We start from the raw sequence: 72,089 nt of genomic DNA, 5'->3' as shown, positions 1-72,089 counted from the left end.
ACTGGATCGTACACCTTTGGCTTTCCCTTCCTGAAGTCAATAATCACCTCCTTAGTTTTGGTGATATTGCAAGGTTGATGTTGGTGCACCATTCAGCCATATCACCCCTTTTTATACAACTCACTACTGTGGTATCGTCTGCAAATTTGTAGATGGTCTTATTATCGTATTGAGCCACACAGTCATAGATGTAAAGTGAGTAGAGCAGGGGGCTAAGAATGCAGCCCTGTGATGCTCCTGTGCTGACAGGGATTGTGGAGGAGGTGTTCTTGCCAATCTGCACTGATTTGAGTCTGGAGATAGGAAACCCAGGATCCAATTACACAGTGAGGTGTTGATTCCCAGGTCTTGGAGTTTACTGATCAATTTTGAGGGAATGATGGTATTAAATGCCAAATGTAGTCGATAAAGAGACAGTAAAGATGCATTCAACAGGATGCTAAGTTTTTCAGGATTTTTTTGTAGTGTCAGTGGGATGGCATCTGCTGTAGACCTGTTGCTACAAATTGGAATGGATCAAGTCACCACTCAGACAGTAGCTGATATGCTTCAACACCAGCCTTTCAAAACATTGCATGACTGTTGATATGAGTGCCACTGGTCAATTGACATTTAGGCAGGTTACCACACTCTTCTTGGGCACCAACATAATTGATGCTTGTTTGAAACAGGCCAGAGAGATGTTGAAGATGTCCATGGGTACATTGCAAGTTGATCAGCACAAGTTTTTTTCTACATGGCCGGGTTATCCATCTGGACTGGAGGCTTTCCTTGGATTCACTCTCCTGAAGGTAGGCCACACATCATCCTCGGATATGGACAGGAAAGAATCATCAGGAGACATGGGCTGCACAGTAGTGTTTCTTCCTTGATCTTGTGGTCGAATCGGGCGTGAAGGCATTGAATTCATCTGGGAGTGAAGCTTTGCTGTCTCCTACCACACCAGATTTGGTTTTGTGCCACAGCTGTCAGATATCCTTCTTTGATCCCATTTTCATCCAGAAACTCCACTTCACCCAGGAGGTGGCTTTCCGTAGGTCATACCTGCTCTTCTGTAATTACTATTATTCAGTAATGAACTATGAGCAAAGTACAATTTCTTATGAGTCTGAATTACTTTGTGTGCAGGAGTTTGATGGCTGAGGAGTAGCAGCTATTCCTAAACCTGGGGGGTACGAGTCCTGTGGTAACCTCTCCTGGTGGCAGCAGCATGTACTGGGTGGTGTGGATAATTGATAATTGCTGCTTTTCTCCAACAGCAACTTTCCATGTATATATGTTCTCAATGGTGGGGAGACTTTTGCCTGTGATGTCCAATACCTTTTTGCACAGTTTTTCACTCAGAAGTATAGGCACCCCCATACAGGGCATAATGCAGCCAGTCAGTACACTTTTCACTGCACATCTATAGAAGTTTTTCATGGTGTTTGATGATATATCAAACCTCCAGAAACTTCAGAGGAAGTAGAGGTGCTGATGTGCTTTTCTCACAATGGCATTGTTAATACGAGTCCAGGACATGTCCTCCGAGATACTGACCCTCCAGGAATTTAAAGTTGCTCAACCTCTCTGTAATGGGAACGCACATGCACAGGTGATGTCAAGTATGCAGCGTGCAGAGGGTTTCAGTGGGATCCACCTCTGATCCCCAATGATCATTGCTCCTGACTTTTCTTTCCTAAAGTTTTGGTGACGTTGAGTGGGCTGCTGTGGCTGGTTCTCTATTCAGCCATGTTTTCAATCTCCAACCTGTATGCTGACACATCACCCCCTTTTATACAGCCCACTACTGTAGTATTATCAGCAAACTTGCAGATGGTGGTGTTGTTGAACCAAGCCAGAGTCATAGGTGTCAAGTGAGTAGAGCAGGGGACTAAGTATTCATCCTGTGGTGCTCGAGTGCTGATGGAGAATGTGGGAGATATTTTTGCCAATCGGCATGGATTGTGGTCTGGAGGTGAGGAATCCCAAGATCCAATTGCACATTAGGTTACTGAGGCTCGGGACTTGAAGTTTGCTGCTTAGTTTTGACAGGATGATCGTGTTGAATGACTAATTGTAATTGAGAAAGAGCATCTAGATGTATGCATCTTTGCAACCAGGTGTTTCAGGATTTTGTGACAAGCCAGTGAGATGGCATCTACCATTCACCTGTTTCATGACTGCATGGGCAGATTCAGTTCTAACAAAATCATCATGTTTTTGACCTCATTTGCAACAATGATGCTGGATTAAAGAGTGGAAGTTGAGCACCTTATAGAGCAGGACCCGCATGCTGAGTCTTTATGTGGACAAAAGAAGGAAGATGATTGTGAGACTTCAGGAGGATGAAGGTTAACCATTCTCTATGGTTCCATCGTGGAGAGAGGGGAGAGCACAAAGTTCCTTGGTATGCATATGAAGGATGACCAAGCCACAACACCTCTTCATTAGAAAGGATAGAGCAGTTGTACCTACATTCCTAAGGAAGAAGTTGAGGAAGGCAAGGCTACCAACCCCCCCCCCCCCCCCCCCTATCTTGACAACCTTTTAGAGGTGCACAATTGAGAATGACCCATCTGGCTGAATCATTCTGGTACCTGCAAAGCATCAGACTGGAAGTCAATAAGGAGGATCATCAAAATGGCTGAGATAATCATTGGGGTCTCCCTTCCCTCTATTAAGGACCTTTACCAGGAGTGTTACTTTAATTGGAGCGAAGGTGCTTAACAAAGCAAACTCCCAGTCTGCATCCAATCTCTTTGATGTAGAGGAGACCACAGCAGGAGCACCAGATACAGTAGATGACCCCTGCAAATTCACGATTGAAGTGTTGCTTCACTTAGAAGGACTGTTTGTGGACCTAAATGGGGTTGAGGGAAGAGGTGTTGGTGCAAGTGCACAAGTGGAGCACCTCCAGCGGTCACCAGAGTTGGTGCCAAGAGGGTGATTGGTGGGAAGGAAGAAATGGATGAGAGAGTCAGAGGCAGTGGTCCCTGCAAAAGCCAGAGAGAGAAGGGAAGATGTGTCTTGTGGGTGTAATCACGTAGTAGATGGTAGAAATGGTAGAGAATGATATGCTGGATGCGGAGCCTGGTGGGGTGGCAAGTGAGGATAAAAAGAATTCTGTCATTATTGTGCATGGGGGCAGCAAAGTATTGGCATGATAGCTTCATTAGTCTGGGCATTGAGTACAGGAGCTGGGATGTCATGTTATAACTGCACAAGGCATTGCAAATCCACACTTGGAGGTATTGCAGCTAAACAAAAAAATCTGCAGCTGTTGGGCCAAATGCAGTACACAAATGTGCTAGGAAAAACTCAGCAGGTCATGCAACAGTCATAGGGAGTAAAACATAAACAACATTTCAGGCTTGAGCCATTTATCAGAAATCTTGCACAGTTTTGGACACCCTGCAAGAGGGAGAAGACAGCTAAGCTGAAAAGAGAGCAGAAATGATTCACTAGAGTGTTGCTGGGACTGTTAAGCTTGAATTACAAGGAGACACTGGTTATGCTGGGTTTTTCTCCAGAGTTTAGGATGCTACTGGGAGAGCAAAGAGAAGTTTATAAAATCATGAGGGACACAGGTAAAGTCAGTCTTTTTCCCATGGCATGGTAGTCTAAAACTAGAGGGCATAGATTTAAGGGGAGAAGGGAAAGATTTAAAAGAATCCTGAGGAGCATCATTTTCCACAGATGGTGGTGGGCATATGAAACAAAGTACCTGGAAAGTACTTTGGGTACAGTTGCAATGTTTGAAAGACAGTTAAATTGGTACCTGGGGAGGAAAGATTTAAAGGAATGTGGAGAAAACATAGAAAACTAAGGAAAGGTAAACAAGAGCTACTCCAGATCCTGGAAAATAGGACTAGTCTAGGTAGACAATTTATTCAGTATAGATAAATTATCTACAAAAGCAAGTCACTTTTCTGTAAAATTCTAGGCCTGAAGTGCTCTCTATAACTTTTAGATCAGCTGACACAGTTAACACTGGTCTCCAATATCATCATCTGAATGCTGCAACATATTTGCATTTCCTTTGATTAGTTTGGAAGGTTAGCTACTACATAAACTAGTCTGGGACCACAAAAAGACCTGCCTCTGCTATTGAAATCCCACTTTTTTTACTTGCACTAACTATGAACATTTATTTCTTTAACTATATTTTAGTTCAGGGGTGGCCAACCTTTTAATTTAAAAATTTTAATTAACACATACAGCACCATAACAGGCCATTTCAGCCTACATGCCCAATTAACCTACACTCTTGGTATTGTGAGAGATGAGGAAACTTGACAGAAAATATGAAAGATGGGGAAACTAGTGCAGACATGTGGAGTGATGGATTAAACCAGTATGAACAGGCTAAGCATGGAAATTAGAATGCAGGAAGCAGAGTCAGCCTATGTAAGATAAGAATCTTCTAGTCCTTTCGACAGGATCAGTGAGCCCACCATATGAATAAGATAAGGAGAGGTTAATGAATAATAGAATGTAGGAAGTTGAGAGTTGAGATAGTCTGGATGAGATAAGGGTCTCCTAGCCCTAGACAGATGTACCAAGTTCTACATATATAATTAAAGCCTTACACAGATTTATCAAGTTATGTATTTTAAATTAGTAAACCCTAGACAGGATTAGCGAACTCTGCATATGAAGAGACTGTAGCTCTGAGAGTCGGAAAGGTGTGAATAGGGATAAGGGCAAGGTTGTGAATAAGGACAATGAGGATAATGACATGAGAAGACACCGACAGGATACCCCCTGGTCCTCCAAGTGCACAGAAACAGCACTTAGGCAGGCAGGATTACCTAATGCCAAACCTCTCCAGGAGGCAGAAGAATGTAAGGGGGAGGGTATTCCTATACTGAAATGAACTGTATAAAAGTTGGGTGAGCCCCAGTGTATGTGTGTATTCCCAGGGTAAGGGGAAGCACCCAAATTTGCATTGCTGTTTAATAAATGTTCTTTGTTCTCAATTTTTGTCTCGAGCAATTTCTGTAAAGATACATCTATTTCTAACAGTATGTATACATGGCCTGTTACCATGCTGTATATCTAAATTAAAGATTAAAAATCAAAAGGTTGGCCACCCCAATTTAAATTTATTATTGTGAGAGATGAGTAAACTTGACATAAAAATATGAAAGATGGGGAATCTAGTACAGACACATGAAGTGATGTATTAAACCAGTATGAACAGGCTAAGCATGGAAAATAGGATGCAGGAAGTAGAGTCAGCCTATGTAAGATAAGAACCTTCTAGTCCTTTCGACAGGATCAGTGAGCCCACCTATGAATAAGATAAGGAGAGGTAAGGAATAATAGAATGTAGGAAGTTGAGATAGTCTGGATGAGATAAGAGTCTCCTAGCCCTAGACAGAAGTACCAAGTTCTACATATATAATTAGTAAGCCATACACAGATTTATCAAGTTATGCATATTTAATTAGTAAACCCTAGACAGGATTAGCGAACTCTGCATATGAAGGGACTCTGAGAGTTGGAAAGGTGTGAATGGGGACAAGGGCAAGGTTGTGAATGAGGACAATAGGGATAATGACATGAGAAGACACCGACAGGATACCCCCTGGTCCTCAAGTCCACTGAAACTGCACGTATGCAAGAAGGATTGCCTATGCCAAACCCATCCAGGGGGCAGAAGAATGTAAGGGGGAGGGTATTCTGATACTGAAATTCACTGTATAAAAGTTGGGTGAGCCCCAGTGTATGTGTGTATTCCCAGGGTAAGGGGAAGCACCCAACTTTGCATTGTTGTTATAATAAATGTTCTTTGTTCTCAATTTTTGTCTCAAGCAATTTCTGTTAAGGTATTTCTATTTCTAACAAATGGGGGCTCGTCCGGGATCACACTCCCTCCACTGACCGAGTGCCCGACGACGGGGGTAGGTGCACCCCAGCTGATTCAGCTGGACTCACGGACGATGGGTGGCTAGTTAGTGGAAGAAGCGAGTGATATCCGAGAAGAGGCATTGAGAACAAACGACGGGAGAACGCTAAGGAAGCGCGATAAGAGTAGCTACTGGATCTGGTAAGAGAAATTTTTATACCTGTCAGTATGGGAGGTATGGGCAGTAAGAGAGAGAGTCCTAGTGAAGGACTGGATGATCAGATAACTAAACAGAGTCTGTTAGGAGTAATGTTATCTGACTGGGGTTCGGGGAGAACCCGGGGGAAAAGACAAACTTATCATGATTAAGTACTGTTGTCTGGAATGGGTTAAAAGCCCTATTAAAGGGAGCTCGGTATATTGGCCGAATCTCGGATCCGAGGATGACTGAATGTGTCAGGAACTGAACATCTGGCTGTATAAGAATCAATGGGATAACATTGAAAGCAGGGAATAGGCAGCCTGCTGGCTCAGAGGATCGGTTGACGAACTAGTCCTGAAAGGAAAAAAGAAGTGAGGACAAGAGAGATTATGAACCTCTTGTACCTGGAACACAAGGATGGGATGTGTTACATTCCCTTCCTCAAGAGAATAGGGGTGGTATGATGACCCATTCGCCAAGTATTAGATTGTCTCCATGGTTGACGAGAGACAGAGGCAATGGTAGTTTTGAGCAGAGTGAGAACCTCCAGGAAGAAAGGGCAGGACAATGTGAGTCAGTTTCTGAAGAGCAGGATTTCAGAAATAATAAGCTAGAAGTTAGCTGGATGAGACCCCTACAGGAACTTCCCGTGGGAGGGGGTCTCGGTTTTATAAATGTGCCCTTGACCAGTACGGAGGTGTGTAATTTTAAGAGGGAAGTGATTTCCCTGATAGAGGTTCCCCAGGGATGTGCTGAACAATTGGATCAATTGTTGGGACCAAATATATATGAATTAGCGGCTATATTTAGGACTCTGTCTACCCTGGATGAGCGTGGAATGATTCGCCAGGCAGGGATTAGAGTCTGGGATCGGGATCACCAAGGGGGACCAGATGCGGTACCTGGAGAAGCTAAATTCCCCTTGGCTAGACCTAATTGGGATAAAAATACCAATGATGGTCGGGTATTAATGGAAGAGTATAGGGTTAATCTGATTAAAGGAATCAGGGAATCTGTTCCGAAGGGACAGAACTTTAAAAAGGCATTCGAAGTTCCTGAGGGACCCGAGGAGACCCCCTCGGCATTTTTGAATAGATTGCGTACGGCTATACAGCAATATGGGGGTCTGGATATAGAATCCCCAGCAGGGGAACAATTAGTATTAACGAGTTTCGTTACAAATTCAGCCCCAGACATAAGGAGGAAATTACAGAAAACTGAGAATTGGCATGAGCAGGGAATAACCCAGCTTCTACAAATTGCGCAAAAAGCCTTTGTACAGAGATCTGAGGATAAGCAGAAGGGAAAGGCTAAGATTTTAATGCAGGCATTTAAGGGAGCTGTGGAGGGGCAGCAAGGAAAAGGTAGGGATTGTGTGCCAGCTCCTGGACGTTGGGAGAAGTGCCGGGAGTGGGAGAGTAGAGACCAGAGATAATTTCATAAATCACGACTTCTCACTTCAGTCACTGACCAATATTGATTAAAATTCATGCTAAAATTTAAATGTCATAAATGATCGTTTATCAATACTGTAGAATGAGCGAATTTAACTACCAGTTAATTCCAATTTATGAAATAAATTGTATTCAAATGTGATTTTGCACAGGGAGTACCTAAGAGTTGAGTGATGTTATAACATTTGCAGGGAGAAATGTTTGCGCAAATAGGGTGAGTTCTATACATCTTAACTTTAAGTGTATGTGAGATAAAGAAAGGATCTGATGTGTAAAGTGGCTGGATCAGCCAGTTGAAGGGGGAGTGTGCATGTCCCTTTAAGCACGTTGTGGCTCTAATGAATTGTATGCTGTTCACTTGAAACTGAGGCTCCAGGCTCCTCTCTTGCAGTTAGAGGTATGGATCCCTCTCAATAGATTTAGTACATATTCAGCAGTCAAGGTCTGTGAGCTTAAAAGATCGCCCACCTCTGGAGAATAAAGAAACCTCTGGGGAATCCAGAGTTAATGATCGATTTCTCTGGTGCATTTTCCTCTGGAGTGAAACTCATGCCTCAGCACAATTTCTCTGTATTGCCGCTGTAATTTAGTTCTGGAATATGATTTAATTAGTGGCATACTTCAGAACAATTGGGTGCATAGGCATAACAATATCATTAATAGCTCACAGATCTTGTACCAGATGCTATTCAGTACATCTTGACTTAAGGACTGGAGAAATTGGCATGTTAGAATGAGATTGGCAGGGCACCAATATTTCTTGATTCAATAATGACCCCACAAGCTCCAGGATTCATGTAGTAGAACTCTAAGTGGAATATAATAAAAACTAGACTGTACTTAAATGATTGTGTGTGCAATCCTCATAAGTACATATTTTGAATGTTTTCGGTGCCGGTTTTTACAGATTGTTTTAAATAAGGCCAGCTCCTGTGGGCTGTGGCGCAAGGCATTTAATGTTTAAACTACAATAGGGACGTTAAATAATCGTTAAATTCGTTGCCGTCTGCAGTGACAAAGACATGTCTTATTCCCACTCGGCTATTTTTTAAATAAATTCAATTCAGAATACAGTTAATATCACTCGCCGAATCATTATGGCTAATGGTGTAATTTTCAAATACGAAGCGATCTTGATGGATAGGGATGATCTGACTCTGACTACAAGTAGAGAACATAATCCAGCAGCCTTTTTAGTCTCTCCAAGCTCTGCCAACACCATCAATGAGTTAGAGCATATATGCTTGGAGGTGATAGACCTGCAGACTAAGATTAGAGAGGATTTAAGTGATGAGCCTTTACAGGAGAGAGAACGATGGTTTATTGATGGCTCTTCCCGCTGTATTGATGGCACTCGCTATAGTGTAGTGGATGGGAAAGAGGGGGTAGTTATTGAAGCCGGTCGCCTTCCCGGTCACTGGTCAGCCCAGTCTTGCGAATTATATGCCCTCTGTCGAGCTCTCCAAGGTCTGGAAAATAAGGTGGGCACAATCTATACAGATTCAAAATACGCTTTTGGGGTAGTTCACACCTTTGGGAAAATCTGGAAGGAATGGGGAATGATAACGGGAAAAGGACAGAAATTGATGCATGAGAACCTAATTGTCCAATCCTTGGAGGCTCTGACGTTACCTGAAGAAATAGCTGTGGTTCATGTATGGGGCCATCAAATTGGTGACAGCCCTGAAGCACAGGGCAACAGACAGGCAGATGCAGCTGCTAAACAGCCTGCGCTCACTGCGAAAGTGGACATGCAGCTGTTACTCCCCATCCCACAGGAGCTTAAAAAGACTCCCATCTTTTCACGAGAAGAGGAGGTTTATATGAGGGATCAGGGGATGCGTCAAACTAGTGATGGGTTGTTGTGGACAGCCGAAGGACGCCAAGTGCTGAACAAAGCATTGGCACAGCAAATTTTGACCAGCTCCACCAACAGACACACTGGGGAGCCCAGGCACTTGTCGACACTTTTGTTCGCTCCTTTCATTGTTCAGGCGTATACACTGTAGCCAAGCAGAGTACTCAAGGGTGTCCAATTTGTCAGATAATTAATGAGAAAGTCATGCGCCAGGTAATGCCTAGTGGTCGCGATATCGCTGTACGCCCTTTCCAATGGATACAAGTGGATTTCACAGAGTTACCTAAGATAGGTGTTCACAAGTACCTGTTGGTGATGGTAGATCATTTCACGCGATGGGTTGAGGCTTTCCCGACCCCGAATGATCGTGCTAGCATCATTATCAGAGTACTACTGGATTCTGTGATTCCACGGTACGGGATGATCCAGACCATTGACTCGGATCGGGGTACACACTTTACTTCTCGGGTACTCCAGGGGGCTTGTAAAAGACTGGGCATAGACTGGCAGCTCAGAAGGGTTTACTAGCTCAAACTCACCCCTGGAGTATCCTATTCATTCTATTAAACCTGGTGATTGGGTATTTGTTAAAGCTTGGCAAGATAAACAACTAAAACCTGTCTGGGATGGCCCCTACAGTGTACTTTTGATTACAGACACCGCTGTACGAATGAAAGAAAAGGGTTGGAGCCACATCCAACGAATCAAACGAGCTGCTGAACCACAGACTACAGATCTTGAAAATCCACCCTCCACCTGGTGTGCAGTCCTTCATCCTGACTTGAAAGTTACACTACGCCGGGAAAAAGTCTTGTAATGTTGTTTTTATTATTTATTGTACTGTTTAATTGTTGCCTCCCAAATTCTGGGACATCACTGAAGTATTCAAAATGTATTAAGTCCTCCTGGAATAGGGGCAGCATAGATGGCCAGTATTTTACTTTAGAATGTAGACGGGGCATAGATATAGGGTACAATCATAGTAAGGTAGGAGTTAATATAGATTTCAAATGTGGACCAGGGGAACAGAACACCTCCAATATGATGATTTTAATGGTATTTTGGACTGTGCAGATATTAACAAGATCAGTTTTAAACGTTTAGCACAAAGCAGATGTGGGCACAAAGGCAGACAGGATAATTGTCAGGATTGTACATGTGGCAGAGAGAGAGTTGATACATATGCTAATATTCACAGGGAGGCTACAACTCACAGATTAAGTTACAAGAAACACCCCTCCCCAACCTGTGCTATTGTAGAGCATCCTTTGGGTTACACGGCCATTTCAATTCTTAAATACCACTACTTTAAGGGGAGTCCCAATGGTAAACGAAATAAACAGCTCCAGAATACTAAAGCTGCTGGGCATTTAAATCGTTTGTTCAGACTTCAGGCGGCTTTGGAGATCGTCGCCAAACGGACGGCGATGGCCCTGAATGTAGGGGCTGAAGAAAGACGACAGCTACAAGCAACGATTCAAGGAAACCGCCTGGCTCTCTATTGCTCGTTGGCTGCTGGAGGCAGCATCTGTGCGAGATTCAGTACTGTCAATGCTTACAACAGTCAGGCAGTTAAAGACACTGCTTCAGGACTTCGACAAGAATCTGCCCATGCCCATGTTCAGACTTGGCAACCTTGGACTGATGTGGGATGGACTAGACTTTTTATTGAGAACTGGAGCCTGATACTCACAGCCCTTAGCAGCAGGACTCACTATTCTGGTCAGTGTGGTGCTCCCCTACCTAAAGGCTGGTATTCATTTCATGATTTTGCAGACCCCTATTTCTTTAACCCAAGGGGTGTGTGTTTCCCAAATGGATGCTTATGACACTGCAATTAGTTTATTGACCCGCTGGGAGAAAGACCAACTTTATCAATAGCACATTTCATTTGACAGATCAGTGACACTGATCTAAAAGAGAAGTGAGGATTGTGAGAGAAGTAAACTTGACATAAAAATATGAAAGATGGGGAAACTAGTACAGACACATGGAGTGATGGATTAAACCAGTATGAACAGGCTAAGCATGGAAATTAGGATGCAGGAAGTAGAGTCAGCCTATGTAAGATAAAAACCTTCTAGTCCTTTCGACAGGATCAGTGAGCCCATCGTATGAATAAGATAAGGAGAGGTAAGGAATAATAGAATGTAGGAAGTTGAGATAGTCTGGATGAGATAAGGGTCTCCTAGCCCTAGACAGAAGTACCAAGTTCTACATATATAATTAGTAAGCCATACACAGATTTATCAAGTTATGCATATTTAATTAGTAAACCCTAGACAGGATTAGCGAACTCTGCATATGAAGGGACTGTAGCTCTGAGAGTTGGAAAGGTGTGAATGGGGACAAGGGCAAGGTTGTGAATAAGGACAATGGGGATAATGACATGAGAAGACACTGACAGGATACCCCCTGGTCCTCCAAGTCCACTGAAACTGCACGTAGGCCTATGCCAAACCCATCCAGGGGGCAGAAGAATGTAAGGGGGAGGGTATTCTGATACTGAAATTCACTGTATAAAAGTTGGGTGAGCCCCAGTGTATGTGTGTATTCCCAGGGTAAGGGGAAGCACCCAACTTTGCATTGTTGTTATAATAAATGTTCTTTGTTCTCAATTTTTGTCTCGAGCAATTTCTGTTAAGGTATTTCTATTTCTAACATTATGTTGCAGAGGAAAAAAAAACTAGTTAGCTGTGAATTTCCTACTTACTGCAGCATACACTATGTAGAACTCCAATTGACAATTCTGTCTCCAGATTACTGAGCTGAAGTGAATTAATACCACCTTGTCACAAGTTTTTGAGAAAACACACACACAAGTCCCATAGATCACATGATCTTTATTCTAATCAGCTGCCTGCTGATCTGAGCTTTTCAAATCCAACTCCATGAGTCACCTGACTCCAATAGCCAGGTGCAGCTTCTGGCTAAAACCCTGCTGAAGTCTGCTATAATTTCTTTCCATAGAAGGGTAATTTAATGTAGATTTTTGCTATTTGGATGCAATAAGTAACGATTTCAGTACTTGTGTGTATGATAGTGTTATGTTGTTTTAACCAATCTAATGTTGGAAAGTGCTGGAGAAACTTAGCAGGTCATCCAGCATCCACAGGAATTGAAGGGTGAACAAGATTGGGTAATTCTTTCTTTCATCAGTAGGCAAGATGGCTTTAATGTTTTCTAAATTTCCATAATTAGATATCATCACTCAATGCACATGTATATAATCATTAATAATAGAAAGAATGAGGCTGGTTAACAGAAAAATGTATTGTTCCCAGTATTACAATTGCCTGTTATAAGAGTTAGTATGGGTAAATAAGAGCTGGAGAGGAGTAAATAACAGGGAGAGAATATGTGCATCTGTTAAGTTTAAGGCAAGGGCCACTTTAAGAGAAATTACCAAGGTTAGAGCTATTTCACAAGGGTTAAAAAGATAAAGATGAGGTACGACTAAACAGTAACAAAACCATGGCATTTGATGCTATAAGTTTCGAAGATCTAATGTGTCTTATAACTGAGTTCTGAAATTTTGTCAAGATTTGTGGACAGGTTTGGAAAGGGCTGTGAATGGTAAAGAATATATCTTTCTTTCTTTGGCTTGGCTTCGCGAACGAAGATTTATGGAGGGGTATGTCCATGTCTGCTGCAGGCTCGTTGGTGACTGACAAGTCCGATGCAGGACAGGCAGGCACGGTTGCAGCGGTTGCAAGGGAAAATTGGTTGGTTGGGGTTGGGTGTTGGGTTTTTCCTCCTTTGTCTTTTGTCAGTGAGGTGGGCTCTGCGGTCTTCTTCAAAGGAGGTTGCTGCCCGCCGAACTGTGAGGTGCCAAGATGCACGGTTGGAGGTGATATCAGCCCATTGGCGGTGGTCATTGTGGCAGGCACCAAGAGATTTCTTTAAGCAGTCCTTGTACCTCTTTGGTGCACCTCTGTCTCAGTGGCCAGAGATTACACAAAGCACTGAAGAAAAAGGGGAAGGTGGAAGCAGGGGTTTGGAATCACACATTCAGTAATTGAGCTTGTTTTTTTTTTTAAAAGTTTAAATCTGGATATGATAGCAGTAAAGGAAAGAGGGTGATATTGATGAAGCATTGCACTCTCAGATGCACTCCCTTCTAAATGCATGCAAATAATTTACCTCACTTTGTTAATAGGCACTTTTAAGCTCCAGCACTCCTGGGACCCAGGTACGATTAGTGGGGCAAATGTGCTTCCAGTACCTTTTAAGCTGCAGGGGAATGGACTCATTAAATCACCAACCCGGCGATTTAAGGGAGATCCCGCAATGACTCCTTGAATGACATGCCACGCACTTACCGGGAACGATCTTCACATGCTGGCTAATCAAATCTGCTGTGCGGCAGTACAGCAGGCAACTGTTGTGTGACCACCACTGCCAGGCGTATGCTGCAGTCATGGAGGAGCACCAGGATGTAAGCACTGTGCATTTCAGGAGATGCAGCCCGGTGACGCACGCATGCTAGTGCTAACGTCACCGGAACAACCAGGTCGTTCATTTTCAAGCCGGCGATGGACGCGACCTACGTAAGTTTAACTTTGAGGTTGGTCAGGGACCAGGTTAGATTTAGACCATCCTGACCGGGTTGGACCCTTTCAAGCTGCCACGTGAGTGGGGCACTAACCGAGCAATTTGCCCGATTAACCCCATTTTACACAGCAGCTTGAAAGGTCCTAATTAATGTCTCAAAAGTCTCTCCCTGAATGTAGAACATGGGAGTGACTTCATACAAGTTGCAATTCCTGAGAAATGGGGATTTTAAGTGAAATTATGTTGATGTTTATCACTTTTCAAAAGAAGCGTGGGTTCATCCCCCGCGTGTTTAATTGGTAGGTTTAATGTAAAACGCTCCAACCTCCTCCTAATCGTCTTGATCTGGATTTCTTTCTGAACCTGACCAGGACCAGTCGTTCCCGGCGCCCACCAGGAGATGGCGGCCGTGCCCTCGGCTTTCCAGTCGTTCCCGGCGCCCACCAGGAGATGGCGGCCGTGCCCTCGGCTTTCCAGTCGTTCCCGGCGCCCACCAGGAGATGGCGGCCGTGCCCTCGGCTTTCCAGTCGTTCCCGGCGCCCACCAGGAGATGGCGGCCGTGCCCTCGGCTTTCCAGTCGTTCCCGGCGCCCACCAGGAGATGGCGTCCGTGCGGCGTTCAGGGGTGTGCGGCCTTCTTCCCCGGCTCTGACTGCAGGCGGCGGCGGCGGCGGGGCCCTCCTTCTTCAAGTGTTGGACGTTTAATAGGGCTGGAAGGTATCGTTCTCGTGACTTTGCTTTTGAAGTAGCGTTTCGCACTCAGGACTTTGGCGTTCAATGGAGGTAACGCTGTTATTTGCAGAGGATCGCTAACGCGTTGGAATGATCTGAGATGGTAGGAGGCTCTGGGCTCAGAAGAGTTTGGTCCATAACCTGTGTTTCAGCTGTTCAATGAAATCCCTTTCCAGAGTTTAAACAGGAAAAGGTCGACAATGCTCTACAGCAGGGTTTCCCAACCCTGGGGTGGGGGGTGTAAACTTGTACCTCTCACTCTGTTCGTTTTAGATTGGTCACAGTGTTCAAGCTACCAAAGATAATAGACACACACACCGAGAGCAGTTCAGGCACAGAAACACAGAAGATAGGAGCAGGAGTAGGTCATTCGACCCTTCGAGCCTGCTCCGCCATTCAACGAGATCATGGCTGATCTTAAAGTTCAGTACCCCGTCCCCGCCTTCTCTCCGTAACCTTTAATACCCTTATACTGAAGAAATAGGTCTAATTCCCTCTTAAATAGATTTAATGAACCTGCCTCTACTGCCCTCTGTGGCAATGAATTCCACAGATTCACCACCCTCTGGGTAAAGAAATTCCTCCTCATCTCGGTCCTAAATGGTTTGCCTATTATCCTCAAACCATGGCCCCGGGTTCTGGATTTTCCCATCATTGGAAACATCCCATCTGCATCCATTCTGTCCAGTCCTGTCAGAATTTTATAGGTCTCTATGAGATTCCATCCTGGAATCAAGAACTGCTCAGGGCTCACCTCTTGCTTTCGGCGAAACATCTTGAGACCAATCCTGCTCGCAACGCCAATTGTCTTGGGTAAACTTGTACCTCTCACTCTGTTCGTTTTAGATTGGTCACAGTGTTCGAGCTACTGAAAGAAAATAGACACACACGCCGAGAGCAGTTCAGTTTATGCAAGTCTTTATTACTAAATCTAAAGCTGAATTCACACTACAACATGCAAGCCCTTCCCAATTATACTTTCAATGCCTGGACTGGTCCCAACTGCGAGGCGATGATTGAACACGTAGTAGGTTGTCTGGGCACCGGTAGGGCCCGGACCGGGACGTTGGCTGGACTCTAGAAGTTATTCTTCTTGCTGAGAGATGTTGCCACCTTTCTGAGAGTCTCAAATATCAGCAGCAAAAATTGTTTACTCATATAGCTTATCTCTTTCAATAAATGCTTTAATTATCTTTCACAGTCTGCGACAAACAAAAGTCAACTGTTGCATCCTGGGCCTCATGGTGGTATTTAGATGTGTCTACTAATTCATATGCATCCTGGGCCTCGTGGTGTAAATTAGATTTATTGTCTTCCTATTCAACTGCATCCCTGGGCCCCATGGTGGAATTTAGGTTATGTCTTCTGATGACATCCCTTCTTGCATCTTCTTTGGCTTGGCTTCGCGGACGAAGATTTATGGAGGTGAAATGTCCACGTCAGCAATAGGGGAGGACGTGGACCTGTCCTCGGGCCTGCGCAAAGGAGCTTTTAGATGGATTGCAGTGTGCGCAGTACTGGCCCCACCCTTTACACCCATGGTTCGTGTGCCGTGGCCAAGCAAGCTGGGACGTGGCAGCGAGGTCCTTGGGTCGTAGGTTTTATATCGGAGTGGCCTTCTCCTATGCAGATTTCTTACCTAGGTCGGACCATACTGCCGGGGCCGCCGCCTCCTTCTTTAAATGATCCCTTACTAATCACCAAGCATCTACAGCATAGGGAATACTTAAAGTGGTATGTGAGTGGAAAGAAAAAGGTTGAGAATCACTTGTGATGTCCTCATTGTACCATCAGAGGTTTTCATAAACACTAAGAAGGCTTGAAAGTTTAACAGCACAATTTTTTACTCACATTAGGTTACTGGTCATGTATTGCATAAGCTGGTCTAAATCCTCCATTACAGAATGGTTAGGAAGAACATTTGAGTAAACTTGTTCTCCCTTCTTTGAATTTTGAATAATTTGAGCTGACTCCTTGTCAACATGATAGTGTTGAGAGGCTCCAAAGGGGTGATATTCTCCCAATATACAGTATATACAAACAAGACTGTACAACTGCTAAACTCTATTACAGTACATTTGTTTTCACCCTCTCTTTAAGGCACATTAAACTTTGTATTGTTGTCCTTGTAGTTTGGAATTGGCAAGTTAAAGGCAATGAAGCCATTGAAATAAAAATATTTATAAATACAAAAATTCAGATATGTTACATTACTATAAATCAACTTCTATTTCTAATACATATATTTAAAAATTAAGAAGACCCCTCCCCCCACAAGGCTGGAGGGTTTCCATCAAGGTGAGTGAAGGTAAATACACTAAAACAACTTTTTTTTTCCTGAAATCTCACCCTAAATATTGGGGGAGGGGGAATCCTATATGCTGTCAAATATGGTCATTCCTTTGGATTATTTTATATGTAAATTCAATAAAATTGAGTCTAATACTGCTGTTTGCCAATTATTACTTGTTTTTTGACATTATTTATTGTCATGCATACTATGGTGCAGAGAGAAATTTCATTGTGCGAGCAATTTCTTTCTTTTTCTTCTTTCTTTGGCTTGGCTTTGCGGACGAAGATTTATGGAGGGGTATGTCCACGTCTGCTGCAGGCTCGTTGGTGACTGACAAGTCCGATGCAGGACAGGCAGGCACGGTTGCAGCGGTTGCAAGGGAAAATTGGTTGGTTGGGGTTAGGTGTTGGGTTTTTCCTCCTTTGTCTTTTGTCAGCGAGGTGGGCTCTGCGGTCTTCTTCAAAGGAGGTTGCTGCCCGCTGAACTGTGAGGCGCCAAGATGCACGGTTGGAGGTGTTATCAGCCCACTGGCGGTGGTCAATGTGGCAGGCACCAAGAGATTTCTTTAAGCAGTCCTTGTACCTCTTCTTTGGTGCACGTCTGTCTTGGTGGCCAGTGGAGAACTCGCCATAGAACACGATCTTGGGAAGGCGATGGAGACGTGACCCACCCAGCGCAGTTGGGTCTTCAGCAGCATGGATTCGATGTTTGCGGACTCTGTCAGCTCGAGTACTTCAATGTTGGTGATGAAGTCATTCCAATGAATGTTGAGGATGGAGCGGAGACAGTGCTGATGGAAGAGTTCTAGGAGCCGTAGGTGATGCCGGTAGAGGACCCATGATTCGAAGCCGAACAGGAGCGTGGGTATGACAACAGCTCTGTATACGCTAATCTTTGTGTGTTTCTTCAGGTGGTTGTTTTTCCAGACTCTTTTGTGTAGTCTTCCAAAGGTGCTCTTTGCCTTGGCGAGTCTGTTGTCTATCTTTGTCGATCCTTGCATCAGACGAAATGGTGCAGCCGAGGTAGGTAAACTGGTTGACCGTTTTGAGTTCAGTGTGCCTGATGGAGATGTAGGGGGGCTGGTGGTCATGGTGGGGAGCTGGCTGATGGAGGACCTCAGTTTTCTTCAGGCTGACTTCCAGGCCAAACATTTTGCAATACAGCTCATACAATACCCATACAAACAACAGCAGTTAAAACCATAGCACAGTTACAGAGAGAGAGATCAGTTAGAACAGAGCAAAGGTAACATTTGTGCAAAGTTTATACTGACGTCTGATGTCAAGAACCAAATTGTCCTTGAATCTAGTGATCTCATAGTTGTGGAACTTCCTGAGGTGAGAAGGAGAAAAGATTCTGATTGGGGTGGAATGAGCCTTAAAATGTTACCCGCTTTTCTGAGTCCGGGGAAACTAAGATGGGGAGGTTTGTGAGTTGCTTTCCTGTTGCTTTAAAAATCATGTCTTAACTTCCAGGCTATCTCAACTTCACGTCGAAGGTGGGCTGACAATGGATGATGAAGTAGAGAAGTTGATGGCAGAAAGGAACTATTCTCTTGATGTGGAGAAAACTTGGGCATACAGTTCCCTTCCAGAAATCCATTTGCATCTGCCTACCTGCGTACTTCAATTTCAAAGTATGACCATCTCAGTGAGCTATTTATATTTTGACACAATTGTACGGAGTGTCCAAGAGCAAAGGCCTGTATATAAGAACATCAGTAAATACAGTACATGTGATTAAAAGGATGTGTAAGAGTGTTCAAAGGAATCATTTTGATAGGATAAATAGCTTCTCTCTGATTAAGTCTTGAAGTATAAAGTTTGCTACCCATCTCGGCTGCCTGAGGTAAGTGCACATGCCCTGTGTTTTCTGAGTCCTATCTGATTATTCTGTGCCAAAATATCCTCCCAACTTTCTGAAGCTGTTCACTATCTAAGGTTCAAGTTGAGAATATGATGGAATTGTCTCTGCTTGCTTGGATTTGAGCACAGCTAGGGCATAACAGCTTGTTTGAACAGCAACTCCCTCTTCAGACAACGATCCCCGCCCCCATCGACGTGATCTGCCAGGACTGTTGTCTGAAGATGGCACAAAAAATCATTGAGGACCCCTTCCACCCTGCACACAGCATCTTTCAGCTACTCCTGTCGGGCAAAAGGTACAGGAGTATCAGAGCCAGCACCTCGAGGCTGGGGAACAGTTTCTTCCCACAGGCAATGAGGATGCTGAATGACTAAAGGAGCTGCTCACACAAACCATCTGATATTCTCATATGTGCAAAATAATTTTTATTTGGATGAAATAAATCCTGCATATGTATTTCTTGTTTGTATGTGCGTCATGGTTGGTGGTGTGTCTGGATATTTTGCATCGAGGACTGAAGAACGCTGTTTTGGCAGGTTGTACTTGTACCATCAGATGACAATAAACTTGACTCTCTCCACCACCAAATATTTTAAGCATTCTCTCCGCTCAAGTGCACTGTGGCTGCAGTGTGTATCACCTCCAGTAAGCCATGCAAAAATTGCTAAGGTACTTCATGAACCTCCAAGCTCTCATCCTGAGCAAGAAGGACAAATCTACTGTTTTACCCACTCCCATTTCCTTGTAACCGTCATGATTATCACTGCTGTTTTCTTCTTCGAGTTGTGCAGCATGGAAATGGGACCCCTTCATCCATGCTGGTCAAGTTGCTTGGCTAAGCTGGTTCTAGTTGCTTGTTTGGCCTACATTCCTCTAAACATTTCCTATCGATGTAAAAGTTGTAATTGAACTCTCCTCAACAACCATAAACTACTTTTTTTTTTCTTGCCTTGCTGTAAATGTGAATTTTTACTATCCATCTTTAGTATTTATCTGTTTCCATACAATAATGAAATATAAACTATTGAACTTGTTTTTCTATTTTAAAAAGTACCCTTTTGGCACAGCAAGCAAGAATTTCATGAAAATGTATCTTGTGTGTATGACAATAAACTATCATTTTTTTTTAAATATATATTTTTACTGCAAAGGGAAATTAGAGATTCTGTATGCACATTATGAATATGTTGCATATTCAAATCATACTCCAGAGGACAAGCTACATTAATGGTGTCACTGATTTCCCCCCAATTATTTGTACTCCTTAACTGCCCTCCCTTGTAACACTAATCATGCAAAAATTGTGTACACTATTGCAAGTCACTTTGTTTTCGCATTGATTGCTGTGAATATTTACCTTGTGTATTGTCTTTTTCAAAAAATTTGGTTGTTTACTTTTTTTAATACAAATTACCCGTTCAGCTGCAACAAATAAGAATTTCAGTGTAGATGTACAATGTACGTTAACTATAAGCATTATTAGTCAATCACTAAGTGCCTTGTTAAACACTAAGCCAAGCATTTGAGGAAAGGGGGAAGAGAAAAGATGAGTGTGAGAGCAGTTTGCTGTTTTCCATGTCGGATGTGGGAGGTCCTGGAGTCTTCTAGCCTGGTGTGCCAAGCTGCGGCTTCTCAGGGACTGTTAGGGAACTGAAGCTGCAGTTCGATGACCTCGCTCTGGTCAGGGAAAGTGAAGTCATCGTAGATGTGAGTTACAGCCAGGTGGTCACACCGGGAGGAGGACAAATGGGTCACAGATAGGAGAGGGAAGGGGAAGAGTAAGGCACTAGAGAGGATCCCTGCGGCTGTAACCTTCAATAATAGGTACTCCTCTTTGAGTACTAATGGTTGGGACAGCCTGGCTGGGGAAAGCAACAGTGGCTGTGCCTCTGGCACAGGGTCAGCCCCTGTGGCTCAGAAAGGAAGAGGGGGGCAATAGTCATAGGGGACTCAATAGTTAGGAGGACAGATAGGGGATTCTGTGGACGCAGTAAGGAGAACCGGGTGGTGGTTTGCCTCCTGGTGCCAGGGTTCGGGATGTTGCTGCTCATGTCCAAGATATCCTAAAGTGAGAGGGAGATGAGCCAGAGATCATGATACATGTAGGTACCAATGACATAGGGAAGAATAGAGAAGAGATCCTGAAAAGTGAGCACAGGGAGTTAGGAAGGGAGTTGAAAAGAAGGACCGCGAAGGGAGTAATCTCTGAATTACTGCCTGTGCCACGTGATAGTGAGAGCAGGAATAGAATGAGGTGGAGCAAAGGGCAGGGATTCCAGTTTGTGGATCACTGGGACCATTTTTGGGGTAGGTGTGACCTGTACAGAAAGATCGAGTTGCACTTGAATCCCAGGGGACCAGGATCCTGGCAGGGATATTTGCTAAGGCTACTCAGGAAACTTCAAACTAGAATGGTTGGGGGGGAGGGAACCAAATGGAAGAGAACAGCAAGTGAAAGGTTAGATTGCAAACAGAGAGCTTGTAGACAGTGATGGAGAAGGGAGATGCTCTGTATGAAGATGGAGGAGAGATGATAGAAAAAGAACATAATAGAGTTGTTTGTAAAGTTAAGTCTGTGTCGTCTATAGGACTATTCTTGGTTTCAGCAGTAGAACTGTGTGGCTGCGCCATTTTACACTGGGTTCATCTCTCACAAACATATTGCTGTTGATGACTATATTTCTAACATACAGATATTAAAGATGGAAAGCAGAGCGGCTTCCAAAGAACAGCCAAAGTCTGTTTGAGGCAGATTTACCAAGACGTATTGTATCATGACTGGCAGACTGCTGCAGAACTGATGACCAACTACTTCCAAACTTTAGAAGACACCTCTCCTCGAAATCAGAGAATAGCCTGTAAGGTAAGAAATCCAGAAACCTTGGCATTGTATTATCCTAATCACCTGTAGGTATTGTCACTGTGGGCCTGGTCTCTGATGCGGGCCTGGAAAAGTATCTCCTGAAACTGAACAGCTTGCTGAACAACAAAGGATTGAAGGTCACATGTAAAGCAGTTAAATTAGGACAATGATTTCCTTCCTGAAATGATGCTTGACCCAATTGGGTTTCTGCAACAATCTTGCAACCTCTTGATCACGTTCTGTGATAAAATCCAGAATTCTCATAAATTTATTTCAAACTTTAGGATGGGATGAGATTAGACTTCTGGTGTCATCTCTGCACATAACATACCAGCAATATTTGCTGCATGTTGAATTTTGAATGCAAGATGAAAAAGTGCAAGTACCACGCTAATGGGGAGAGTGAGAATTTTCACAAGCAATTTGATTGATGACCCTCACTGGGATATAATAACCGTGCCTGCCACGGGAAGTTGATAACTAAGCATCAGAATTGGTCCTTTAATGCAACTGTTTTGTAATGTGTTCATTTTATGGTTTCTAAGTACAAGCTATCCTTTCAGAATTCACAAATCAAGACCAAAAATTGTTAAGATGTGGAATAAAATTCTCTCTTACAGAATTTTTGTTGGAGTGGGAATAAATGAACAAGAAATGTCAAAGAAACCAAAAATGTCATCCTTTTTAATGTTCAGCCACTCATTTGGGGCATTAAATTTTGGGTGTGGTGTCACTGCCTTGATTCATTGGCAATCAAAAGCTGTGTCCTTTACCACACTCTCAAGCAGATGTCTTAAAGTACAGTGATGCCTGCACTCTTCAACTTGATGTTTCATCTGGTATGCTTCACTTCAGGGCGCCATGGTAACTGTGGCTAGCTCCTTTAAAGTAGTCCTGTACTCCCATCAAGTCGCAGCACTTTATTCTGTTGCCCCCCCCCCCCCCCCCGAACTCTTATTCCATTTTTCTCCATGACCCCAGTCCTCAAATCATGTCCCTGAAATTCCCACTTCCTGAACTCTTTCTGAATTTGCGAGCCTTGCACATCAGAAAAACGTATTTATGAAGAGCAGGATGTCTGTTCGTATATCCTCTGACCGGAGAGGGCACAGCAGAGGAGGAATTCTGCTATAACTGCCAACCCAATCAATTTGGTGATATCCAATCCAAATCTCATTGCTCCACAGCATCGAGAAACTTAAGATGCATACTGACAAAATTTGTTTCATTCTCATTGAATATTGGCTGAAGCTGTAATTTAATGGAAATGAGTCACTTTGCCATCGTGATGAAATGGCTTAACGTGAGAGAAATGCCTCCTCTCGGAGTGCATCTGTTTATTACGTGGGAATTGCTTTGCCGTAAACTCCTCCGCAACACTGAGGTTGCCTGTTGTCATACTTGGGTCATTGATTTATGAGTGGAATTAGGCCATTTTGCCCATCAAGTCTGCCCTGCCATTCCACCATAGCTGATTTGCTATCCTTTTCAATCCCATTCTTGATTGCCTTCCTCATCAATACCCCATTTACCTCCATCTTTAATGTACCGAATGATGGCCTTCCCATTGCATATCTCTTTTAAATTCAATTTTGTACAGTTCATGGGGAATTGATAGTTGAATATTCAAGAAAAGCATGCATTAGGAAAACTAGAATATGTTGCTCATGGGATTAGGTTTCTTAGAAAGATGCAAGTAAAATGTACGCTTGTGTTGTACCTGGCATGTGAATTGAGTAGGAATTTACAATTGTAGATTTTGTACTGACAACCTTGCAAAGCTTCTGGGCTTTTTTTAAACTTTGATTTTTGCAATGAAGACTTCAGTATAGGCAAGATTATATCTGTTATATTCATTGTTCTTCCTTGTGATACTTCAGGCCATTTGGAGGATGGGGACTACAATACTTCAGCATCATCCTAATAGCTCCGTGGAGGATGTTGAATTATTCACTCGGAAAATGAAAATCATTGGAATGAAACATTACCTAAAGGTGACGACGTGAACATTCAGACTTGTGTAGCATTATTCTTGGTTGTACAAACAGCACTGCTGTGATTAATTTCAACATCTGTGGCACAAAGTTTCCAGACTGGGAATTGTCACAGATCAGTTCTGTCTCAATTAATGTTTCTGTTTAGTATTTTTCTGTAGGTCAGGACAGGAATCTTTTCTCCTGTTTTTATTTAGGAAATAAACGTAAACTCGCCTGACTTTGAGTCTTGCTTTACTTTTTATTTAATGTCAGATTTCAGTCACTTGGGCATTAACTGAACTGTGCTTTGTTCTGTTGGCTCCAAATTTGTTGGTTGTTTTGAGTCAAAACACTCAGAAGTACTGGAGGAACTCAGACGGTCTCGGTGTCCATAGGAGGTAAACGTACTGTATATTACCAACATTTTGGACCTGAGGCCCGAAGCATTAGTAATAAATCTTTACCCCCTATGGGCGCTGCAGGACCGGCTGAGTTCCTCCAGCATTTCTACGTCTGCAGACTTTTGCGTTTCGCTTTGTTGCTTTGAGTCCGAGTCATGTGAAGAGCTCAAACTCGGCTGAGTGCTGAGCCCATCCTGCTGCATTGAACCAATTGTAATTGCTACTGTTCATTCCCAAGGCCTGCTTGGAGCATGCATTCCACCTGCTGTGTAATGGAAAGATGGATGAAGCCTATAGGGAACTGTCATTAGCTGAAACATGGAGATATGGAGAAAAATCAACAGCTCAGCAAGAAGTGCTTAAACTCATCCAGGGCTACAGGGCACTGCTTGATTATTACACCTGGGCTAAAAAGAATTGTTTTGTTCATGAGAAGGGTAAGTGACGCCTATGGCCATAATTGTAGTAATTTGCCCTATATGGATCTAATGGGAATTCGTGGATCACTTGTAATTGGAGCTTGCATTCACAACAAATGCATGTCTTCCCGCAAATTAGATTTTTACAAACATTGGTTTTTGCTGGTGTGGTACAGTTTTGAGCTCCAAACCTATTGAATTTAGTGGCGTGATTGATGTTGTGCCTATGTTAGCTAACCTTATTGACTGCTGGCTCTCTGTCAAGCTATCAAGCCTTGAACACCAGTGTGCAAAAGGAGAGAGTGTTTCTGAAAAATCTGGGAATGTTGATGAAGTTGGCTGACGGTAGGAATTGCTTGTATGTAGATGGGACTGGTCCTGTTCTCCTGGGCACTAGACCAAGGCTGGAACGCTGTTGCTTGCTGCAATCAACAATCCTGGTATACTATTTAGCAGGCAACACAAAGCTAAGGTAAAATTTGAGGCTCACAGCTGCTTAAGGATATTTAAATTAGCAAAATCTGATTAGTTGCTTGCATCGTGAAGTGGAATGGCAAATTGAAATTAGAATTTTTGAGTTTTAACATACTGTGCAAAATATCTTTTTTTTTCTCCATTGTGTTTCTTTAGGTCGTATTGTTCAGTGAAAGTGAAATGGCCCCATGTTTGCAAGTTTTACTGTACCAATCCTGATCAGTGTCACAGATGATATCCACCATGGCAATGGCAATAAATCACTTTGCTTGTCCTTCCTGACCCTTTCCACACTGAGCATACTCTCTTCCATACTGTGACATGAAACTGAGATGAGTTTTTCTTCCATTCTTGATTCGGAAAGAATATACCAAAGTTTTCTATTCCCAACCTCGCAGTTGTTTTCCGTGGTTATTCCCCCTCAACGCTTTCCACCTAACTAAACCACATAACTTCACCTGGTGGTCTCATCCAAAGGCCTGACGTGGAATATAGTTTGATCATTGCCTCAGGAAGTGGTGTTTGTGTTTAAACATGCCATACAAATTTTAGTTTGCTACTTTTATTTCTCCACCAAGAAATAATGATGTGTTCTTTAAACCTAGCTAATGATGTCGTCGATTCAAGTATAGCACAAGAAATGCACAAGTATTTCCGACAAGCCTCCATTGGACTTCATGATGCTGTTCAAAATCCTGGTGTTTGGGATCCATTTATACTCTGCTATATCAATGTAAGTGTCTGCGTGCTTAAACCATAACTTCATAAAAGCTTAAACGATCTTGTGCTTGTTAAACATTAGAAAGGATTTTAATATTTTCTCAGTCTTCCTTTTGATCACGGTTGAAACCAGCTATTGAAATGATGTGATTGGCAGCCTTGTTCTTTATTAGGACACTAAACTGAGTGTTTTAGACTTGGAGTGCAGATTAGCTATCACATTTTCTGAGATCACAAGATTCGGCGGGAGTATTAGCGCATATCCATGGGTTGTTGCAGGAGCCTGCTTACGTGATGGATCTCAGATGCAGGAGATGGAGAGTGAGAGTGTCAAGATCACCCATGTGATGGAGGGCCAATGAGAAGATCAGAGGGGTTTAACTTGTGGTGTTTGGTGGGGTGAGGAATTCAGTGTTGTGTTTGAACGGAATAAAGAGAGTCGACTCCATTTTGGGAGCCATACAGTCATTAAACGTGCATTAACCCACTACATAGAGACCTGGGGCCCTCCAGTGGCAACACGGACTCCTAGATTACTCATAAATCACGGAAGCTGAATTCATACACATGCAAGAACTGGGCATATTCCACAGATTTGACAGTTGCTGGGCATCTCCTTTGCATATAGTTCCAAAAAAATCTCCAGGGGATCGGCGGCCTGTGGTAACTATGATGCCCTCAACAATTCCTCTGTGCCTGATTGATACAATATTCCTAATTTACAAGACTTCTCAGCGAACCTCCACAGCAAACATGTGTTTGTGAAAATAGATCTAGTACGTACTTACTATTAGATTCCTGTAGAACCATCAGCTGTTGCCAAGAAGCCAGTAATTGCCCCTTTCGGCACATTTGGTCTGCAGTACGGTCTGCAGAATGCAGCTCAGACGTTCCAGCGGTTTATGGACCACGTACTCTACTATCAACAATATTCTAGCAGCGAGTGTGGATGAAGAAGAGCAGTACATACACGTGCTGGAATATTGATAAGCACCATCTTGTATCAGTATTCCAGAGACTTGATGAATTTGATATTGTGATCAATCTGAGTAAAGGCATTTTTGGTGCTGCTGTTCTTATATTTTTGGGACATAGAGTTATGCAGCATGGGATCTTGCCTGATGAAACAAAAGTGCAAGAAATATGAAATTTTCCTACATCAGTTTCGTTTGGCCAGTTGCTTCTGAGGGATGATAAATGTCTACTGTTGTTTCCTGCCGAATGCCACAGCATCTCCATTACCCCTTACTGAACAACTAAAAGGATCTGACAAATCCATTTCTAAAAGACCATTGAGTTTGAGAAACGATGCCGTGCGTGCTTTCAACTATGTGAAGACTGCGCTTGCGAATGCCACAATGCTTGTACACCAAAAGCCCAACGCCTTGCGCTCTCACAACAGATGCCTCCGTCAGCACCGTGTGAGAATGGGTTCAAATGCAATTGGAACCTCTGGCAATTTTTTGCAGCCAAGCTCTCCGGCTCAGGCAAAATATAGCATGTTTGGTCGAGAACTGGCCATCTAACTCCCAGTGAAACATTTTAGGTTTTTGTTGAAAGGTTGCCCTTCCACCATTTATACAGACCACCAGCCTATTACCCATTCTGTGCACCTCCACTCGCCTCAAGAAACTCAGCTCTTGGACTTCATCTTACAGTTTTCCTCAGGCATATAGCACATCTGAAGTGAGGCAAATGCCGTGGCTGATCCCCTGTCCAGGTGCGACATTGACACCTTACAAACAATTACGGCCATCTATTTCGTGCACAACACACTGATCCCAATCTCATTTGGTATCACCGAATCAACACAGGTCTCCATCTACAAGATGTGAGCCTGGATGAATCGGGTGGAACATTGGTCTGCAATTTTGCCCCCCGCCCCCACCGGAGACCTGGTGGCACTGAGGTGGGAGATTTTTGAGATACATCATAACCTGTCACATCCTGGTAGAAGGGTATCAATCAAACTAGTTATGGAATGTTTTATCTGGCCTTGTGTTAAATAGGATGTTGGATTATGAGCAAGGACCTGCTCAACGCTCAAGTCTTCAGACACACAAAATCCAAGCTGGGGGATTTTGTTTTTTCTGATTCCTGTTTCCATCATGTACACCTGTACTTGGTAGGCCAGTTTCTGCCATCCAGAGAATAGACTTATCTACTTGTGTATGATGACTGGGCTATGAGGTGGCTGGAGGCCATTCCTGTCACTGACATTTCTCCAGAGATGATCACACAAGCTTTCGTGTTTCATTGAGTTCCATCTTTCGGTGTTCCGGGCACGTTTACAACAGACCAAGGGTCTCAGTTCAAGTTGGCGTTGTTCCATGCTCTCACTGATCTTTTGGACTATGGCTCAACATCCATGGACGAATGGCCTCATTGAGCATTTCCAACATCAATCGAAAGCAGCATTGACAATAGGTGGTGAAGCATCTACGGAGTGAACTTTTGCCCATGATTCTCCTTGGTGTGTGTACTGCTTTAAAGGCAGATCTTGGATGTTCAATGGCAAAGATGGTATATGGCACCACACTGAATTTGCCTGGTGAGTTTGTGAATCCGAGTCCAGGGACAGCACTCTATGTTCCAACGAGTTGTGTCGATTGTCTTTGGGAAAACATGATAGTTCAGACCTACTGTTGACATGTGTCACCTACAGTGTATGTGCCAGGTGATTTACAATGTTTCTTCGGCATGATGCTGTATGGAAACCACTTCAGCCCATTTACGACAGGCCTTTTGAAGTCCTACAACACATTCTGAAATCTTTTGTGATTCACAGAAATGGAAAAACAGACACGATGTTGAGCAGTTGTTCTCAACCTTTTTCCACACATACTTATCTACTCGTGTATGACAACTGGGCTGCCAGGTGGCAGGAGGCCATTAGTAAAGGATTGCTTAAGGTGGTATGTGGGTGGAAAGAAAAAAGTTTGAAAACCACTATTTTAATCATGCCTAATTGACTCATGTGCACGATTTCATAACTCCAAAGAAAATGGGCCAATGACAATTTTTCTCAAGCAAAATAGTTCAGTAACAATGGGTCTAGAGCAATGATTCTCAACCTTCTCTTCCCACTCACATACCACCTTAAGCAATCCCTTACTAATCACAGAGCACCAGTGGCATAGGGAATACTTAAACTGGTATGTGAGCAGAAAGAAAAAGGTTGAGAACCACTGATGTAGAGAATGCCACAAAGGGTGCACTGAATGTATTCGTACATCTTTGCTTCACCTGTACATCCAGAGGACTTATTTACTACATCTGGTGCACCCTTTGAGGCTTTACCTACATCCGAGAGACCGGTCGCAGACTGGGGGATAGTTTCGCTCAGCACATTCTCTCCGTTTGCAACCACAGAGACCCCCACCCCCAGTGGCCAACCATTTCAATTCTGAATCACACTCCCACGCTCACGTCTGTCCATGGCCTTGTGTACTCTCCCATTCAGACCACCTGCAGATTGGAGGCATTAACATTGACTTTACTGCCTTCCACTAAATCTGCTTTCCTTTTCTTTCCCCTCCTTTTTTCCTGTCTTTCCAGTTCTTCTACCCACCCACTCATCCATCCCTCTTCTCCCTGATCACTGCAGTTTCCTCCCTCCTTTCTCCACCTATCATCTTTGCCACCACCCCCCCCCCATTCTTTTGTTTGGATGCCTGGCAGAATTTTCTCATACTTTGATGAAGGGCTCATTACTGAAACACCATAATGTATCTCTGTCTTTGCTATGTAAAGGACACTGACCTGCGGAGTCTCTCCAACAATGTGTGTTTTTAATTTTAAATGCTAGTTTTGTATGTGACCACTAGATGGTGCTCCTCACACAGAAATACTCCAGCGCTGGAAAGTTTGGAAATGTGTGACTTTCAGATTAAGGGTCGTAGTCATTTATTGTTTGTTTTTACAAGATGTGGTTCGATCTACTGAGTGTTTGCAGTATTTTTTTTATTTTAGATTTACCCCAAATACGTATTTTTTTAATCGGGTATTTGACCATCATTCCGGTTACAGAAGCTGCGTGACCCCCTGAATTTCACCTGCATTTTTTTGTGCATTGCGCTTGATCCCAGCATCTTGTTGAACTCATTTCCACTTTCAGTGCACTGTCAATTACTGCCTACCAAAATAGATCATGGGAAAAACCTTTGTGTTTGTTGATGTACTACTGAGCCAAAGAACAGGCAACTTGGCTGACTTCCTCTTTATCAAATTGGCTTTTTGGGATCATTGGACTGTGTCCTTTCCATTGGATAGATGGGCCATATGACTGCCTTAAGCTCAGAAAGCTGATCACATTTGCTACCTGATAGAAGTTTCTCTAATGCCCCTCTTACCAGTAGTACTTGCACCAACCAAGTCTAATTTATTCCTGTTGTCGTACTTTGGGATCATGATTTTGGGTACTGGTTCTGCTTCATCCCTCCTGAACTTTTCAACTTGCATCTCTGAGTTTCTGCTCTCTCTCTCTTTTGATAGTTTCCTGATCTTAATATTGTCAGAGGAGATGTTCTGACTATTCAGTGTAGGCTTTCTCTTCAAGTGATACATTACTTTCATCTCTTAGAATCAGAATGAATACCTAAATGGTTGAGTAAAGATTGCCTTATGAATTATGAAATATCGATGAGAATTTGTGTAGCTGATCTCTATTTATTTGGAATTAAAGACCAAAAGAAGCTGCATTTATCATAAACTATTTAGTAATTTGTGTTGTTCTGTATTTCAGCTGCTTGACTTCTATGATGGTTCTGAGGAAGCCCTGAAGGTGCTGAATAATTATGCTTCTGATAGCAGATTCCCTCCAAATCCGAACGCTCATGTATATTTGTATGAGTTTCTGAAGAGACATGGCAGCCCACCCAAAAAACTGGTGAAAGTACTGAGGGTAAGATTTGCAGATCCAAAATCCACTGTTAGCAGATTGCGTTGCTCAAGATTCTAGCAACTGCAAGTCCTTCTCTTGTGACCCCAGAGGAAATGCTTGTACTACTTGTCACTCTTATGGCAACTCAGGATTTGCCAGACAGAGATAGATGTTCAATCCCATTTATTCATTTGGGTCTCCACTTGATTGTGTAAGTTGACCTTAGACTAACTTAGATTGGACCAACAAACTTGGACCATCAAACCCTGAGTGTTTAAAGCAACCTTTATTTCAACAATTTAGGTTTTTTGTTTATAGTTCATATGGCCTGTTACCATGCTGTATGTCTAAATTTATATTTAAAATTTGATGCATGGTCATTAGTCAGAACCATGAACTCTATTTTTTTCACTGATATTGCTTGATATCCTCAGTGTTAGTAGAATTTTTTTATTCTGTACTATGGCCCAGCATTTTTGAGTGGCACAATGAGCTTCTGTTTATATTTTAAAAAAAATCAGAATTGAGTATTTTATGTGTTGAAACATGTCCAGATTTTGATCTGGGTAATTCATACACCTGTAAAGTACATTTATGGAAGGAGATTGCTGACCTGCACCATAGCATCATATAGGACACCATGTCATTTTGGCAAAATAGCAAGGGCTTAGAAATACATTTTAACCTGAGAATAAAATATACTTCAGCATTTAAAGGACAACCCTACCTGGAATAATGCCAGATGAGGGTCTTCAGGTTTTTGTTATTATGACTGCCTTCTTTGCCCGAACACGATCATTGCACCTTCAAACATTTTCCATAATTTACATTCTTTGTTGTGACAGGAGAGGGCAGAGGAAAGGACCTTGTGTAAGATTTAATTTTTTAAGGTTTGCTTTGCGCCTCAAATCTCCAGCATATTAATAACCTCCAACCTGTTCACACACATCATAATTCACAGCTCCTGATGCAGGGTCTCAACCTAACCTCCAGAGCTGCTGCTCTTCCAGATGAGCTCCTTGAGCAGTTTTTTTTTGTCTCCATTAATCCTAACTCACTTTTTTGGGAGCTCTCTGTAAACTGTCCTTGTGCTTCACTGCAGTGTGGATGAAATTATGGACAGCATTAGTTCAAGAAAATGCCACTCACTACCATAACAAGAACACTCAGGGATGGAAAATGAATACTAGCCTTGCCATTGATGAGCATATCCCTAAAGTACTAAAGTATTAAAATCCCTTGTGTTTTTTTTCCCCACTCTTGAATTTAGGAAAATTGATAGGATCACAATCTACACATCTGACTTGGGGTCGATTTGACATTTGTGCCATATTTCTCTGTGTTTCTGTAGACTTGTTTATTATACGTGTAACATTTATTAATTTTGTGTACTTTGGCTAATTACAAAATACATTGTGGAAGAGGAAATTCACATGCAGTATGTTTTGTACTGCTCTGGTGGTGGTTTTACTGAATGGTTTCTGTCGACTTTTCAGGTTTTGTATCATCTGGCTCCTTCTCATGAACTAATGTTGGAATTTAATTCACTCCTCCTGAAGTCAAGTAAGTGGATGTAATTTCTTCTCCCTCTTGGTTTATGCACCTTGCCTAAGGATTGCCAGTCTGTGTGAAAATAGTTGAGGCAACCTATGAGTTTGGGCTGGTGGAATAGGATTTGGCTTGAAATATTGATCACTGTTGAATGCTCGGTTATTTTTGTTTTTGGTCACTCATTAGTCATTTTGTTCCATTCTAGCACCAGTATTAAAATGTAATTCTGGTGTGATTTCAACAGATGTAATGTCTGATGTGTGCACAAGAAGATTCAAGATTCCTTTTATTGTCATGTAATAAAACAGCAATCTTGCATGGAATTTGCTTTCTTCTACTGTAAGGCAGACAAATTCGCCATCAGTAGAAATTGCCTGGAGCACCGCTTACAGTCAGAGAAAGAAGCAAAAGAGAGTCCCCTCATAGTAACTGTGAATCCATGGATTCGCCTCCAGTGCTCCCGCAGCCCCTACAGCCACGCAGAGTCCAGTCCAAACCAGATCCGAACTTCTGACACAATCAGGAAACCTCAGTGCCCTCTTGCATCCCGGTTCCAATACCTGGTACCCCTTCAGCCAGTCTTGAGCCAGTCTCCAGCAGACACAGCTTGGTTTGAATCCCTTGAACACAGTTGCCTGCTGCCTGCATGGGTGCCTCACCTCAAGTTGACAAGAGCCTGCTGCCCATGTGCTCTTCAGCCGCAGACCCCCCCCCCCTCACTGGTCATCCGGCGTAGTCACCACCTCGTGGTCATCTCCTTTGCTTCTCCTTCTCAAACAAGGGGTGTTCTCCCCGTTTTCTGTTGCACCACTTCTCTGCGGCCGATCATGGGGGCCGCCATCTTGGATCTGCAGAGCCGCACAATTTCTAAATAGAACCATCGTTGGCTCCATTCGCAAGTAGTTTAAAACCTGTATGGAGCTGATGACATTTGGACTGGGTGGTTGGACCCCATGGGAGGACTGTATCGCCACTCCCTGCTCTCCCCAGTTCTGTACCTGCAACAGCCCTGCCATTACAGCAACACCATTTTCATATTCATTTTTATTTAAGGTCTCATGGGCAGCAAATAAATCAAAAGTAGGATGATCCAATTTAGCCACGTTGCCTGAGTAAGGTATGAAGACCAAAATGCTTGGAAAACTGAATGAATTAGGATCAGGCCATCAGTGGTTTTCAAACAATTCCACTCACATACCACTTTAGGTATTCCCTATGCCATTGGTGCACTGTGATTCGTAAGGGATTGCTTAAGGTGGTATGTGGGTTGGAAGAAAAAGGATGAAAATCACTGTTTTAATTGTACCTAATTGGCTTGTTATGTTCATGGTTTCATAACTCCAAAGGAAATGGGCCAATGACAATTTTTCTCAAGCAAAATATTTCAGTAACAATTGGGTCTAGAGCAGTGATTCTCAACCGTCTCTTCCCACTCACATCTCACCTTAAGCAATCCCTTACTCCAATGGCATAGGGATTACTTAAAGTGGTATGTGAGGGGAAAGAAAAAGGTTGAGAACCACTTCTCTGGAGTATGCACTGCCATTCAGTAAGGTGTGACAGATCAGATTCTTGCTCTTCAAAAGCATTCTTTGTTTTCACACAAATTTCCATAACTCTGTTTCCCTGAAGTTCAAACATCTATATTTGTCTAGAGGAAGCTTCTCATTTGAATAATGTCTTTTGCAGCATAGTTTAGTTTAATGTCTCATTTAGAAGATCATTGTTTTGTATGTTATGATGTTGAAGGGGGGCATTTAGCCTATTGAGACTATGCCAGCTCCGAGAATCCCATCACTCCCATTGCCCAACTTGTTTTCTTGTGGCTTTGAACCAATTCGCTTTTTCTTGCCTATCTCATCCCATAAGTGATATAATTTCATCTCCCTCTTGGTTTATACACCTTGCCTAAGGATTGCCAGTCTGTGTGAAAATAGTTGAGGCAACCTATGAGTTTGATCAATGTTGATCACTGTTGAATGCTCGGTTATTTTTGTTTTTGGTCACTCATTAGTCATTTTGTTGCATTCCAGCACCAGTATTAACCCACAGTAGGGCAGCTAATGGTGAACCATTTATTTGAAAAGTTTGTTTTCTTTTGGTAAGTGAAAGGAAACTGGAGTACTTGGGGTGAAGCCCACTAAGAATATGCCCCGCTCCACACCCAGCATCAGACATGGGTCCTTGAATCTGTGAGGCAGCGTCACTATTTGCTGCATCACTGGGCCATCCTGAAAGGTGAGCCCCTGTCACCTGAGTGTGCAATGAAAGTACTTTTTACAGGCCACTGTGATGTTTGATATCGAATGTGATTAGCTAAAAGAAATCTTAAGTGATAAAACCAGAAGTCTATTTCATGTGGTCATGGTCCTTTTCAGAAAGAAGTCGTCACCATAAGGAAGCGCTAACAGTTCTCTTCAGTCTGCTGGATTTCCCCACTTGGAAAGGAGACCACAACACTTGGAAATGCTTACTGAAGCAAATGAAGAAGGCGATAGCCCAGTACGTATACTTGCAAACATTAAATACCATATATGCCGGTGTATAAGACAGGACTTGAACTTTAAAAGTGTCACCGCAAAACCATGGGTCATCTTGTACATCAAGTATAAAATTCAAACCTTGACAGAGAAGTCTCAGTGCTCCTCCGCGTCAAGTCTAAAATCTGAACCTTAATAGCAAAGTTTCAGCACTCCTCCACAGGGTCCATCTGCCCAGTCTGACAGCCGTCGGCTCGGTACAGACTTTAACCATCCTGTTAAAGGAGCCAATAGTGGTTTATTTAAAAATATACTCATAAAATGTAAACCTTTACTGGGTAACTTAGTTTGAAAATACTGTGACAGTGTCGCTCTACTGGCCAGCGGGATGGTTGCTAAAGGACTATTGGGACATTAAGACTTGGCATAGTCTTGTACAGCAGGTATAGCTCAAAGTCTGCATTTTGGGGTGTGGGAAATTCACGAAGTCATCTTATTCACGAGTTGTCTTGTACGCAGGCATATATGGTATTTTTTTCCTTTGTTCAGTCAGTATTGCAAACTGCGGTGTCTGTTTCACATTGCCTATAGAAATGGGTCTGGGATGAGCCTTTACAAAAGCTTGACTTAGAATTGAGTTTTGGCTAAAATCTTTGAGGATGCTTGTAGCAATGCTTTGCTCTGTCTTGTATGCTTTATTTTAATGTGTTTCAAAAAGGCTGCATGGAACCTGAAAGCAGACAAATGATCTGTTTGAATGATGGCATAAAAATAATAATTGTGTGTAAGAACTAACCAGCATTTAAAATTTTTGCATCAAACAAAATTCCAGTAATTTTTCATTCTTTCAAGTGCAAGAAATGAGGGGCTGTTTGATTTGTTTCTTCCCTCTGCTTCTGATACCATTATTTCTTGTCCTGTAATACAACACCTTGTATTCTATCTTAGCAGTCTCTAACCAGCTACCATCAACATTCACTACTCCAATTTTTGGTAACTTTCCCCTTTGCTTTCTCAACCTCCTTCTCCCCTCCCCCTTGCTTTTTGTCTCCTGTCTTTCCTCTTTCCTCTCCTTCCCCCCCCCCCACCAGCTTGTCACCCATACCTTCCTTCTTCCAGCTCCCCACAACCTTCCATTCCTTCCTCCTACCCGAATATCTCTTCAGCCCTAACCTTTTTTTTGCTTCTTGCTACTTCTTTCCTCTCTTACCTGTAATCACCTTCCAGCCTGTGCTCCTCGCTCTACTCCCCCCACTGCCGAACACCCTTTTATTCAGGCTCCTGCCCTTGCAATTTTCAATGACAGGTTAAGGTCTGAAGCATTAACTCTGTTGCCTTCCATAGATGCTGCCTGACCCACCGAGTCCTCCGGCGCTTTCTTTTGTGTCAATGCAGTAACAGTACTCTCCACCCTAAGATTTGGCTGAGAGCTTGAAAAAAATTGTCATTTACACACCTGGACATCAAATGCTTCAGTTCTTGGGTTGCCTTCCATGTTTCCAGCCTCTGATACTTGAAATGGGTGAAACAAGTATGAGATGCAGCCTGTGCAGAAGCAGGATAAAATTCTGGGATCAAAGCAATCTTTATAATCCGATGTTGAAATCCTTGTGAAATGTTCTGCTGGTTTCAGCTTTCAGCACTTCTTTGCAAACGGTCGATGCTGAGAGTTGGAAGAAAAATAATAAGACCTTTAGGAATTTTAGATGAACTACACAAGACATTCAATCTGATCGATGTCTTATTTCTGGGATATTAAATTCTCTGAGGTGTTGGTCACATTTAAGATCATTAAGGGCATGATTGTGACCAGTTTATTAGTAGTAACAAGTGATTGATGTTGCTGCAGCATTAGCCAGATGCATTGATCAGTTTTAATACAGCAAAAGAACTTACCAGCTGCTTTGATGATGAAATTAATCTTTTGTGTTAACACAGCAATATCAAAACCTTTTGTAATATTGTGAATAGATTATTATGCATCAGAACTGGCCGGAAATTAAAAAAAATCTTTCTATGGTTGTACATTTCTCTCCTTTGCTTCTGCACAGATCTTAGGTGAGGCTTGAACGTGCCTTTCTGATTTTTGTCATCAATAGCAGTGCCGCTGAGCTGAACCGACACCCAAGACAACTGTGTTTCAAGGCTGTGATCTATTTGTTTCGTGTTTCACAGTAGGTACAAGTCAACAATCTTTAGCAGAACAATCTGCAATGTTGTTATCAACTTGCTATGATGGAAGAGTTAAACTAATTGTTCGCTCATGAGGGTTCTTTTCAGCTCTAGCTTTGAACGATCCTCTGTTGTAGAGGAGGAGGAAACTCTGGAAATGTTTAAACAATTCAAATGTTCTCATTTTAAAAAAAAAAAAACACGTTTTAAGGAAGCTGGTTTCTTTCCATTTGTAGAGGTTATTCTGACTGGATTAAAGAGCAGTGGGAGTCGAGGCAAGAATGGTGGCCTGCCTTACAATTCAGCAAGTATCGTGCACGTAAGGATTTTGAAGAAAATGAAAGCTATGCTTGCAGGAAAGCGACGATTGCAGGAATCCTAATGGGGAAAGGTAAATCAAAGCTTCCCTGGACCAATGGAGGTTCAAAAAAAAAATGGCCAGTTCAAACTATTGGAAATGCAGTATTGTGCAGAAAAATGATTGAATAGATGTCACCTTGAAGATATCTTTAACCACATAGATAGGCATACTCATTTTGATTTAATGTTTTAAATACATTCATTTTTAAAGTTGTTTTATGTGTAAATAGAATTCCATTAATCCTTTGGAATTTTCTTTCTCCTGGGTTCTTGGTGAATTTTGCTCAATGGACATCTAATCAGCCTAACAGCAGGACAAAGCTAAACGCCAAAAATATTTTAATGTATGGTAAAACCCCCTGGTATCTGGCACTTATGGGGATTGGTAAATGCTGGATAAGTGTATTTTCAAGTTGTTTGAGCCTTTCTCTTGCAATGCCTAACTAATAAACCTGCATTAAGAATAAACAGTTTAAACGACAAAAATACTACACTAAACAAACTTTACTTGCATGAATATATAAACATTAAAGTATTTTACTTTATTTTCAGTCACATTTTTTGAAAACATTTAACCGTTGTGGCATCAGCAGGTTCCTCCCCTCCACGGAGCCACCTGAAAGACTAACTACAGTGCCCTTCATAATGTCTGGGACAAAGACACTTTTTTTTCCTTTATTTGCCCCTGTGCTCCTTAGTTTTAAATTTGTAATCAAATAATTTACATGTGATTAAAGGGCACATTCCAGATTTTATTTAAGGTTATTTGTATACTTTTTGGTTTGACCATGTAGAAATTACACCACTTTTTAAATACATAGTCCCCTTATTTTAGGGTATATTAAAGAACAAGTCGTCCCCAACTTGTGACCCATGTGACTTATGACCATCTGGACATACGACCAAAATTAAAAAAAGAAAAAAATATGAAATTTGCATGGTTTATGTTGTATTTGACAAACTATAACAGGGATACAGGGCATGTGAAGAGCCAAAATGTGCATACTTATTAGTTGGCATCCTGGAGTCTGTAGCCTGGGTGCAGCCACCTTGATTTCTGTTTGGATGTGTGAGTCTTCAGTTGGTGCATGTGTGAAAGTTGAGCATCCTAACGATATTGAATTTGTGCCCTTAACTCTGGCACATGCGCCAACTGAACTCCAATACGCGAACACACATGTGGACAGGAATCAAGATGGCCGTGCCTAGCCTACGGACCCTGACAAACAAATAATGCACACATTTCGTCTTTTACAATACTGGCCCAAATGAATAATGAGTGTCACCCAGCCTCCAAGCACCTTTTGTAGATAGTAGTCCCTAAAGGGCAATTCCAACATACATCCATTCCAAGATATGACTGGTCGACCAGAACGGAGCACAAATGAATGTTGGCGAGAACTTTGTTGCATATCCCTTGTATGTATGTATGTATTGACTGTGACTGACTTGGCCATTCAGGAATTTTCCAGTTTTTAAACTTTGGTAAAATTCCTTTGTTGCTTCAGCAGTATATTTAGATCATTGTCTTGCTGTAGGGTGATGTGCCATCCAATGAGTTTGGAGGCATTTACTTGAACTTGATCAGAGCTGATCAGATGAGAATTTGAGCAGATATTCCTCAGAATTTATTTTGCTACTGCCATCAGCAGTTGTATCAATAATGAAGATAAGTGCGCCAGTACCTGTGGAAGCCATACATACCCAGGTATCCCGCCCCCCAAACCACCATGTTTCACAGATGAGGCAGTATGCTTTGGATCTTGGACAATTCCTTAACGCCACCACACTTTGCTCTTGCCATCACATTGATACACATTAATTGTGGTCTCATCTGTCCACAAGACCTTTTTCCAGAATTATACAGGCTTTTTTTTCATGGCAAACTGAAATCTGGCCATCCTGTTTCTATGGCTTCCCAGTGGTGTGGACCTTGCTTTGTAGCCTCTGCAGTTCTGTTCATTAAGTTTTCTGTGGACACATTCCAATGTGCCTCCTGAAGAGTGTTTCTGATCTGCCAGACAGGTACTTGGGGATTTTTCATTATGATGAGGTAGTAAAGATCTTCCTTGGGTCCTTTGTGATTACTGAGTCACCAGTATTCTCTTTCTTCTTAATGTTGTTCCAAACAGGTGAATTTGGTAATGCTAAGGTTTGGACAATGTCCCTTACTATTTTATTCTTGTTTTTCCACCTCATAATGGCTTCTTTGACTTTCATTGGTGCAGCTATAGTCCTGGTGTTGAAATATGGCAACTACAGATGCCAAAGGTGATCAAAAGCTTGGAAGCAAGCCTAGCTCTCATGCCTGCACCAAAAAAGCAATTAAATGTACCAGAGTAGTCATAAACATCTGTGAAACTAACTGACCCAAAAATTATGGTTCCCTGAGACGGGGGAACTATATACAAAGAGCGCTGTAGTTTCTACATGGTACACAAGTAATAAATTCTGGAATGTGCACTTTAATCACATGTGAATTGTTTGATTACAAATTTAAATTTGTTTTGCAAATTTAATTGTTCCTCTGAAGCAAAAGGCAAATAAAGGAAAAAAATGTCTTTGTTCCACACATTATTAAGGGAACTATATCATAATAACCAGTTAGCCAGTTTTTTTTTTGCTGACTTTTAATCCCTCTTTATTGCTGTGCTCACAAGGTCTGGGTGCAGAGGTTTTTATCTTTCTGGCCTAAAGCACTTCCTGTTGGTTCATGACCCAAGTGGTGGCATGTTCCTTGTATTACGGTGAGAAAGCTGACAGCCTGTATATTTTTTTAAAAATCTGTCCCATATTTTGCCAGCTGCAAATTTTTGTAGTCTCCAGCAGGCAAAGATATTTTAAATACCATTTTTATTTTAAATTTTAATTTTATTGCTATAAAATTGCTATAGAAACTTGTGGAAATGCTTAATTAAAGCTTAAGCGAAATAATGTTGAAACACTATCACTGTCTCTTATTTCCCCTGAAATTACTGCCTTATATCTGAGAAGATTAACCATTTTTCCTCATCTGCCTTTGTAATGCAGGGGAATCTCAGCAAGAATTAATCCTTTGTGTGTTTCCAGCAAGCATCAATCCTTGTCCATCCTGTGGTTCTAGAGCCATAGGGACTAAAGTAGAGCAGACTATATGGATCAGTGGGTACAGTACCCTGAAAGTGGTGACATGGTTAGGAAGGGTGGTGATGAAGGCATTTTGGCATGCTTGACTTCATCGGTGAGAGGGATGAGTATCAAAGATAGGATGTCCTATTACCGTTGTACGTTGGAGGAGCAACGCAACAAGCTTGCACCTCTCTGATGCTTGTGCATTTTCATTCGTTTGTCAATGCGTTCTGAATAAATTAACAGAATTTTGCAAAGTGCAGCCCACAATGTGCTCACTGATCAGATCTCCCACTGCTCCACCAGGAAGCAACCTGGACCTAATTGGTATTCTCTTACACAGTGATCGGTCCTCTTGCAATGTGGATATGCCGAAAATGGTTCTCCTGCTCAGGAGAATTTTTGACACATGATTTCTCTATGAACTGTGAAGGTTTTAGAGTGCATTTGGACATTGCTGACACTTCCAAAGCATTCATAAATTATTCTTAAAAATAAGTTAATCACCTAAAACATTGAGATTCTACATGTAGTAAAGTTTTTAAAAATATTTTTTCTTCCTTAAAGCTGTATTTTTATTTCTTTTGCGATTAATAGGTTTGTAGGTCCTTCTCTGTGTTTAATGAGCTCTCTCATTTTTCATCGATGCTGCCTGATTTTATCTAGTCTTTTGATTTCCATGATCAGATTAGACCAAACCTCCCCCACTTCCTAAAGGGTTGGGGAATCTCGGCAAATTGAGCCGTGCCTTTGAGCTCCATGCAGAGTCTAATAGTGGGACATGCGAACAGCCAGTCCAGCTGTGATGTTTCAGTAACTTCAGAACACCAGCATTTACATGAAGAAACACTGAGTTCCTGAGCTGACAGTTCAACAGTACAATCTAAACACGGCCCACTCTTTCTAATCTTTGCTACTGTTTTTTGTCTCTCAATTCAGGTTGCAAATATTTCGTCACCATCTTCCATCTGGGATACAAAGTTCAGAAGGAAAAACTGAAGAAAATTAGGCAATACGTACAGGATCACAGCCTGCGGCAGCTGAGCGGATGTTGACTGAAAGAGTCTGCCTGCTGTTTAGAGAATGTTAATAATGTTCTAACTTTTGAACTGTCTGTATGAATTACAGTCCATAGATTCTTTTTTATTAAAAAAATCAGCTTTTCAATAAAGCTCAACTATTTTTGCCAAAAAGCGAACACTTGGAGATGCCTTAATTTATTTTCTGTTAACACCTGTTCAGAGTTGAGAAAGAGGGAATAAGACAAGGATGATTATAGGGTGGAAAGGATGAAGGGAAGCAGAGAACTGTGAGAGGATTGAGAAGTTCCCAACTGGTTGTTCTCCACTTTGAATTTGAGTGAGGCTTGTCTTGGGGGGGGGGGGGGGAATATTCTTCAAGGCATCAGTGTTGTATAAACCTGCTTAAGGTCTAAATATTTGAAAAATGTAATTATATAGTGGAATTGAAAATTTGTCTCATAATAAGCCAACATAATTAGGACAAAAAATTTAATTTTTGAATATCTGAGGAAATTTCTTCATAAAATGTTTGCCTAAAAAGACTGAACTTTAACACCAATCTTGTTTTTCTTTTGTATATTGCAATTTCTACACTAGCCTCCCTCAAGGTCCGAGGGGAAAAGTCTTGTCAGAACCTGGAGATTTATCCATCCTTAACTGCTTTAAGACAGCCAGCACCTTAATAAGTATAGGTTCCATGACCTCACTGCTTGTCTTCCTTACTTCCCTATACGCTGTGCCAGCTTTCTGAGTAAATACTGATGGAAAAAAGAAAGCATTTAAGATATCTCCCATCTTTTCTGACACCAGACATAGCCAACCACTCTGATCTTCAAGGGGACCAATTTGCCCCTTATTTTATCTTTTAATATTCCTGTAGAAACCCCGTAGGATTTTCCTTCACATTGTCTGCTGTGACAGAATATAGATATGTTTTTGGGAGATAAATTGGGGCAGGGTTTGTTAGTGTAGGTCACATAGAAATACTTTAAAACATAATTTAAAATACTGGAGCTCTGCTCATACTAGACATCTCGGGGCCAACAGCCTTTGCAAAAGCTTTGGAGAGTGCCCAAGAGACTTAACGAATGGATTGTTGTTTAAAAAAGGCAACAGATGAAAGAACTTGTTGGGCCGCAGATTGGAGGGAAACTTGCTGTTCTAAGAGGGTCATGTGGTTTTGCAAGCAGAGAGAGTCATACAGGCTTTGTGTGTGTGTGTGTGTGTGTGTGTGTGTGTGTGTGTGTGTGTGTGTGTGTGTGTGTGTGTGTGTGTGTGTGTGTGAGAGAGAGAGATCAGTTTTACAGTCAGCAGCAGCTGGGACTGGAACAGGACAAGCTGGCAAGCTTGTGGAAAACCCCATCTGGAATTCTGGTTGTGAGTTCTTAGTTCAGCGTGGTCAAAGCCCTTGTGGTTCATGTGAGAGGAGAGGACTGGCTGTCTAATGTTTCACTTTAAATAAGAGAAACAAAAAGGCACCCTAGTGACCTGAAAGAGTTTATCATCTGGAGAACCCTGAGGGGGCAAATTACTTCGGCAAGACACTGGAGTGGCTGATTAAAAAGGAACCCATTGTGGGTGACCAGCATACAACAAATCTCTCTGAAAACCGACAAGATCCTTCTTGAGCAGTAACCATTTACTTTTCAAGCACCAAAGCCTGGTGAACTTTATAAATGTTAAATTATGTGCACAGTATAAAAATTGCCTGCAACCAGTGAACTTGGAGGAGTGGAGAAGTGAGATTGGACTGTGAATCAAATAACTTTTCTGAACTTACACACACATGTGCTTAGAATGAGAAGGGGGTTAAGATAAGTCAATAATGATAAGTTTGTGTGATTCTGTTTTCATGTTTAAAAGATAATTAAAAGCAACTTTTGTTTAAGTAACCATTTGTCTTGGTGAACTTCTATTGCTGCTATGTTTTGTAGTCCTCTGGGCTCATAATACTGCCAAAGCAACCTCTTTTGGCCCTCCTGATTTCCTTAATTGTTTTTATTGCATTTTCTCTATTCTACAAATATCTAATTTGCTCCTTGTTGCCTATACCTGCTATACACCTCTCTTATTAACCAGATCCCCCAAATCTCTCAAAAACCAAGGTTCCCTAGGCCTGTTAACCAGATCCCCCAAATCTCTCAAAAACCAAGGTTCCCTAGGCCTGTTAACCAGATCCCCCAAATCTCTCAAAAACCAAGGTTCCCTAGACCTGTTAACCAGATCCCCCAAATCTCTCAAAAAACAAGGTTCCCTAGGCCTGTTAATTTTACCTTTAATCATGACAGGCAAATATTCTGTACTTTCAAAAAAAAATCCTTTGAAATGCCTTCTATTTACTGACCCTTGCCAAAAAGTAACATGTTCCAATCCACACTTTCTAGATGCTTTTTTCATTTCCTCAAAATCGGTCTTTTTCCAGTTTAGAATCTCAATCCAAGGACCAAAGCTAATTAACTTGAAACTAATGGTATTAAGATCACTGGATCCAAAATATTCCCCTACACATACTTCTGTCACCAGTCCTATCTTATTCCCAAAAAGATGATCCACTATTGTGCAATTTTTAGAGATGACAAATGTTACAAGCCCAAAACTCAATAGATATTCAGCAAGACAAATGGTTAGTTTGTAGCCGACTGCTACAAAGAAACACGCACACTCGTGTGGGAAGTTAATCTCTGAGATTTATTGAGGCTGGAAAAGGCTTTTATACAGTTGGGGTTCCTGCCATTTGTTTGATTGCTGACATTAGCTGCATGAATAACAATAGCAGGTGGGAACATTCTTGCATGTGAATACCCTTCTTCCCCAGCCTGTTACTGATCTGTTAGCTGGTCAGCTCGGCCAGCGCCATTTTAGGGCTGCTCCAGCTTTCAACTGCACTGGTTCGCTGATTTATAGTGTGTTATGCTGCTGTTTACTACCGCGCAATGTGTCGGCTTAATCTCTGCAGTGGCAGGCCGCCACATGACACCCCCAGAATTGGCACTATAGTTCATAGTGTCCTTGGATGCAGTCCCCAATGTTTTTGGTGGTCTGCCTCTGCTTTGAGATGCTGGCATCTCCATGGGTTGTGTCTGGTCCATGTGTGCTGGCTTGAGCCTGTCTGCAATGAAGACCTCTGGTTTGCCACCATTGTCCAGTTTGAAGGTGGCCCTGTTGTTCTGGATGACTCAGAAGAGGCCTTCGTAGGGCATCTGTAGCAGTGGACATTGTGGCCCTCTGCGCACTAACACATGTTCGCAGTCTTGGAATTCTTTAGGGATGTTGAACTTGGCTTGCCATGTCTGGAGGGTGGGATCAGAGCCAGGTTACCGAACTTTTGCCGCAGCTTGTCTGGAAAGGTGGTTGTATTCTCCTGTTGACCTCTGGACAGTGGGTTGAAATCCACGGAGTCCATGAGAGGAGCACCATAGACGAGCTCATTGGAGGATGTGTGGGGGGTCTTCCTTCAGGGCTGTACGAATCCCCAGCAGTGCCCATGACATTCTGTCCACCCAGTTGAGGTCCTTGAGTTGTCATGAGGGTGGCCTTGAGGTGCCTGTGGAAGCACTCAACCAGCCCATTAGATTGCAGGTGGTATGCTGTCAGGTGGTGTAGCTGAGTGCCCCACAGGTTGGCAATGTCTGTCCACAGGCTGGAGGTAAATTGTGCCTTCTTTCAGAGGTTATGTGGCATGGTAGCCAGATCCTTGCCACCCAGGATGAGTGGAGTGCCTTAGCGCAGGACCTGGTGGATGTGTTGGCCAGGGGGATTGCTTCTGGCCATCAGGTGAAATGGTCAACCACCGTGAACAGGTAGTGTAAACTCTGTGAGACTGGTAAGGGTCCCACTATGTCCATGTGAATGTGGTCAAACCTTCGTTCTGTTGGCTTGTAAAGCTGTGGGGGTGGGGGCGGGGGGTGGGGGGGGGGGAGAATCTCTATGTGCTGCAGTACCTTGGCTGCTTGGCACTGTGTGCTCATCTTGGCCCACCCACTGACTTGTTTCTGCAACCCATGCTACGCCTACTTGCTGGCCACCAACCAGACAGTGCTGCTAATTGATGGATGTACCAGTCCATGGATGGAGTCGAAAACTCACTGCCTCCATGCCATTGGGATGATAGGTTGATCCTGCCCGGTGGCCATGTCGCACAGGAGGGTAGTGTTACCTGTGCTGACCGGGATGTCCTGAAGCTGCAGCCCTGTAATGGTGATCCTGTACTGAGGTATCTCGTCGTCCTGCTGCTGTTCCTCTGCCAGGCCACGAAATCTAGTCCATTAACTTTGTCTGTCTTGACAAGGTGTCCATGACCACGTTGTCTTTTCCCGAGATATGCCTCACTTCAGTGGAGTACTCCGAGATGCAAGACAAGTGTCTCTGCTGGTGGGCTGACCAGGGATCAGAGATCTTGGCCAGGGCGAACGTCAGTGGCATGGTCAGTAAAAGCCCTTCCATCTAGGAAGTATTGAAAGTAGCAGATGGCTAAGTACAGCAAGAGCACTCTACTTTACTTCCAGGGGTCACAGATACTTGTCGAAGAAAGCTAGCGGACACCAACTTCCTTCTAACTGCTGATCCAGAATTCCACCAATCACTGTTCCTGAGGCATCAATCATGAGGGCAATGGGTGAGTCTGGCCTGGGGTGGGCCAGGAATGCAGCATTAGCCAGGGCTTCCTTCACTTCCATGAATGCTCGTGCGGAGTCTTTGTCCCAGGTAAAGTCCTTTGTTTTTGCCAGTCATCAGTGTGAAGAGTGGGTGCATGATTCGAGCTGCTGTAGGGATGAATCTGCGATAAAAGTTGACCATACTCATGAACTCCTGCAGCCCTTTGGTCATATTGGGCCCTGGGAAGTTTCGGATGGCCTCCACCTTACTGGGTAGTGGTGTGGTCCCGCATTTGGCCCAGGAAGTCACTCATGCTCAGCCCGAACTGGCATTTAGCCAGATTGATAATAAGGCCGAACTCGTGTAGGTGACTGTACAGGCTTCAGAGCTGTTGTAGATGTTTCTGCAGGGTTCTGCTCACCACCAGGGTATCATCTAAGTAAATAAAGGTGCCATCCAGGTCTCAGCCCACCGCATCCATCAGTCACTGGAAGTTCTGTGCCTCGTTCTTGAGATCAAATGGAGTCATGATGGTCGTCTTGGGGATGTTGGCAGGGTGCACTGCAATTTGGTGGTTCCCTCGCACCAAATCCACTTTGGAGACGATTGTCGCTCCATGCAGGTTTTCCGCAAAGTCGCGGATATGTGGCATGGGGTAACGATCTGGAGTGGTGGCCTCGTTGAGCCAACAGTAGTCACCATATGGTCTCCAGCCTTTAGGCACCATGTGCAAGAGGGAAGCCCATGGACTGTCTGACTGGCGAATGATGCCTAACTCCTCATGCTTGCGGAACTCTCCTTGGTGAGTTGGAGCTTCTTCGGGAGAAGTTGTCTCGCCCTTGCATGGAGAGGTGGACCCTTGGTAAGGATGTGCTGCCTGATGCCATGTTGGGGCTATTTCACCATGAACTGAGGGGAAAGGATTGCTGGGAACTTGGCCAGCACTTTGGTGAATTCGTCGACAGAGCTATTGTCAGAGTTCAGATGAAGTGCCAGGAGCCCGGCACCCTTCAATGCGAAGGTTTGGATGATCTCTGTATGTACAAGTCTCTTGCCCTTGAGATCTACTAGGAGGCTGTGGTCCTGCAGGGTCTGCTCCGATGAGTGGCTGTTCCACTGCAGCCAGTGTGAACTCCCACGAGAAGTGACTGCCTCCGAACTGCAGCTCAGCCCTATGCGTGCCACAGGTCTGTCTGCTGCTGTTGTTGGCATCCCTCAATGCAGGGGCTGCTTTCCTGCATTTAGTGTCCAAACCTGTCTGGGGCATCACGCTGACCTTCACTCCAAGAATCGTCTACTAAAAAGGCGATCCCATACGTACAGAAGGTTCTTTCGATGGCCAGCCGCCATGGCCATCAGTGATGGCTGGCTTTGTTGTTTCCCTGGAACTTGCAGGTTGACCGACATTGGCAGGCCTTGGAGCCCCATCTTTGGTGGTAGAAGCACCATCTCTCCTTGGACTTGTCCTTGTCTCTTGCCTGCCGCTTCTTTCCAGGGCCTGCCTTGGTCTGGTTGCAAGACTTCATGACGAGACCTACGGTAGCCGAGCACTTCTGTTTCTGCTTCCACAGAATATCTTCCTGTGCTACGACTTTCCGGGGATCACTGAAATCCATGTCAGCCAGGAGCAGTTGGATGTCCTTGGGCAGTTGCTCCAAGAACACCTGCTTGAATGTGACACAGGGCTTGTGGTCTCCCAGGGAAACCCAGCATCTCATTCATGAGTGCTGCTGGGGATCTGTCCCCTATCCCATCCAGGAAGAGCAGCTGTGCCCCTCTTTATTGCCACGAGAGCCTCGGTTAATAGCTCTTTTTAAATTTTTTTTTTCACTTTTCACACTATGAACCATACTAACCAAAATACACACAAACATTTCCCTCTTGAATATACACAGTGTCATTTTCTCCCCTTTTTCCCCCTCCCTCCCTTCGCTCCCTCCTTCACCCCCCCCCACCCTCTCAACTTTATATGATACATTAAACCCGTTAAACAATCTCATCACACAATGAAAATAAACAAGAAATTTGTGTCTTCTACTTTTACACACTGGGTCAGTTCATTTCGTCTTCTTCTCCTTCTGTCATTTTAGGCGGTGGAGGTCCGCGGTAGGATTTCTCTGTTGTGTTCCATGTACGGTTCCCAAATTTGTTCGAATACTGTGATGTTATTTCTTAAATTATATGTTATTTTTTTCCAATGGAATACATTTATTCATTTCTATGTACCATTGCTGTATTCTCAGGCTATCTTCTAATTTCCATGTTGACATAATACATTTTTTTGCTACAGCTAAGGCTATCATAATAGCTCTTTGAAGGCCGTGTAAGTGCTTTCCGATAGTGGCCTGTGGATGAAGTTGGCCACTCTGTCTGCAGTCCCTAGTCTCAGATGTGATGCCCCAAATCTGGAACTGAGCCTCAGCCTAGTCAAACAACACGCCGGGTTAAACTGTCCAGAAGGTCAGGAGCTTGAGGCTGACTAGGCTGATCACTGCTTCGCCATCCATTGCTGGGTTTAGATTCCATCTGAACCATTGGGGTCACCAATTGTATCCAACTGCTGCAAACAAACACAGTTCGCAGTGTGGGAGGTTAAGCTCTGAGATTTATTACGACTGGAAAGGCTCCTTTTATACAGTTGGGGTTCCTGTCATTTGTTTGATTGGCTGATATCAACTGCATGAATAACAATAGTGGGCAGGAACATTCTTGCATGTGAATACCCTTCTTCCCCAGCCTGTTATTGATCTGTTAGCTGGGCAGCTTGGCCAGTGCCATTTTAGGGCTGCTGGTCTTACACTGCTCCAGCTTTCAACTGCACCGAATCGCTGTGTTAGGGGACGTGTTACAGTGTGTAATGCTGCTGTTTACTTCCTCACGATGTTCTGGCTTGATCTCTGCAATGGCAGGCCACCACAACTTAAACAAAAATTGCTTTTAATTATCTTCAAATATGGAAACAGGATCAAATTTTATCACTATTAACCTAACTTAACCCCCTTCTAATTCTAAGTGTATGTAATGTGTGTAAGTTCAGAAAAGTTCTTTGGTTCACAGTCCAATCTCACTTTTCATTTCTCCAAGTTTACCAGTTGCAGGCAATTCTTATACTGTGCACAGAATTTAACATTTTTGAAGTTCACCAGGCTTTGGTGTTTGAAAGGTAAATGGTTACCAGAGAGAGATTTGTTGTTCCTGGACGCAAACTGATCCATTCTAATCAGTCACGTCAATGTCTTACTGAAGAAACTTGCCCCATCGGGGTTTTCCAGATAACTTCTTTCTTTCAGGTCACCAGAGCTCCCATTTGTTTCTCTTATTTCGAATGAAACATTAGGCAGGCAGCCAGTCCTCTCCTCTCGAATGGACCACAAGGGCTTTGACCAGGCTGAACAAAACATCTTCAAAATGGGGGTTTTCCACAATCTTGCCAGCTTGTCCTGTTCCAGTCCCAGCTGCTGCTGCTGAACTGAGTTCTCTCTCTATCAGGTAAAAGCCTGTTTGATACTCTCTGCTTGCAATGTGGCATGACCTCCTTAGAACAACAAGCAGCACTCAGACTGCCTGCGGCTCCGAGTTCTTTCATCTGTTACTTTTCAAAGCAACAATCCATTAGTGCAGTCCCTTGGGCACTCCCCAAAGCTTTTGCGAAGGTAATCGGAGCTGGCCTGTCCAGCTTGAGCAGAGCCCCAGTATTTTAAATGAGATCTGTTCTGAAGTGACCTACACTAAAAAAACCATGCCACACTTTATCTCCCAAAATCATATCTGTATACAACACAAACACAGCATATTCTATCGCATTAACTAATTTTGAAGTGATATGGATGAATGCAGGAGTCATTGTGGAAAGATTGGTTTGTGTATATCTGCTTTATGGAACGTAGAATGAATTGAAAGACCATGGCCCATATTTATCTTTTTGTATTCTCCTTGGAACTGATAGTGCATTACGAGGACATAATGTTTATATGCAAATGAAAGATAATTTACACTATTTTAAGAAATGCAGTCCAGTTTTTTTTTAAACTTCTATCTTTTAATGTGGTAGGGAATAAAGTCAAATTTGTTTGCTTTTGAACCACTTGTGGGTCTCATGGATTTCTTTCATTTGAGACCAATTTAACATGCAAAAGTTGATTTTTTAAATAGAACATTACATCACAGAAACAGGTCTCTTTGCCCTTCTAGTCTGTGTTGAACCATTTTTGCCTTGTCCCACTGACCTGCACCCAGTCCATAGCCCTCCATACCTCTTTCATCATTTAAATTCCTCTTAAATGTTAGAATTGAGCTTGCATTCACCACTTAAGCTGGCAGCTCGATCCACACTCCCACCACTCTCTGTGTGAAGAAGTTTCTTCCCATATTCCCCCTAAACCTTTCCCCTTTCACTCTTGACCAATGTCCTCTGGTTTATATCTCACCTACATTCAGTGGAAAAATCCTATCTATATTTACTCTTTGTCTATCCCCCTCATAATTTTAAATACCTCTATCAAATCATTCTTCTATTCTCCAGGGAATAAAGCCCTAACCTGTTTAATCTTTCCCTGTAACTCAGTTCCTGAAGTCCGGGCAACATCCTAATAAATTTTCTCTGCACTCTTTAATCTTATTGAAAGATAAAGATGGGACGTGGTCTTTCAATTCTTTTTGTTTGTTCCATAAAGCAAAGAGATGCACAAATCAATCTTTCCAATATGACTCCTGCATTAACTACTGTTCATCCATATCATCTCAAAATTAGCTCATCATCTGTAAAAATTGGACAATACTGGATCACCTTTTTGGGAATAAGATAGGAGAGGTGTCAGAATTATGTGCAGGGAATTATGTATCTGTGTTCCCATATCCTTCTTTTCTGCCACACTCCTCAGTCCCCTACCATTTACTGTTTGTCCTTTCTTGGTGTGTCCTTCCAAAATGCAGCATCACATTCTTGACTGCATTAAATTTTATCTGCCATTTTTCCAGCTGGTTCAGATCCCCTTAAAAGCTTTAAAAACTTTTTATGTTCACACCTTCAATCTAGTGTATCTACAAATTTGCTAATACAATTTACCACATTATCATCCAGATCAATGATATAGACAACAAACGTCATTGATCCCTGGGGCACACCACTAGTCACAGTCCTCCAGTCTGAGCAGCAATCATCCACCACTACCCTCTGGCTTTTCCTGGCTGGCATTGTCAAATCCAGTTCATGACTTCACCATGAATACCTAGCGTTTGAATCTTCCTGACTAACCTCCCATGTGGGATCTTGTTAAAGGCCTTTACTAAAATCCGTGTCGATAACATCCACAGCCTTTCCTTCGTCAACTTTCTCGATAACCATGACAGCTCTAAAAGATTGGTTAAATACAACCTACCATGCACAAAGCCATGTTGATGATCTCTAATCAGTCCCTGGCTAGCCAAATAATTGTATATCCAATCTCTTAAAACACCTTCCAATAATTTACCTACTACTGACACCAGGCTCAGTGGCCTAAAATTTCCAGTTACTTTTGGAGACTTTTTATTCAATGGAATAATGTGAACTACCCTCCAATCTTCTGGCAACACATCTGCGGAGAAGGACATTTTAAATATTTCTGTCAGAGCCCCTGCAAGTTTTACACTAGCCTCTCTTAATGTCCAAGGGAATATCTCCTCAGGCCTTGGCGATTTAAATACTCATATTTGCTTTAACACATCAAGCACTTCCTCCTCTTTAATCTGTGTAGGTTCCATAACCTCACTGCTTGTTTTCCTTACTTCCTACAACTCTGTGACCTTTTCCTGAGTGAACACTGATTGGAAAAAAAAATTATGACCTCTCCAATCTCTTTTGGCTCCATACAAAACTGGAGAGGGGACCAATTTTGTTCTTTCCTATCAATACACCTGTAGAAACCCTTAGGATTTTCCTTCCCATTGTCGGCCAAAGCAACCTCATGACTTCTTTTCGCCTCCTGATTTATTTCTTGAGGTTTTTCTTGCATTTTTTATACTCCTCAGTACCTCATTTGCTCCATGTTGCCTATACTTGTTATACACCTCTTTTCTTTTGAATGCCAGATCCCCAATATCCCTTGAAAACCAAGGTCCTGACGGGAACATAAAAGCTCTGTACTTTGGAGGTCTTCCACTTATCTCACACATCTTTGCCTGAAAACAACTTATCCCAATCCATGCATTTTAGATCCTTTCTTATTTCCTCAAAATTAGCTTTCTTTCCTATTTAGAATCTCAACCCAAGGCCCAGACTTCTCCTTCTCCATAACTAACTTGAATCTAATGGCATTATGATCACTGGATCCAAAATGTTCTGCTACACATACTCCTGTCACCTATCCTGTCTCGTTCCCTAATAGGGTATCCAGTTTTGCACTCTTTCTAGTTGCTCCCTCTATATATTGATTTAGAAAACTTTTCTGAACACATTTGACAAACTCCAGGCCATCCAGCCCTTTTACAACATGAGAGTCCCAGTCAGTTTGTGGAAAGTTAAATCTTATACTATCACAGCCTTATGTTTTCTGAAGCTGTCTACTATCTCTCTACAGATTTGCTCCTCCAATTCTCGCTGACTATTGGGCCATCTATAATACAGCCTTATGAGTGTGGTCATAATTTTCCCATTCCTCAGCTCCACCCATATAACCTCAGTAGATGAGCCCTCTGGTCTATCCTACCTGAGCACAGCTGTGATATTTTTCCAGATGTGCAATGCCACTCCTTTTGTCCCATCCCACAACTCCCTGTTCTATCACATCTGAATTAACAGAAGCCCAGAACATTGAGCTGCCAGTCTTGCCCCTCTGCTACTAAGTTTCACTAATGGCCACGATCTCTAAGATCGTCTGCCTTTCTTACAACTTGCATTGAAATAGATGCACCTGAAAACATTTCCACCACATTCAACCCCTTGACTATTAACGGTGCAGGCAAACCCAATGATCCAGCAACCTGAAACCCTCCCTCCTGCACTATCTCTTTAGCCACGTGTCAGGATGCATTATCCTCCTATTTCTAACCTCACTAGTACGTGGAATGGTTAGCAATCCTGAGATCACTACCCTGGAGGTGCTGTCCTTCAACCTTGTGCCTAACTCCCTGAAGTCTCCTTGCAGGACCTCCTCACCCTTCCTTCCTATATGAACTATGACATCTGGCTGTTCACCCTCCCTCCTGAGAATGCTGTGAACTCGATCTGAGATATCTTAGACCCTGTCACCAGGGAAGCAACATACCATCTGGGATACTCAATCTCTTTCACAGAACCTCTTATCTGTCACTCCATGGAAATCCCTATCTCTTCTCCCTTTCTCATCTTAGTCACAGAATCAGACTCTGTGCCAGAGACATGATCTCTGTGACTTGTCCCTGGTAGGTCATATGCCCCCCCAGAAGTATCCAAAATTGTATACATGTTATTGAGGAGGATGGCCACAGGGGTGCCCTGCACAGCCTGCCTGTTCCCTTTCCCTCTACTGACTGAAACACATCTACCCTCCTCCAGCCTCTTAACTGTGATAATGTCCCTGTAACTCCTGTCTATCACCCCATCTGCCTCCTGAATGATCCGGAGTTCATCCAACTCTAGCTCCAATTCCTTAACCCAGCTTGTCAGGAGCTGGAGCTGGATGCACTTCTCGCAGATGAAGTAATCAGGGATACTGCTGGCTTGGCTGCCATTCCCGATATCTATGACTAGAGGAACAAATTGTATCTAAAAAATCTGACCTTACCTGTGCCTACCTGCTGATTATTTTCTGTTTCTCGAATAGGTGGGCCATTTCTGACTTCAACTCCAACTATTTTTTGCCTCTTACCTATTCTCACTGAAGTCTAATTCTTGCAAGCTTTGTCTCCTGAAGAAAAATGTGGATTTCTGAATATTCATTACTTGTTAAATCCAAGGCTCTGTGGCAAGAATTGTGGGTGGTGTTTTTGTTTGAAAGTAATGTTTTAACAATGCAAAGGTGCATTGTCACCCATGTGACAATTGTTGAATGGTTCCTTAGTGTTGCAAGTTCCACTGTATGGCTATTTTACAATGACAGGATGTGTTATGAAAATCATCTGCTCCAGACCAGAACCTATCTGCCTTTAGTTTTAAATTTTAAATTATCAAAAAAAAAGCAGCTGTCACCTAATAAACATTCACATCGGCCAATGAATGGCCACATGCAAGAATGTTTCTTAGAACAGATAAATGATTTGTAGATGCTGCAATTAGCAACTGATGTTACATTTGGTGGCCCCATCATCTGTAGCCCCAAACAGCCATTTTGACATTTGATCTTCAAAACAAAATCTCTTCGGTGGGGGGGAGGGGGGGTACCACAAACTAATTCCATCAACACCTCATGAATCGCTGAATCCAAGCCATTTTTGTTCTCTATTAATGGAGGTCTCTTTAATTCCAATAGCTGTAGCTCTGCCTTGCAAGTGAGCAGATTAGGTTCAAGTCTAGTTTATAATGCAGGAAACGGCATCTGGTTTGTGCAAAGCGAAGTCACACAGTGAGCAGCAGGGTGAGATTTGGATTTAATTGAAGGGTAAAATTGGTCAACCTTTGTGATTCCTCTGGCAGAGTCTCAATTTAATATCTCCTCTTCTAGCACCTCACCAGAACTGCTCAGAGCAGCAGCTTGGAACTGGCATGTGAAACTCAAAAAGGACGTTTTTCAAACCGGCTCACTCTTCATACTAAATTATTTTAAAGCTAATATTCAACAAGTTAGTGGAAAATGGAAATTGATTTTATGCAAAGTGTTGGCCCAGGTCAAGTGGACATCGCAGTCCCTCCTGTAGTGCACGTCGAAAGAACCAAAGACTTGTTGATCCAAACCAAGGCTTTTATTAATTAAAGACTGGAGCATATCACAAGTAGGTCGACCAGTCCAGAATGACCTGGTCTGGCTAGGAGCAATCCTTTAAGACCTGCCAGTAGGTGTGGCTACACTCTCAGCCAATCATAGTCATCCTACACTACCATCCTACACATACCAATACACATTGGTGATAGAATCTCTACTATCACACCTCCACATTTGCCCTAAGTTTGCATTTACAGAATTTGCAGCCAACATTGCAGCTGCAGTCATCCCACAAAGTAGAGCTCTCCACAAACAGTAGAAAATAAGGGTCTGCCTGATTCAAGGAGGCAAGGATGATGGAGCAAAGAAAGAGGTGGAATTCTGTCAACACTTGGTCCTAACAAAGTTAAGGATGTTGCACTGCAGGATCAAGCTTGTATTGACAACAACCACTATTCACGACAAAATAAATGTGTGTTTAACGTGGTGCTGGAACTGTTGAAACAAAATTAAAAAGGCATGAGGGAGAGGTTAACAAAATAATAAATTGCATTTATTTCCACAGAAATTACTTAAGAGCAGCCAAACTTTCTCCATAATAAATGAGAGAAGGGATTTCCATTTCTAACGCACTTGGATTTGAGCCAGGTTGAGGTAATAAGATACACTTATCTGTTTATAAACATAAACTATATCCGCACAGACATCTATTTAGTTTTAGTTCTTCTGCACTGAGTTTCGCCTTCTCTTATCCTTATGTCATTGGGCTGTGATAGAGTTATTTAAGTTTACAGGCAACAATTTTGTAGCAGTTAAAATATAATTTAAAGCATGATTAACTGCAAGTAAATGAGTGATCGTTATCTTATGAACCATAAATTTATTTTAAAGGTCCAAGGTCTAACTTGATTTAAATGTTTCAGAAAATCAAACCATTTAGAATGTGGTATTTATATATTTTCTGTGAGCCTGTCTGTTGAACCCAATGCTGGAAGACATCTGCACAACCAGCTCCTCCTCAGTGTTTGTGCAGGATGTTGGCAATACATCCTGTTCTGCTGTATATTCAGGGCATAAGAGCATAATTTATGCTTGTTGAGCAAGTCCCAAGATTATCCAGCTGCTTGAGCCTGCAACTTCACCATAATGATTATTTATTGAAAAAAAAACACATTTAGCACAATTTAAAATTAAAATGTAAATATGGTTTTATAGGGTCAACATTTTTAAACAATTTTTTTTACAGAAAAACTGTCAGTTTGATTCGCAAATAATATGACCTAATTACAAGCTGATATCATTCAATAGATAAATAATGAAAATGTAGAATATTGAAATCTATTAAACTCGAGGAATTTGAATTATTTGGCTTTTCTAGTCCCTAAAATTCCAAAAGGCAAGTTTTTCATTTTTGCTTGAACAAATATATTGGTGAATGGGAAAATTTAATTTGCAAGCAGATACCTTTCCTTATCATAATTGTCAAGTGGATAATTTTCTGTTAATGTTAGAGGGTAATGCTCGGTACTTGTATAACTTATCAAAGAAAAGTAATGGAGCAATGCGAGTGACTAACAGGACAGTTATCTATCTAGTCCTGATTAGTAGATTATTCCATTAGAGTTATATAGATATTGACCCCTAATCATTTGTACATTCATAGATAGAAAGAGATAAACTTTGTTCAAAGTATTAAATAATTCAGATGTGTTCTTTGATATACTGCATGAAACTTCTATTAAAAATATATATGTGGAATGCAATTAGAGGAATATAGACCAGGAATTATTGAATTCTTTTTTTTATCTGTTTCAATATTTGGTCTTAATAAGTAAGTCAATAACAGCCCAATTTAAACAAGTGCATATTCCATGGTTTGAAAGAAAAGCTTTGCACTGACAGAAATGTTACTGAAATTTCTTGGTAATATTTATTATACTTATTTGACTGGACATTTCTTCCAAGGAAGTGAAAGTACAAGTTAGCTGTAGTCACAATCAAAGGTAAATGGACACAACTTGTGCCATAAAAATCTTGATTATTATAGTATTGTTGATGAGCAGATGCTCTTTTTTCATGGAGAGTATTGGCCCAATGATATATCAGCAAATTTTATGGAATTCCAGTGTATTAAGAATATTTTAAAATAAACATCACTGAGTTCAATTATTGTTAATTGAACCTACCTGGCCTTAAGCCCAAATTCTTTAAACTCACCTCATCAGAAACATATTAATTGGTTTCTTAAATCCATTTACGCATTTCAATAATCTTTCATTCCATTATTAAACTTTATATAATTCTATAAAATAAATCTTAATCAAACTAAATATTATTCTTTTTAAGGATACAAAACTTGTTTTTTTTCTTCTTTCATCAAGATTAATAATAATTGTGAAGCAAGAATGTATAAAACAAAGACATTGGTGTCACTATAAAGGCCTACGTTTATTGTTCATCCCTAACAGCCCTTGAATCACTTTATGAAACATTCCAGAAAGTTATTGGGCCGTGAGTTCCATAGTGACATGGAAGGCAGGTAATATATCCCCAAGTTCAGTTGATGTGTGGCTAGGATGGCAATCTGCAGCTGCTGATCTTGTTCTTTTTGGAGATTGCTGTTTTGGGGGGCTCTGGCAGAGAAGTCTGGAATATACAAAGCATCACTTTGTATATTCTGCACAATGCAGTGTTACGGGACCAGAGGACCAAAAAACACAGCAGCAATAGAGATGGTTGCATAAACAATTTTGTTTAATTTTCTTTAAACATAAAAACAGCATCAAACTTTAACTTATTACTATAACCCCCTTCTAATTCTAAACACACGTGTATGTAATGTATATAAGTTCAGAAAAGTTCTTTGATTCACAATCCAATCTCATTTTTCACTCCTCCAAGTTCACTGGTATCAGGCAATTCGTATACTCTGCACAGAATTTAACATTTATGAATTTACACCCTGCTCTGGTACTTAAATGGTTACTACTCAGGAAGGTTCTTGTTGGTTTCAGAGAGAGATTCATTGCTCGTTGGACAGACACAAACTGATTCTCTCTGATCAGCCACTTCAGTGTCTTGCTGAAGAAACTTGCCCCATCAGAGTTTTCCAAACAAGAACTTCTTCTTCTGAATGTCACCACAGAGTTCCTTTAGTTTCCCTTATTTCAGGTGAAACACTCTATCCAGCCATTTTCTCTTGTATGGACCACAAGGATTTTCAGCAGGCTGAACTCAGCACTCACAACCTGCTTGCCATGACTACAGAAACCAGATCTCTCTCTCTCTCTCTCCCTTAGAGAAAGCCTGTTTGGTCTCCTCTGTCTCCGCTTCTGCTTGCAAAACCACATGATCTTCTTAGAACAGCAAACTGCAACCAGACAGACTGTGGCACCGGACCCAAACTTCTGAGTCCTCTCATCTGTGGCTTTCAAAACAATAATCTATTACTCTATAGCAATTAACACCTACGTGAAGTCTCTATAGGCATTCATCAAATTTTTTGAAAAGGCACTTGGAGCTTGGACTGTCTGGCTTGAGCAGAGCTCTGGCATTTTAAATGAGATCTGTTTTGTGAAGTGTTTGTGTTTGTTTGTGACCTACAATAAACCCCACAATCTCTCTCCTTCAAAAACATATCTATATACAATGTAAAATAAGATATAATCCATCAGAGCAGCTATGGAGTGTGGTTGATGGATGTTATGAATAAAGTTAGTTGATGGATATCTAATCAAGCAAGGCTTCTTTGACTAGGGCAAAGTTGAACCTCTCTAGGGACAATATTCCAAGATACTCCTGACTTGGACTCGGTAGAGGGTGGAAAGGATTTGGTGCAAAGAAGTGAGTTTCTTGGAGCAGTATATCCAAGCTCTTAGACAAAAAAAACCCACATGCTTCATAGAATCCTAATTCTTTGAGGTGGAACAGACATTTGACTCTTGATGCACAAGAGACTGCAAATGCTGGAAACTAAAGCCAAACAGAACCTGCTGGAGGAACTCAATGGATCAAGCAGCTACAGCGGGGAGAAAAAGAATGATCAACATTTCTAGACAAAACTCTTCTTCAGGATTGAGTAAATTTTGGCTCTAAACTACAGTCCTTATTTTTCTCCTACTTATGCTCTTTGACCTATTGAGTTCCTCCAGCAGATTGCATTTGACATTGGACTCAATATTTCTATGTCAGTCAAAGAAGAGTAATTCATCCTAATCCCCACTTCAAGCTCAATACCTGTGTCCTGCAGGTCACCATTATTCAGGTGCATATCCAAGTTGTTTTTCTTTAAATTTCTAAAGGATTTCAGCCTCTATCATCCTTGCACCATTGAGGTCCAGGATATTACCACATTTCTCCCCTCAAGTGCATTCCCATTAAAAGCACAGCAAAACCCTAATATTCAGAATTCAAGCTACCAGCAGCCTCAAGCAACTGGCAAAAAAAAAATCAAATAAATTAAAACAAATAGGAATTAAAAAAACAGGTAAAAATACATAAAATTTAAAATTATGAAAGTAAATGTTCTCTGAAGTTACACAAACCTTTGGTGAAGATGGGAGCAAATATTCAGCCAGTGGAATGCCTTGGATATACTTTCCTTGCAGTAGCTGTTAGAATAAAGTTGTGTTTGAATAAAATTACATTACTAGGGATGATGCTGCTCGCAGTTGGGGAGATTCTTTAAAATGGCTCCTTATCCCTGGTTAATAAGAGTTAGAAGTTTGTCTCTGCTTAGTAAGGTCAAAGGCTTGATCTGTAAATCTGGGGAAGGGGGGGGGGGGTGTTAATTATCTATCATGTTATTATTTGTCTTTTGGGTGGCTCTGTGGAGGGGGAAGAAACTTCAGATGCAGCGAAGGTTAAATGTTTTCAAAGAATGTGACTGAAATTAAAGACAAATACTTTAAGGTTTATATATTCATGCAAGTGAAGTACGTTCAGTGTAAGTACAGGATGTAGTTAGTGAAAGACATAGCTATCATAATGGTAATGAGACATAATGTAGAAGAGCCCAGATCCTTTTTGGAGAAGATGTTACCACAGAATTTTGCCAGAGTTAACAATGATGCTTACATTAGTATATCAACTCTTTAAAAAAGAAAGTGCAGAACCTTTGTAAAGCAATGATACAATATAGTTTCTCTGTTGGTTCATTCTGGCATGACAAGAACAATGAAGGTTAAATGTGTTGCTTCAAGCCATGCGGGTTTGTCTAGTTATCGGTCAAATCACAGATGAAGGCCAGGAGAAGCAAAGAGTAACAGCAAAATAAATTGAAACCCTAATGCTAAAATTGAAAAATGTGCTAGCAATAACTTTCAGGATGAGGAAGTTTCACCAGTTTCAACTGGGATAAGATTTACCCTCGTTAAGGACACAAAACATTATTAGCATCCTGGGCCTCAAATTCCATCCATGGTAGATTCCAAAATGCAGAAATGGGCCTATGGTGGAGAAGAGTTCTACAATTATTCAGACTACCACAAAATGATTCTAATGTATGTATCAAAACATAATTTTTCACGTCATAAGTGGATGCAGAATTTCCAGTCACAGCTTAGAAGTAAATCACAAAATTCTGTCAACTCTGTGGTAGAAGTAAATCACAAAATTCTGTAGGTTCTGTGGTAAAGTAAATCACAAAATTCTGTAGGTTCTGTGGTAAAGTAAATCACAAAATTCTGTAGACACTGGGATGGAAGTAAATCACAAAATTCTGTAGACCAGTCACAGCTTGGATATTGCTTAGGAGAGGCAGGCACTGAATTGATGACCTATTCCTGCTCCTATTTGTTGTGTTCTTATGTTCTGATGCATATATATGAACATTATTCTCCATTTGTTTTCAAGGAGGAAAATTAGCATGGTACATTTGTATATTAGTTTGCAAATATGACATCAAAAAATGGCATAGCACACACCATCTTTAAAGTTGGTCTGTGACTATAGTATGCACCCTTGTTCTGAAACTATTTTCTTAAATCATCTCTAGTCAGAACTTCCCAGCACCACAGGATTGGTAATAGACTACCTTTAAGCATCCTACAAATAGTAATTGTGTACTCTACTTCATCAGCTGCAGACTGCCATCTCTTCACAGATTGAAGATTCCTGTGAGTTGGAACTAAGTAATAGAGAATCATTTTTGAGACCTGCCCAATTTTTCCACAGGGTACAATTAATCCCATGAGTTGGGAATTCAGTTCCTTGCAAAGCAGAATTAATCTCACAACTGCAATTACTCATACAAATTGAAAGACAATTTCTATCACAGAGACCAATCAATCTTGTGAATTGAAAAGCCAGTCCTTCAGAAACACGAGGAAAACATTCTCCTTGGTTTCCTTCATGATCAGTTTTAAAAACAGGAATGAGAACGTGACCTCCTCCGTTGCAAGTGTGAAAAGCAGACATCTTAGTTGGGATCATTGGGGACGTAAAGAGTGAAATAATAGATAGCATTCAGAGTTCCACAGCTTCTAAGTAGAACACTGATATGTAGACTGGAAATTTGTTCCTCCACATCAAACTTGGCACCCACTTTATTTAGTGAAGCAGAAGCTTGTCAATGATTGAGGAAGATGATGGGGGTGTAGAAGATGGGAAAGATATAGTGATAGTAATAACGTAGAATGGGCTTAGCCCAACCAAAGATTCCTGTCAAAATTTAGAATTTGCTCCTCATGTGAATTTCATTGGGGTGTTTTACATCCAAGAGGGTTTCTCAGCAACCCTTCCCCTCGTCTCTCCTTGTCATGCTTCTTGACCTTGAATACCAATGTTTTTTTGGAAATCTTAGAGCTAATTTTACCATCCAAAGCTAAGTTGGTCTTTAGAAACCCTGCGTCACACATCATTCCAAACTGGGGAGGTTGGACACAAAGCTGGTTCCCAGACCACAGCTGCAGTTACTCCTGAGCCTTACATTAGAAGAACACTCAGTCACTTCAGAGTGATTGGCCATTCAGAAAAACTGTGTGTCTAGCCCATCCCTGGAGGTACTTGATAATCTCTGGCAAGAACGTCATGTTGTATTAGCCTGGCTTTGCACTCTTCAAAGGTTAAACTTTCCTCAAACTCTCAAAGCTATATATTCCAGTAAGATAAATGATATACTCCAATGCAGAAATTAGTTTAAAGTGGGTATTGTTTATTAAAAGTAAAATGAGTTTGCTGATTTTGCTCCCTGTAACATCAGTGATAAATCCACAATGCAAAAGCCAGTTGTGACGGACATTTTGTTCAGATTGTATATGCACTGTATAAAAATTATTTTGAATCAGAGAGATGTTGTTCATTGTAGTTAATATTAAATTTCAATTCTGATGGAAAATTGTTTGAACTGACAGCATATTGTTCATTAATTGAAAATTATCATTACATTTGAATCCATCTATTATCTTGACTCTCCTCCAGCCAAATTCACAATTTTATCATCATTTTGGTTATTAAAATCTTAATTTCTGCCACTTTTAAGACATTAATCCTACTAGTAAACAATTAGTTATGATTGGGGACTGAGAGACACCAAACTCCTATCATGTATGTGTGCTTAGCCGCTCTACTTCTTGCTACACACCTGTGACTGTTTGGCTTGGCACAATTCAAATGTTGTCTATAAATTTGCAGATGTCACCATGGTGGTTGGGCTCCATGCTGCTGGTACAATCACGAAAAAGGCTCACCAGTAGCTATTCTTTGAGAAATGTTTGAGGAGATTCAGTATATCACCACTCTTGCAAATATATAGGTACCAATGTACAGAACAAGAAATTCAGCCCATGCCATCACGAGGATCAGTCTCCACTCCGTCGAGGACATCTACAAGAGGCAGTGTCTTAAGAAAGCATCCTCTCTCCTCAAGGACCCTCACCACCAAGGCCATGCCCACTTGTCACTGCTACCATCAGGAAGGAGGTACAGGAGCCTAAGGACGAATACCCAGTGGCACAAGAACAGCTTCCCCTCGGCCATCAGATTTCTGAATAGGCAATGAACCACAGACACTACCTCACTTTCTCTTAGTTTTGCACAAATTTATTCATTTTAATGTAACTTAACAGGAATATTGCAGCAAAACAATGAGTTTCATGACAAGAAAATAAATTCTCATTCTGTATTCCTTCTTAAAGTATGAAAATACCTTTAATCCACCTCACCACTTTTGAAAAAAAAATTCTATAAAGAATCCACTAGTTGAAGATGTAACTTGCACTGATGCCATGAGAATGTATTACAAAACTGGAAATGTGTAGGTATCAGTGAGAAGTAATTTAAATAAAAAACACAGAAATGCTGGAGGAACTCAGCAGCTTTCTTAAGAGGTAAGGATGAATTATCGACGTTTTGGGCCTGAGCTCATCCTCAAGGTGTGAGTGAAAATCAAATGGGTTTAATGGCTGGAATCGGCTTCTACCGTGCTGCAAGTAAAAATTTTTAAAGGAGCAGGTGCTGCATCTCCTGCAGTCACAGGGGTGCTGCGAGAATGAGAGCGGTGAGAGTGCACCAGAGTAAGGAAGTGATCTAAGTTATGGAGCATTGTGTTGAATCTGGAAAGCTGGTGGGCTAGAAGGGACTCCTCCCCTTGCTTTGATTGGAAGGGAGAGATGTGCAGGAAATAGAACAGTTGCAATGGTGGGGCATCCATGGATAGGCAAAAGGAAGATCATCATTGCTTGTGTTCTTGGTCTCCCCACCCTATCATGGGCAATTCTTCTCTCGAAACCTTCCACTTCTCTGAAGCTTCAAACTTGTTTTATTTCTAACTTTCTCAGTTCCACTGAAAGGTCATGTCTTAGATATTAACTTAATTTCTCTACAAGGTGACCTGACCTACCAGGTATTTACAGCATTTCCTGATTTTATTTCAGTTTTCCAGTATCTTCAGGATTTTCCTTAATTTAATTTAGTTTAAAAAGTCATAGTGTAATTGCAAACATTTAATCATACATCAAAAAGGCACAGGTTCTGCATTCTATTTAAATTAAGATCATTAATCTTTATTGCAAGAAATAGAAATTCATTTTAAAATTTTGATCTACAAATCTTCCCAAGGCTGCCAAGTGGATGTACAGATGGCCATTGGAGAAGACTGTAAGGAAACCTCACAAAATATTTCAATGAGATTAATATGCTAAAGATGTAAAAACAGTTGTTAATATTCTCATGAATGAAGTAATGTGGCCCATGTTCCTTCCACAAGCTTGATTCTGTTCCACTTGTAATGGATTTGAGTGACCACTTGATGGCACCCATATCAAAAATAAGATGCTTGTTTTTGCTGGTGGCTTGCCATAATTAAGGACGGTTATGCAAATATTTTTCTTTCCTTAAGGCACCAAAATATAATGTGTTCGGTGGTTTGAAAATATTTGTTTTGACTTTGAGAAGATTCGTGCAGTGCTGCGTTAGCAATGGCAGGCTTTTTTCTTTCTGAACTGAAACCAACCAGATGAAAAGAGTGAAAGCAAATAACATATAACCAACATTTCAGGCTTGAATCCTTCATCAAGGAATAAGCAAAATGCAGGCAGTCACCGAACAAAATGGTAGGAATAAAGGGAGAGAGATGGGCACAGTCCTACAGACAGAAGGTGGATAAGGAAGGAAGAGCATGTCAGCAAGCAAGGAAAGGGGGGGGGGGGGGGTGGCTCTGTAATGGAGAGGGAAGGGAGTGGAGTGCTGGAGGAAAGAAGATAGAGGGATGGGGAAGAGAGGGAGCAGAGACCAGCTTTGATGAAGGTCTCAAGCGTTCTAAATATCTCGCTATTTCATCCTTATTGACAGCTTCAAGTATTTTCCCAACTATAGATGTTAAGCTAACTGACTGACTGTGATGGTACACCACCGGCCTACTTCAGGGGGCAACCTCTGTACCTGCAGGAGTGTACCACCAGCCTACTGCAGGGGGCACCCTCTGTACCTGCAGGAGTGTAAGGGGGACAGGACAACACCTGGCCGGCTGCCAATCAGTCGGCCTGAAGGGATCAAGCCCCACCCGAGGCCTCACACTGAGTTGCTGCAGCCACAACCAGTCTGGCTCTGTGGAGGTTTTTGTGGATTAAAGCCTGTGGTTCAGTCTTTACCTTGTGTGTGTCTGATTCTGTCTAACAGTGCACCACACTGATAGTTACCCATCTTCTGTCTACATCCCTTTTTAAAAAGTAGCGTGACATTTGCTGTCTTCCAATCTACTGGGATCATCCCAGATTCCAGAGAATTTTGCTAAATAACTACCAACGCATTGAATAATTCCAGCCATTTCCTTCAGTATTCTGGGATGCATCCCATCAGGACCAGGGGAATTGTCCACCTTCACTCCCATTTGTTTGCTCATCACTATCTCTTTTGTAACAATTAATTTATTGAGGCCCTCACCTCCCTTCACAACCCTAACCACACTTTGGCATGCTGGATGTGTCTTCCACTGTGAAGACTGACACAAAATATCTGTTCAATGCCTCGGCCATTTCAACATCCATTTCCCTTTCTCATCTTCCAAGGGACCTATGTTGACTCTAGTCAGCCTCTTTTGTTTTATATATTTATAATTTTTTTTGCTTTTTTAATATTTTGTGCTAATTTACCTTCATAATCCTTCTTCCCTTCCTTTATTTCTCATTTAGTTGTCCTTTGTTGCATTTTAAAGTTTTCCCACTCCTTCAGTTTCCCACTACTCTTGGCGACTTTGTACACATGACCTTTGGTTATGGTGGAGAAGCTTGTGTGGTCCTGAGATCCTGAGAGAGATGCCGTCTGGAGCTATGCTCCTGGTACGCCCCCCTAAGGCGGTAAAGTTGAGGGTGATATCCTTGACAAAGTACAATCCAACCAAGACCTCAATATTGGAACAGGCAGACAAACTCAACGGCTGTGAAGACGGATGAAGGCTGCAATAAATCCATCATCTCCAATCGTCGGGGTTTCCATGCCATTGGAATTAGTTGACTGATTTGTGAAGCATCATGTGCTTTTTGGAGTGCCACATCAAGTGCATGTTAAACAAATAGATGCTCAGGCATCTTTGGAACAATGGAACAAAGTCCACCATCCTCGGGGATAACCACTACAATGATAGCACAGTATAGGCCTTTTGGCTATGGAGACCAAGTTGGCATTCTGGATGAGTCCCTTTTACTTGCATTTGGTCCATATCCTTTTAATTTTAATTTTAAAAAGTTCATTAAATTTAGACATACAGCACAGTAACAGGCCTTTTTTGGCCCACGAATCCATGCCTCCCAATTTACACCCAATTAACCCCCAGTACATTTTGAATGGTAGGAGGAAACTGCAGCCCCCGGAGAAAACCCATGTAGACATGGGGAGAATGTACAAACAGCTTACAAACAGCATGGGATTCGAACCCTCGTCCTGACTGTGTCAATCAATGGTCCCTTGCTCATCCTTCTAAACTCTTCCTATCCACATATCTGTCCAAATTACTTTTGAATGTTGTAACTATACCCATTTCCAAGTTCTATGGTTGCATGGTCTTCAGTAAATCTCTCCCCTCTCACCTTAAACATATTCCCTCTAGTTTTACTCAAGGAAATCGACTGTGAGCATTTACTTCATCATAATTTTTTGGAACTCTAAAGGATCACACGTCAACCTCCTACATTCTAGAGAATAAAGATCCAGCCTCTCAACCCCTCCCTGTAAATCAGGAGCTCCTGTCCCAGTAACATCCTGGTGAACCATCTCTGGACCCATTTCTACTGATACTTCCTATAGCTGGGCGATCAGAAATTCACACTATTCCTTAAGTCTGATCTCACCAGCACATTGTACAGATTATCCATGAAGTCTTAACCTTTGTATTCAATATCCTGCCCAATGAAGGCAAACACCATCTTCACCAACCTATCCACCTAAGTCACCACTTTCATGGAAGTATGTGCATGTACTTACAGGTCCCTCTGTTCTGCAACACTCTCCAGGGTTCTGCCATTCACTGTGCAAGTCCTACCCTGGTTTGACTTACCAAAATGCTACACCTCACAATTATCAAAATTAAATCCCATTTGCCAATTCTTCACCCACCTTCCTATTGATCCTATTGTAAAATGAGATATCCTTCCTCACTGTTCACTACACTACTAATTTTGGTGTCATCTATTATTTTTTTCTGATCATGTTAACAACATTGATATCTGAATAATTTATACAGATGACAATCAACAGTACACATCTGAAGAGTACACCACTGCTCACAGGCTTAGAACAAAGTACAACAAATGTTTGTACAAGTATCCATGCAAAATATTACCAATATTAAGTTTGATGAGCAAAATGTTTTTCTTTAATCCAACTCCCTTGTGTCTGTGATTGACATCATCAAGAAAGGAAGCACTATATTAAATATCTCCATGGCTAAGCCATATTAAATACCTCAGAGGTTAAGCCTTTGCAAATAAATAATCTTAGCTATGCAAGGAAAACAGCGGCTGCTCCACCAGTGCAAGTTATCTCTACATAGATCAGCCATCTTGTTATCATCTCTTGGGTCATCAGAATCTTCTGAGATCGTGGAGATTGACTCCTCTCTGTTCTTTGTCATCTCCTGCATTTGGTCAGACAGGTTTGGCAAGAAATCATCATCTCCATGCCAATTTGTTTCAGCCCTATAATGGAAGCATTTTGACTGTCCTTCATTTGTGCAGGGCCAGTATGGACATTTGGAGTACCTCTGAGATACTCCTGCTCCAGATTCCCTTTGCCTTGAGCCTGACAGCAGGCTGCACGTGCTCAATGCATCCATTTATGACACACATCCCTCCAATCTAATCTTCTCATCCCTCAAGGTGCCAGTCACTGGAGTGATGACATGAGTTGTCAGGTGCAATGATAGACTGCAATCTTCTTCAACATCACCTTCTTCTTCTAACTCGTTCCAGTGTCAATTTCTGTTCCTCCCATTCTTTCTGCTCAGTGTGATGGAATATTTGGAGATGTTTTTGGGAGATAAATTGGTAAAATTAGAGTAGGTTACATGCATACACACACTTTAAAACAGATCTTATTTGAAATATTGAAGAATTTATATTAGAGACTTTACAGAAATGATGGAGAATGCTATGCACATTTCACAAGTAGGTGCTAATTGAAATGAGTCATGAATAAATGGGGTGTTGTCTTTAAAAGCAACAAGCAGGAGATACTGTCTATAGCTCTTTGCAAGGGTTTTGACAGAGTGCACAGAAAGGTCACTCCTGGGTTCTTGTTTACCTAAAATAACAGATGGGAGCAGAAGACTAACTCTTAATGTTTGCTGGAGAAGGAGGGGGTTTTGCAAGTGAGAGAGAGAGAAGGACATGTGGCTGGAAGTTGGAATCTGAGATAGAGAGAGTGACACAACTGAAACAAGCCAGAAGAAGCTTGTTGGAACTGAAACAGAATCTCCAGAGTGGCTGATGGCTGGAAGTGTTATCTGTCCAATGTTTCTCTTAGAATAAGTGGAACAGAAGGAACTCTGTGGTAGCCAGAAAGAAAGAAGTTATTAGCTGGAGAATCCTGATGGGGCAAGTTTCATCAGCAAGACATTGAGGTGACTAATGGTGGTACCTCAGTTGTGGAAATCCTGGAACAACACATCTCTCTCAGCAAACCCTACAAGAACCTTCTTGAGCGGTAACCATTTATCTTTTGAGCACCAAAGCCTGGTGAACTTCATACATGTTAAATTCTGTGCACAGTATAAGAATTGCCTGCAACCAGTGAACTTGGAAGAAAGAGAGTGAGATTGAACTGTGAACCAAATAACTTTTCTTAAATTTACACACAAATTACATACACATGCGCTTAGAATGAGAAGGGGGTTAAGTTGGGTTAGTTAAGTTAATAGTGATAAGTTAAAGTTTGATTCTGTTTTCATGTTAAAAGATCATTAAAAACAACTTTTGTTTAAGCAACTACTTGTTGTGTGAATATCTATTGCTGCTGGGTTTTGGGGTCCTTTGGGCTCGTATCATCAGTATCCTCTTTTTCTCACTCCTGCAGAGTCCAAAGCTGCAGAGTCCAAAGCCTCTCAAAGAAATAGAATAGGCTGTTGCTCTTTGGAGTTGCCATCAAAATATCAGTGTGGAGATGCAACAGTATAAATGACAGTGTTGATTAAATAAACTAATACTTTGGAATGACAATGACATTTTACATATATGCCCCTGAAAGATTATAAACTTTCAATTACAAAGGAGATGATTTGGAGCTTTGTGACCCCTCTGTCCATTGGGAGTAGAAAAATCCATGTTTGATGTGAGGTTTTTATAATTACAGTGTGCCTTCCTCCAATCCTAATAGCCTTTCTCCTATTCCTGGCAGGTTGGGCTTAATGAGGAATATGTAAAATACTGATTCATCCTTTTGCTGACGAGATTTTTTTGTGTGGTGTGCATTGACAATAGGGTAAGGGCAAGGCTGGTGAAGGAGAGGGAGGGTGTATGGCTAAGTTGCTGCAGGAGAAGATTGTGTGATTAACACCTCCTATATGTAAGTGATAGCAAGTAAGAGTGTGAAAAATAAATACTTAAGTTGGTGTCAAAATCACATTACGTTAATCAGGAGTTCATTAATTTCTTTATAGCATTACGCCAAACATCAATTTCTCTTGTTCCTGGTTGCCTCTATCAGGCTCTTCTACTGGCAGGTTCAGTAAGTATGTTGGCCCCAATAGCCCCCTATCCGGCGCATAGGACACCCCTCCATTTCCTTCATCGGGATAAGATAAATCGAGGCTCCCTCTTCCCTCTCTCCCCCCGCAGACCTTGCTGTCGTATGATGGGCTTAAAAGAGCTGCCAGCCTTCTCCAATTATTATGCAGCAATATGCTGACAGCCTCGCTCAAGTGCAGAGATCCCACCAAAGCAGCATACAATTCTGGGCATAAAACACCCAAAAGACATTCCAAACCTTATTTTTGGGACAATCTCACGACTTTATCGAGAAACAGATTAGACATTGGTGCTTCACATGTTTAACGGGGAATAAAATTAAGTTTTTAACCACAAGTATTTCATCATCATTCTTTTTTATTTTCCATTTTAACCATGACCTGCTCTCTTTGATAAGTAAGGTGAGCCTGATCCATATCTGGGACTGTATTTCCAAGTGGTGGGGATCTCATGTATAATACAAACAACCCTTAACCCATGTGAAAGGAAAGAACAGCCATGTAGATTCACAAGCAGCTCACATTGTGATAAAATAAGCTCTGGGATATAAGATTAGAATATCAAGCAAAGTAGTGGTATATGAGGCTGATGTAAACCCAAGTCTCAAGCAAAGAAGATACATAGGTAAGAGACCCTGTCATTACAGAGGTTAAGAAGAATGGATCATTGAGGATTGAAAACTATGACAGCACTTGTAATTAGGTAGTCACATTTCCATGTTTTTATTCAGACAAAATGAATTTGAACAACATCATGTGACAGGGGTTCAATCTTGTCATCCAATTCTAATGTAAGAGATGTGAAACAATCTCAGAGCATCATCTTAAGCCAGTCAGTTCACACTGAACGGTGAATAATTGGACTCTTAAGAAATGTTATCAAACTATTTTGCAAACCTGTGAATGCTGAATGATAAGTAATGTCTCCTCAAGTTTCCCTCACGTAAATAATGCTAAGTTAGAAATTGCATGACTCCCTAACATGACCCAGTTAAACCTTTGCTGCATGGATTATGTATGATGGTACAGGTTGGAAATGAAATTTGATGACAGTTCTTGTCCAAATCTCTGTAATATTCACAAAGGTACTTCAGGGTTAAAGTATGTTAAAGGATGATAGGCCATTGTGTGGTGGAGCTGGATCCCCAAGTGGTTCGCCAGATACGCCCAAAGGGCGGAGGTGAACTGAGCGCCCCTGTGGCTGATAATGTGGGCTGGGATGCCGAAACGTGTGACCCAGTTCACAGGCAGGGCTCTGGCGCAGCACTCAGTGGAAGTGTCCTTGAGGGATATGGCTTTCTGCCACCTTGTCGTCCGGTCGACCACAGTCAGGAGGTAGTGGGCATCCCTGGAAATGGTAGGGGGCCCACTATCTCGATGTGGATGTGGTCAAACCTCCTGGCCGGCGGGTCGAAGTGCTGTATTGGGGCTCTGACATGACGCTGAACTTGGGATACTTGGCAATGCATGCAGTTCCTTGCCATCTGGGCCACTTGTTCCTTTAACCCATGCCAGATGAAGCGTTCCGCCACCATGCGCACTGTCGCCTTGACCAAGGGATGGGCCAGGTTGTGGATTTCCCAGAATACCTCCTGCCTCCACTGCGGGGGTACTATCAGTCACGGCGAGCCGGTCGGGACATCGCACAGGATCGTGTTGTGGCTGCCTGGCAGCTTCAGGTCCTCAAAGCACAGGCCGGTGATGGTGGTTCGAAGAGCCTGCAACTCTTCGTCATCCCTCTGGACCGGAGCTAATTGGGTATAATTCAGGCCAGGAGTCTGGAAAGCCCGTCGGCAATGACATTGTCCTTACCCGCTCAGTGTCAGATGTCGGTGGTGAACTCCGAGCTGTAGGAAAGATGTCACTGCTAGCGCGCCAACCAGAGATCCTTCGCCATGGCGAGGGCCTGAACGAGTGGCTTGTGGTTCGTGAAAGTGGTGAACGATTTGCCCTCCAGGAAGTAGCGGAAGTGCCTGATTGTGAGGTAAAAGGCCACGAGTTCCTGGTCGAACGCATTGTACTTCAACTCGGGTGATTGGAGGTGCCGGCAGAAGAACGCCAGGGGGCGCCACTGCCCATTGACCTCTTCCTCTAGGATGCCCCCGATGGCCGTGGCGGATGCATCCACAGAGAGGTCGTGGCGCTCATGAAGGCAGCCTTGGTCTGGATAAAGGCTGTCTCAGCCTCTTTTGATCACTCAAGTGTCTTTTGTTTAGAGGCGCTCAGGGCTAACAGTGGGCGTATTAAACGTGTGGCCCCCGGGATGAATTGGTGGTAGAAGTTGACTATCCCAGTGAACTCCTGCAGGCCTTTGAGAGTGTCTGGCTAGGGAAACTGTTATAAGGCCTTGATTTTGTCTGCGATGGTGCTACCCCATCCACGGTAATGGTTCGGCCCAAAAACTGTAGTGCCTCTTTCCCAAACTGACATTTGGCCATGTTGATGGTGAGGCCGAATCCAGCCAGGAGGGTGAACAGTGTGCGGAGGAGGGTCTCGTGCTCCTTGTGATCCCGACTGGCGATGAGGATGTCGTCAAGATAGATGAACACGAATTCCAAGTCTCTGCCCAATGTGTCCATGAGCCTTTGGTAGATTTAGGCTGCATTCTTTAGGCCTAAAGGCATTCAAAGGAATTCAACCGAAAGGGGTGATGGTGACGGTTTTGCCAATGTCATCTGGGTGAATGGTGATCTGGTGGTAGCCCTTGACTAAATCGACCTTGGAGAAGACACTTAATTGAAATACAGTAGCACCCCTGGTATCCAGCACCTATGGGGATTGGTA

The 72,089-nt window shown here is 42.2% G+C and overlaps 1 protein-coding gene across 5 annotated transcripts; it reads left to right on the top strand.

Annotated features, from left to right (window-relative positions):
- Window positions 1–14,398: 14,398 nt before the first annotated feature.
- taf1a (TATA box binding protein (TBP)-associated factor, RNA polymerase I, A) lies at window positions 14,399–41,395 on the top strand. Of its 5 annotated transcripts, none has more exons than XM_069931375.1 (11): window positions 14,529–14,617; window positions 18,401–18,561; window positions 21,485–21,654; window positions 23,535–23,648; window positions 24,270–24,468; window positions 25,530–25,657; window positions 30,389–30,547; window positions 32,023–32,089; window positions 34,456–34,579; window positions 36,966–37,120; window positions 41,137–41,395. In XM_069931375.1, exons 2-11 carry the CDS (start codon window positions 18,435–18,437, stop codon window positions 41,250–41,252), a joined length of 1,359 nt encoding a protein of 452 aa, XP_069787476.1. In that variant the 5' UTR covers window positions 14,529–14,617; window positions 18,401–18,434; the 3' UTR covers window positions 41,253–41,395. The 5 variants fall into 5 exon arrangements, with proteins under 5 accessions (XP_069787474.1, XP_069787476.1, XP_069787475.1 ...); XM_069931374.1 differs by having other exon boundaries at window positions 14,532–14,683; XM_069931376.1 differs by having other exon boundaries at window positions 14,532–14,735.
- The last annotated feature ends 30,694 nt before the right edge of the window (window positions 41,396–72,089 follow it).

Source organism: Narcine bancroftii, chromosome 4 (assembly GCF_036971445.1).
Source record: "Narcine bancroftii isolate sNarBan1 chromosome 4, sNarBan1.hap1, whole genome shotgun sequence".
In the NCBI taxonomy this organism is placed as follows: domain Eukaryota; kingdom Metazoa; phylum Chordata; class Chondrichthyes; order Torpediniformes; family Narcinidae; genus Narcine; species Narcine bancroftii.
The sequence above is the reverse complement of the archived record's forward strand: the minus strand, read 5'-3'. Positions and strand labels throughout refer to the sequence as shown.

Bases quoted from the DNA above. Each gene is read 5' to 3' on its own strand.
- taf1a (XM_069931372.1), top strand. The intron at 24,469-25,529 runs GTAAGTGACGCC...CTTTAAACCTAG, and splicing joins TTGTTTTGTTCATGAGAAGG to CTAATGATGTCGTCGATTCA. The intron at 32,090-34,455 runs GTAAGTGGATGT...GGTCCTTTTCAG, and splicing joins TTCACTCCTCCTGAAGTCAA to AAAGAAGTCGTCACCATAAG.